This window comes from Trachemys scripta, chromosome 8 (assembly GCF_013100865.1).
Source record: "Trachemys scripta elegans isolate TJP31775 chromosome 8, CAS_Tse_1.0, whole genome shotgun sequence".
NCBI lineage: Eukaryota > Metazoa > Chordata > Testudines > Emydidae > Trachemys > Trachemys scripta.
The window spans coordinates 94,155,505-94,227,593 of NC_048305.1; the positions used below are offsets into that span (position 1 = coordinate 94,155,505).

General features: G+C 43.1%; 1 protein-coding gene across 2 annotated transcripts; it reads left to right on the top strand.

Moving 5' to 3' along the window:
- The first annotated feature begins 4,000 nt into the window (after positions 1-4,000).
- On the top strand, positions 4,001-31,663 carry OMA1 (OMA1 zinc metallopeptidase). Of its 2 annotated transcripts, none has more exons than XM_034779145.1 (9): positions 4,001-4,111; positions 5,837-6,377; positions 7,312-7,540; positions 8,872-9,045; positions 9,150-9,257; positions 11,562-11,690; positions 17,102-17,176; positions 22,644-22,793; positions 31,030-31,663. In XM_034779145.1, exons 2-9 carry the CDS (start codon positions 5,857-5,859, stop codon positions 31,252-31,254), a joined length of 1,611 nt encoding a protein of 536 aa, XP_034635036.1. In that variant the 5' UTR covers positions 4,001-4,111; positions 5,837-5,856; the 3' UTR covers positions 31,255-31,663. The 2 variants fall into 2 exon arrangements, with proteins under 2 accessions (XP_034635036.1, XP_034635037.1); XM_034779146.1 differs by lacking the exon at positions 4,001-4,111 and adding an exon at positions 4,146-4,476.
- The last annotated feature ends 40,426 nt before the right edge of the window (positions 31,664-72,089 follow it).

The following is a 72,089-nucleotide window of genomic DNA, read 5'->3' on the forward strand; positions in this document are numbered from 1 at the left end:
TAATATTTATATCAAAAGGTGCTAATGGCTTGCCAAGCACCTGAATCCATATTAAGATGATTGTGTGGGTTAATTAAAGCATTCTCTTTTGTCTGGCTTTTAATGCTGTGAGATTCCTCTGTGTAGAACCCCGGGCTCACCTTTGAAAGCCTGTGGCCACAGAGGAGAAGCTTTGAGTTATGTTTCCCAGGTGTAAAACTCAGGGTTTGGGTCAGGAAGTGAGAACATTTGTTTTGTGAGAGCCCAGAAAGACAGAAGTCCAAAACATTTTTAGGGACAGGGAAGTGGTGCCTTGTGTGAGGTTTCTGCAAAAGGGATTTTTGTGCAGTCTGTTACCACTTCTGTTCAAGAAAATAGAATGTGTGTACATTTTGTAAATAAATCATACTAGAAAAATACCTGACTCCATATTGCCAATTTCTGCTTCAAACAGGAAACTGATCTGTAATGACCCTATTCAGCTACTGCCTGGCAACAGGGTAACACAGTAAATCGCACAAGGGAGGCAGGTTTCTAGTGGTTTGAGCTAATGAATTGGAATCAGGTCTAGTCCCAATTTTGCCTGAGGATCACCTTGGACAAGTCACTTGCCCTATCCTGCTTAGAATGGAGCCTGTGATTCTAGTGCATAGGGGCAGGATTTGGAGAGCATAAGCAGTGGGAAGTGGATATCCTGTGTAAATCATGAAGTTTTTGCTCCAAGACCTCCCTCCACCCCCTCCTCCGCACTGACCTGCAAAAAAGGATTTGGGGACAAGAAAAGGGTATGGGAACTGCTTTTTATGAGGATCTGTTGGGAATTTCCACTCCACCATGTACAGGGATAATAGGTGCTTCAGAAAAGATTCCATCCCAGAAAAAATAGCAGATGGGGAGCAGCTCCATGAGCTGGGGCACTCCTGACATACAACCCAGCTTCCTAGGCTAGGTGAATTTCACTCCTGTGCAGAGAGCCAGCATAAAGCCTATATGCCAGTTATTACAAAAAACTAGGGCTTAATTGGGAGTCATCTGGTGCATAGCCTTCATGCTGTTCTTCTTCATAGGGGTGAATTGTACGTGCTGGGGCCAGAATTTGGGTCTTAACCTCAGTTCCTCCACCTGTAAAATGGGGATAATATTTACCCAACCTTTTAAAACTCTTTGAGGTCCTCAGATAAAAGTTGCATGTATGTTCATTAAAATTCAAGAGCAACTACTGTATAAATGACTATAATGGCTTTTGATCTGGCTGTCTATTTAGAGAAAACCAGCACTTAATACATATCCAATTGTGCAACTATATATGCCAGATTTTCACATTTAGTATTGGTATATGATAGAGATATCCTGTAATTATCTGTGCTATATTCGCTGCTTGTCTGCTTTGGAATTTTAATGAGTAGGAATGCCATTCATGGACATTTTTAGAAACGCAGAGAGCATAATAGGACTTTAAGGCCCAATCTAGTATTTCTTGTACACTCCAAACACCTACTTTAACAGCTTTAGATGAGCCAGACATGCAGGATCAGGCCCTTATTTGTGCCATTCCTACACCCCATATGCCAGACACAGTTCAATGATACAGTCAGAAAGACAAATGGCAGAGGAGAGGGTAAGAAATATGGAAAGGAGAAAATATGTGATTTCAGTTGAGATTTGAAATAAGGTGGAAAGTCAGTGACATGGAAAGATGGAGAAAAGTTGTTTGAGAGGCTAGGTGATGTAAAGTAAAAAACTCTTTTATGTGTACTTGTGGCACCTTAGAGACTAACAAATTTATTAGAGCATAAGCTTTTGTGGGCTACAGCCCACTTCTTCGGATGCATACCATACTAACACGGCTGCTACTCTGAAATCTTTTATGTGTGTTGAGGGACAGAGAGGAGGCCTGAGCTAGATGAAGAGAGCAAGACAGGCAGGGAAATAGAATGAGTCTAGGAAATATAAAGCAGATAAATAGTTCCAGAAGATATTGCACACAGATATGCAAGTTTGAGGCTCAGGTTTTTTTGCTCCTTGACTAATTGGGGCATGCTCAGCTTTTGGGTGCAGGGAGACTTGTGTCAATCGGCAACAATTCCCCAGGTTGGTTTCAGGAATGGAGCTGACGATCAAAAAACAAAAAAACAAAACAAAACAGCCCAACAACCAAGCCCTGCCTGATGAGTGGCAATTTCATACCCTTGTGTCCCCTGTGGTAGAGTAGACAGAATTTGATAGTATTGATTATAAAGGAAATTCTTTATTGAATCTGTTGGACACAGAGAAGACCATTTCATTCTTCCTGGCTTTCTAGCAACCAGGCTGACTAGTGTCACTACAGGAGGTCCTGGCCTGGACAGACATGAGGGGACTGCTGACTACAGCAACCCCCCAGAAGCTACATGCTTCTGGTCTTGCTGGGAGGGAGAATTGTCACAGCAACATGGCCTTGCTGTTGCGGTTGGTAGTGAAGAGGGGAGGATCAGGGATGAGGGGGCAGTTCAGGGAATCAAAAAAGTCTCAGTAGATGCTTGAAGAAAAAACAACATCCTAAAATGAAATTTATGGCATGTAGTGCGCAGGGTGATTGCAAAGTACTTGCAGCTCTGTCAGGGAGGTAGTGGGACCAAGAGCAGGGCTTTCGCACCTTTCCCAGGGACAAGCCCTTTGTTTCCACACAAAGGCCTCATGCCTGTCCACATGAGCTGCCATGCAGTAGGCACTGACCCTGTCATTATGACATACCTTCCACTTGCACCCATTTAGATGGCAAGGCACCTGCAGGACCTGCCTTTCAGGTCACATCCCCAGTTCCTTAGGCAGAGGAGGTTTGGGTGTTGTTGGTATCTACATGTTAAAACGTGCTTCCTAGGTGGCAGGAAACTGCACTTTGGGCATGGGCGGCGTGTATAATAGTCCAGGAGAGGCTAAGCCTCCCCCGTGCAGCCTCTGCCGACCTGCCACGAGATGCTTGGCTGTGGTGGCCCCGCCTGCGCTCCACCTCTTCCTGTCCCTGCTCTGCCCCTTCCCCAAGGTCCCCACTGTCCGCGACTGTCTGGGGAGTCCCTCCCCTCCTCCACTCCCCCTCTTGCCACAATCCCCCTCCCCCATGAGGCCCCCCTGCCCCGCATCCCTCCTCTCCTCCACACCCCTCCCCTGCGAGACCCCCATCTGCCGCATCCCTCCTAAGCACCATCCCCTGCGAGACACCCCCACCACATCCTTCTTCCACCCTCTCCCGCCACATCCCTCCTCTCCTTCATCCCCCTGCTCCCATGAGACCCCTCCCACGCACCATGTCCCTCCTCTCCTCCATCCCCTTGCCCCACAAATAGGGTTGCCAACCCTCTATGATTGGCCTGGAGTCTCCAGGAATTAAAGATTAATCTTTAATTAAAGATTATGTCATATGAAGCAACCTCTAGGAATATGTCCAACCAAAACTGGCAACCCTCCCCATAAACCCTCCCCGGCTCACCACATCCCTCTGCTTGGGAGTAGAGTGAGCGTTGGGGGTGTGTGTGTGTGTGCAGTCAGGGAGAGTGACGATGAAGGAGGCGCCAGGGGAGAGCCTGGGGGTGCAATAGCCAGGTGTGGGGATGAGGGGCTAGGCCCGGGGGCAGAGTGCATAGGCCCTGGAGTTGCAATGAGGGAGATGAGGAGGCCCAGTGGATGGCGGCCCGGGGGATGAGCAGGTGCACGGCCCAGGCAGACACAGAGCGTGGCTGCAGGGAAGGAGGTGTGGGGTTGGAGGGTATCACAGCTCTCTGCTCTGGACTCCCCTGGTGTGCCCTCCCCTTGCCCAGCCCCTCCCTCCAATACAGTGGGGCAGGGCAGCAGGTGCTCCCCCTGACTGTAGGGGAGGGGGTCCCTCTGAATCGCCTGACCTAGATAGAAAATGGGGGGGGGGAGGCAGACACAGGAATGGAACCTCCCCCAGGAGGAACAAGGGGTGGGGCGGAGCTTTCAGGCCAGGGGCGGGGCTACAGCGGAGAGGGCGGGGCTAACAGCAAAACGACAGCCGATAAGGCGGGGCTACGCGAACAGCCGGCTTCGTTGTAGTGGCGCCTTCCCAGCCGGAGGCGGAGCCAGGGGGATGTGGGGCGGGGCCTCCACGAAGGCCCCAGCTCCACTTCCCGAGGCGGTGAGTACGGGGCGCTCAGTCGGGCCCGAGCGAGCCGCCCCCTCAGCGGGGAGCGGGTCCGGATCTCCATCCTCCGGCCTGTGCCCGCCGCTCCGGCCCGTCCAGACCGTGACGTGTCAGCGGGGCTGGGCCTTGGCGGCTCCCGCGGAGCGGGGGAGGCCCCGAGCCTGTGTCTGCGCCGGGCTGGCCCAGGCCGGGCTCCAGGCTGCGTCACGGGCGGATAACGTGTCTCTGTCAGCGTTTTATTTGGGCGGTTACATTTTCCTGGCGCGCGGGGGTGTGAGGCGAGAATTATGGCAGTTGGGATTCAAAAAAGGGAGCGCTCTGAAACACAAACTGTCCCCGGAGCTTGTCACACGTACAAAGTAAAGAGCCTTCAATCAAACGCTACTAAGTTCTCAAGCAGCAGTTTCCTTACGTTGCTTCTCTGTAAATGTGGTTTTGTGTGTGTGTGTGTGGTTTTTTTTTTTTTAATCGATGGAAATATGTTTTTGGTTGGTTCATGTGTATCAGGTGAAATCAACATTTACTGATGAAAAATCAAATCCTCCCAAGCCTAGCACTATGTTACTCAGGTGCAGGGTGACCAGATAGCAAGTGTGAAAAATCGGGATGGGATGGGGGCTAATAGGTGCCTATGTAAGAAAAAGCTCCAAAAATTGGGACTGTTCCTATAAAATTGGGACATCTGGTCACCCTAGAGTCAGGTGGCCTTGTCAAAGTATCTATTTATAAGGGAATCTCCTAAGGATTCCTAAAATGCCTATTGCCCTAGTGTCTAGGTGCTACACTGCTTTAATATGAACAAGGAAGCTTGATGGGACAGGCTCCTCTCTTGTGCGAAATAAACTTCCTTTATAATGTTGCAGATTGAGGTTTTCAGTAGTTTTGAAGTCTTTGCTCATTCTTGCACTTTGACTGCACAACCGCAGAAAACTTCCTTTTTAAGGTCCACATCAAATGGAGCCGTAGTTATGAACCGTGTTAATTAGGATAGCTTGCAGAAGGGTAACGTACAGAGGAAGTGATAGTTGCCTCCTTGACTGAAGTGTAAAAAGTTAGTAGTCTATGAAGTATATTGGATCTTTTGCTGTCTTTTTGAATGAACAGTGAAGAGCCCTGGCTTCTCTACCAGATCTGATAAACACCCAGATTATTGATATACAAATAGCTTAATTGTTCAGTAAGGTTTTTCCTTGTGGAGAGGTGGTTTAGTGTCAATTAACGTCTTTGAGGGAGGTTCTGTATCTGGCAGTTGATATTGCATCAACTTTGTTTTGTGCACGAAAGTACATGCACCTAAAAAGCATGATAGGTGCGTTTTATAAATTCAAAATTAGATGATAAAAGTATTCCTCCTCCTGACAGTAATGGATACAGATATTTAAAATAAAGAGCAAAATCCACATAACCATATTGTTACCAGCTTTTTACACCTTCTGAATAAAGGACACCAACAAGCAGGTATCCTTTGAAACAATCATTTTAATGTCTTGTCTTTAAGAAAAAGAGACCATGAGGAATCTCTTTCCTACACTTTCAGTTGCAAAGTTTAATATCTTTTTGTGCAGTTTAAAACAGTGTTATAATAAGTACATAATAGAAGACGGTTGTAATTCTGAGACTGTTGGCAAACCAGAAGTAGGATATTTCTGTTCAGCTAAACTGAATTGCTTTACTTGTTATATTGTTAAGATCTCTGCAATAATGCCTCTTTTGTTTCAGGGTGAATAAACAAAAGAGAAATGAATGCCATTTGCAGCTTAAAGATAGCTGGTAGGAACTGCATTTTATTTCGCTTAACTTCTCTGGCCAGCCAGCCAAAGTGCAATAAGCTTTATAAGTCTTCAGTTGAAGCTTTGAATGGACATCACCAGATTCAAATAAATCATATGGTGGATAAATCCCAGCGACTAAATACAAGCAGCAACACCAGCTATTATTTTATGATTGGAAGCTCTAACTTCTACAGAAAATTTATTAATAAAAGCCAAAGATGTTTTTTGAATGCCAAGAATATAAAAGTGTGCACAAACATACACAGTAGCCGTAGAAGTTCTTGTTTCCTGGCCTCTCAGCCGTTAGTGGAAGAGTTTGCATTATTCCGAAGTCTTGCTCCAGTGCAGTCCCCAGATCGCATTCCTGCTTGGGATGTTCAGATCATCAGGCTTTTTCACACATCATCATCATTTCAGGCTGCTCCAGTGCCTCTATTGTGGATTATTCTTAAACCAGCTCAGAAGTTGTTTGCTATCATTCTTGGAAGGTAAAATGCTGTTTTATTTTCTCTTACAGAGTAAGACCCTATCCTTCAAAGACTTACGTATGTGTGTAACGTTATGCACAGTGAGTAATCTCATTAATGTTAATGGGACTACTCAGTGTGTGTAAAATTGAACATTTGTTGTGTAAAGCTTTGCAGGATTTGGGGTTCGGGTTGGAATTTTTTTTTGTTTTTTATTATTTTATCACAAGTTTCAAACCGCAACAGGGTCCGTATACCAATCAGACTAAAATGGTTATAAACTGGGAGGACCTCTCTCCTGTGGTTTTGTTTTAGAAAATGCACCTGTTTCAGACCGTTACAATCAATCACTATTGATTGTGAAAGTAGCTACTGTTGCTGACACAAGTCCGACATGTTGACTTCAGGCTGGAGGTAAAGTGGGGGTGCTCAGATTCCCTGGCTGCAGCCTAAGCTGAATTTACAAGTGTACCACATGGTTTAAGTTGGGTTCTGATCGTGCAGCTCCTGCATAGAAATAGAAATTCATTCTGTCCTGTATGCGTAATAAGATTCAATATGTGCATCCTTTTGTATGTACTTATTTTTGATCAGCCCTTGCTGATTGTGTCTTGCAAATCCATTCAAGGAGTACCAGGGTGAAAAATCCTTCATTCAGATGTTCTCAAAAAAAAAAAAAAAAAAAAAAATCCCAACATGCTATTTTTAACCAGATCAAAAAGATAAAGGTTGGAATGGTTCCTATTAAAAAAGGAAGCATCTACCTTACGAGACATTCCTGTTCCTTGAAGAAAATATTGTGCTGAACTGGCAGAATACATACTACTTAATGATTCTCTTGACTCTTTCATCCAAGGATATCCTAGCACTTTACAAATGTTAATGTATACAGCCCCTCCTCACTTGTGTGAGGCACTATACCCACTTTACAATGTACAACATTTGTGTCTTGCAGGAGCATCAGAAAATGGTGGAGGGCACTGCCTCCTAAAAAGCGGGAACTCTTTAAAGAAAGTGCGAGAAAAAACAAATGGAAGATAGTTGTGGGTCTGTGTAGCTTGGCGATTTTATTTATTATATTTTATTTTACTCACTTGGAGGAAACACCAATCACTGGGCGTGCTCGACTGTTGGTATTCGGGAAGGAACATTTTAGGATATTGTCACAGATGGAGTATGATATGGTGAGTTGTCCGAAAGAAAACAAGCCCTCCTCATTTCACACACACAAAAATCATGTTTCTGCTCATTGATGTGTATCACAACCCTGGTCGGGCTCCCCCTTCTGGCCACTCACTAGCCTTCTGTTTGGGTACTGACATATTGGGCCCATCTGCTCTTAAACTTCCCTTTGTCTGGGTAGGATCCAGCACTGTCTCTTTCTTTAGCTACACTGGCACATTTCCTGGGCACAGACTTGGTCTGTTACCTCTTCATGGAAGTGGGACCTCATCGGTTGGCTGTCCTAAGCCCTGAGGTCAGTGCAGAGCTCCCAAGACACCCTCTAGTTTAAACATACCCTTTCCCAAAGCTTCAGCCTTGTGGGCGCTTCGATTTATAGTTTACTTTTCCATGATCACATGATAGTTAAAACATATCAAACAGTCTTTACAACGATTTCTAATATAGCACACGAGAGAGAAAAATCTAAGTAATAACAAAATAAAATGCCTATGTGCTGTTCCCTGCCTAAGTTTCCTCACCACTCTTGAGCCTTTTGGGGGATTTGGTCAGAGTACTCTAGGGCAGGGGTTCTCAACCTTCTTCTTTCTGAGCCCCCTCCCCCTCAACATGCTATAAAAACTCCATGTCACAACAACTCTTTTTCTGCATATAACAGCCAGGGCCGGCATTAGGGGGTAGCAAGCTGGGGAGTTGCCCATGGCCCCATGCCCCAGGGGCCTCCGAAGCTATATTGATCAGGCTTCGGCCCCAGATGGCAGGGCTCAGGGCCCTGGGCTTCAGCCCCATGCAGTGGGGCTTCGGCTTTCTGCCCTGGGCCCTAGCGAGTCTAATACTGGCCAGCTTGGTGGCGCCCTGAAACCTGTTTGCGGTCCCCCAGGGAGCCCCGGACCCCTGGTTGAGAACCGCTGCTCTAGGGCATCCTACTCTTGCATGCAGCTTCTCTGAATTGTCCATGAGGCAGTGTCCATGTCCTGCAGCCAACTTCCTTCTGCTCTCTCTCCACATTGGCCAATGATTTTTGTACTAATATAGCCTAATTAATATCCAATCATTTGGTGTAAATTACTTCGCAGCATATATAAATGTTCAATTTTATTACATCCAGTACAAAACAATTAGCATAGAGTTGTGAAAAACTGAGCTCTACTTCTTTCCTTGGATGATTGAGTTGGTGTATATAAGAGAAAAGAGCATATGAGAACTGGATTGTAAATATATTGTCTGGACAAAACTTTTACTGTGGTACACTGATATGGCATATAAGTGTAACAGCTAGCCTCCAGACTGCATTATTTATTCTGTATAGACATCAACAAATTGTCTCTTTCAGTGGATGGAACAGTTTAAAAATCAGATGTTATCCGAGACAGACCCTCGCTATCAGGTAGTGAAAAAAGTTATTGGTCATTTATCTGAAAGCAACCAGGACATCCTGCAGATCTCAGAGTTCAAGTGGGCTATCCATGTGGTGGAAGAACCAGGCATAAATGCTTTTGTACTTCCAGTAAGTAAAATCCAAAAGCAAAAGTAAGCAATATTGAAGAATGCAACTTGTTTACACAGTTCCTATGCTATCTTATGATATGTGTTTTTTCTTTTTGTTCACAGAATGGCCAAGTATTTGTTTTCACTGGTTTGCTAAATGTGGTGTCAGATATTCACCAGCTCTATTTCATTTTGGGACATGAAATAGCTCATGCTGTATTGGGACATGCAGTAAGTAACTTTTTTTTTTTTTTTTTTAAAGGGTAATATATAAACCAAAATCTCAGGCTGCTTCCTCAAACTGAATGAAGAATTTGGTTTAAAGGTTGACTGTCCTGATCCAGCACATATTGCTGTGCCGTTTTAATCAATGTTGGAGCTATACCTGCTAGAGACTGTTGGCAGGATCAGTCCCTAAGAGAGGCTTCCATTCCATTACAAAATAGCAGTTAGGATTTGACCCTGAGAGATGGAGGCTTTGGGAGTTGTAGGTGCTCAGCACTTGACAAAATTGGGCCCTTAGTCCTTCTAAACATGTTGAATCCATAGATGTATTTAAAATGTCTTCTCAATTACACGGTACTTGCAGTTCAGTAGCAAAGCCCTTAAAATTCCTTAGTTCTTAGGGTTGTTGGATACGTCTTCACAGGGCCTAAAGTCTTACTCTGTTTGCAGATAACTGAGTGTACTTGCAAATGTGAGCATGTACCATCTTGCACATATCCCAAGCCTTAATGTGTTCATGGATGAACGGTAGTTCATCACTAGTTTTCATGCACAAACCGGGTATAATAGTCTTTCAGTTTTGAGAAAACAGGTTGGGAATAAAATCTTGGCCCAAGTTGTTCTAGATAAAGATATGTTTTCTGTTTAGACAAGCAGCAGTGTGGATAAATCAGGTCATTATAAGATGTAGCTGCATCTGTGCCCCAAATTATTGCTTTCTTTAAATGCAACCTCTGCAGCTGTTATATCTGTACTTTCCCATCCAGTCTAAAAACCCATTAACTTTCAACATAAAACTCCCCATAATTTTTCAAGGTTATTCTAGAGCTAGGTAAATAGCTCTCAAAAGCATTTGCAAACAAACCAGCTGATTTGTTTCACTGGCACCTGCAAACATTTCGGTGAACAAGAAGATTCATGCCAGAAGTGCTTGTGGTTATTTGAACAGTTAAAAATATTCATGGCTAATTTTATGTAGGAAAAAAGGGAACTTCTCCTGTTGTTATAAAGCCTCAATCATCCAATCAGGACCTGAGATACCATGTGACTTAGGTAACCAGTTTCCTGGAGTGAATAACCAATAGTCAGTGGTTCACAGAGCGACCATGTGCTAAACCTCGCACAAACTGTTCACTAAGCAAAGAAAAATAATTGTGACACACACAACAGATTTGCATATGATCACATACAAAAAAAGGGCTTAATTCACCTGAAAAATAGTCATGCCTAGTAGTTTTACAAGTTATAAATCATTTAGTGGAAAGTTGCTACACAACTGTGATTGGTGCATTTGGGGAACAAATGTTGCAAGGGTTAGCAGTATTCTCTTGCGGCTATTACTTGGGAGGGAGAAGTTATGCTGAATTATCCCTTTTTGATAGTGTTGCACCTATGAAAAGGAGAACAGAGAAATGAGGGCCGCAGTTTTTGAGAGAGAGAAACAGCTCTAACTATTGGAATAGCTTTACATTGTAACAGAATTGAATTAAAGATTAAAATTGGCAAGATTGATGGAATTTGGGAGGAAGATGGTCTTAGCGGTTAGGGCACTAGTCTGCATCTTGGAAGATCTGAATTCAAGTCCCTTCTCCGCTACAGATTCTTTGTGTGAACTTAAGCAAGTCACTTAGTCGCTCTTTGTCTCAGTCCTCATTTGTAAAACAGAGATATTACTTCCCTACTTCACAGAGGTATTGTGTGGATAAATGTTAGATTGAGAAATGCTCATATTACAATGATCAGGGCCTGTAAGCTGGTGGACCACTCACTGGCCAGTATGTCAAGTAAAGCTCCCAACAGCAGAAGAATTTCAGTCCATTTTTTCAGGGATGTGTTTGTTGTCAAAGTAGTCCAACACAAATCAAAACAGAAAAGCCAAGTCTGCCTGCCTGGCTCCTTCTAAAGCCTTTTCCACATAAGGATCCTGTCTCTGCCCACACACTTTCTATCTTCAGCGAGGCTGGTCTGGAGAGCCTGTGTCTCAGTCTTTTTCCCTGTTACTGGGTCTCCTGCAGTGCTCCTATGTGCTCTGAGCAAGTCTCTCCCTCTGTGTTGCTTGTTGGTCTTTTATTTGAGGACCAGGTTGTCTGCAGGCTATCACCTGATACCTGACCTAAAACCCCTCACCTAGGAGACAGAGAATTATTCGCAGTTGGGGCTAAGTCCACTTTTCTTAAAGAGTTATCCCACTCTGTGATGGCATTTTCTATCTTAGGTACGTATATAATTATCTGTGTCAAATTCAGAAATAATGCATGCAAGCAAGATCCAAGGGTAAATGATTGAAAACTTCGCTGTTTTTGTTTTCAGGCAGAGAAAGCCAGTCTGGTACATTTCTTGGATTTCCTGTCGCTTATCTTGCTCACTATGATTTGGGCAGTCTGTCCTCGAGATAGTTTGGCAATTGTAGGCCAGTTGATCCAGAGTAAGTTGCAGGAGGTAAGGCAGAGGCTGTGGCATTGTTGTACTTGCTTCATTTATTTAACACTGGTTCAGTATGTAACACACTGACACTTTTGCTATAAATGCAGCTGAATATACTTTCTACTATTATTCAGGTAAGTTGTCATTTCTTAGTCATTTGGAAAACATTCCATTTGTAGTACTGTAGGATCACTGTGCCACCCAACTCTGTGTGTAAGAGGGGAGAGCAAAGAGTTATAATTGTATAATAAGTATTTGGGTTTTTTGAGAGAGCCGTATTTTTATAAATAATGTCTAGTATTTCTACTTCATCTGATGCTGTATTGCAGGGGTCGGCAACCTTTCAGAAGTGGTGTGCTGAGTCTTCATTTATTCACTCTAATTTAAGGTTTCGCATGCCAGTAATACATTTTAACGTTTTAGAAGGTCTCTTTCTAGAAGTCTATAATATATAACTAAACTATGTGTTGTATGTAGAGTAAATAGGATTTTTAAAATGTTTAAGAAGCTTCATTTAAAATTAAATTAAAATGCAGAGCCCCCCGGACTGATGTCCAGGATCTGGACATTGTGAGTGCCTCTGAAAATCAGCTCGTGTGCCGCCTTCGGCACGCGTGCCATAGGTTGCCTATCCCTGCTGTACTGTGACTTGACCCTTGTCATGTAATATTTCAAATATTTAGTAAAGAATTTACTATTTTTAGCTTCGGAAGAGCCCAATTCCAAATTGTGTAGCAGAGGGTCAGCCTACAGAACTAATCTACAGCATATTAGCACGTGTGAATTATAACCTCTGGGATGTTCAATATCCCATTTAATCTTTGTTTGCCTTTTCAAAACAATTGACGTTTGAGATACTATTTTTCTGCATTTGACAGAAAGTTTGTCAGAATTATGTGGAATGAATGTGTTTATGGATATTTATTATTGGTGGGAAACAGGCTTCTAATTTAACAAAATTCAGAATCTAAGTCCCGTTTTAAAGCCATTAGCACACTACAAGTAACCCAGTGAAATGTATGTAGTCCCTCCAAGATAAATATCAATAAAATAAAACTTGGAGTTTGTGTAGTGCCACATTCCTCCTGATAAATAATTTATTGTGTGCTTCTGCCCAGTTATTCAACTACTTCTTATGCAAAATTTCCCCCAAAACGCTTTATATGTCTTAACATTTTTATCAGCCTTGGAATAAAGACTCTTATATTGCCGGTGATTCTTTTCCTGTTACCTAATGGTTCTTCAAAACATAAAAACAAATATAACCAGTCTGTGCTATGGTATCTACCTATCAGTCTGGGAGCTATAGACTTTGAACATAAATTATTATAACAGAGACTGGATGTTTGTAGAAGCAGCTTAAAAGCCAGCACTGAATGCCAGCAAATGATCTAAAGACCAAAGTTTGAGAAATGTTGAGTTATTGTGACTGAGCTCTGACAAAAGCCCATTGTTTGGTCTCTGAGACCCAGCTCCCTGTCAACCTCTTAAACTCGCTTCTTATTCAAGACTTTTCTCACGTTTTGTGGTAACTGCAACTGGTATCGTGACATGACCTTGTGGGATTGAATTGTGCCTTTGACCAAGAATGTAAATTAGGTTTATTTAATTTTTTATGCTTGCACTGCAAAACTGTTCTTATCCCTTACCACTGAAGTACCTCTTACCCTAGCAATAACACCAAATAATTTCAAATTCTGACTCTTGGCTTAAGTAAAATAAAATTTATTCAGCATAGAATGTGGAGAGAGACAACTGAGATAAAAGCAAATTGCAAAACTTTATTCCACAGTCTAAAGCTACTTCAAAATTAGTTGAGTACGGAGAGAGGCTTTTGTTAAAGGGAAGTTTTTTATTAAAAGCACAATCTTTATCCTGGTTTCACCTATGTCCTTGCAAAATCCTCCTGCTCCCGCTCAGTGTCTAGCTGTCATGCTTACCAGAGCAGTTTTTTCCCCTCACCCACCCTCAAGTGTGCATCTCTCTGCTTTTCTCTGTCTACCGCCTTATGTTATTCTAGATAATAGCAACCTGGCCTGCCCTTGTTGTCCATAGCAATATTCCCTCCCCCTCCCCCCCCCCCGTGTGAGTTATTTTAGCCACCTTGCCTGACCAGTTTAAGCTGCATTATGAGTTCTTCCTCTTGCGTACCTCCCCAGGAACACCAGTTCCTCCTTACTATAAATATTGTATTCTCATAGCGCCTAGGAGCCCAGCTTATGGACCAGGAGCCCATTCTGCTAGTTGTACAAACCGAACAAAACATCTCTACCACAAAGCTTACAGTCTAAGTACCTATCACTGTAAACAAGTTCCACTCATTCTTCCAGGTTATTTTGTTCCCTCTGTCTTCTGTATATAGCAAATGAGCACAGATTTTTGTTTGCTTTTATACCAGAAGTTTTCCTAATTGACTTTAATTTAAGGAATTGCTCACAAAAGAGCAGAAAATTTTACAGTAATCTGGGCTGTACCCCACGTGACTACATTAGTATGCACAAATAGAACACTTCTTTTTCTCTCTTCCCTCCCCTCTCTGCTCTCTAACCCACTACACATCGTTTGTATTTCCTGAGCTAACTGAGGTGTTGAGATTTTTAAGGTGTATGGGACTTTTTCTTCTTTAACACACACAACCGTTGTCAGTGTCTGTAAATCCATATCAGTCACTCTGTCTAATTTCTTTCAGGTAGTTTTGAAGGAAGAGTTGGTAGATCTTCTTTCATTCCAACATGTCCATAAGTTTAAAAAAAAAAAAAAAATCCAAAATCATTTGTCAATGGCAGATGAATACCCACAGCCTATTAAATGCCTTGAGGCCCATCCACCTAGCTGCTTCATGTGGCTACTGCCGAGGCTTATTAGGCAGAAGCAGAAAAGAAAGTATCTCTTTCTTAACAAGCTTGCTTATTCTATTTTTCTATCCCTGTGCCCTCAATCCTTCCTCTTAAGTATAGATAGCAAGTATATAGAACTTCCACCAGTTTTGCAGGGCTGGTATTTAAGAAAGCATCTCCTGTAAATTAAGCAAACTTTGATATAATCATTGGAACACAATAAATATGGAATACCCTGTTGCCATTTTTAGGAATTCTTCAGAGTACAACCATAATTGGAAAGGCAGTACTGGGATGTATTTTAGGTCTAATGGCGACACGATATTGCTTGGTGACAACAGATCCAGAAACATTCTGGGGATAATAGAGTTTTAGTGCAGATCCTTGTAGTGTTATGTTGCCCCCTACCTTGCAGTTCCTTTGTTCTATACAGCAGCCATTAGAAAAACAAGCATCCAGAATTCATTAAAATTTCTGCACGTGATTAAGATAATTTTCAGTCCTCCCACGCCTGTTTGGGTAAAGAATAATCAGATTACCTATCTCTCAAACTTTTATATCTTTTTTTTTTTGAGCTGCGAGATAACCTCCTTGATACCTAGAAGTCCCGGACTAAAAATTGCAGTAGAATCACCAAAACAAAGAATAACAAGTGACCATGATGAATAGATGGAAAAACTGCCTATTTATAGAGCTTTACTCAAGTCAGTGCTGCAAGTGATCATCTTATCCATCCGTCAGACACAAAATAGAAACAGGGGGTGTCATGGTGCACACAGGTGATCCATCTAGCTTATTATCCTCCCTCTTTTTTATTAATGGTGATTCAGAAAGATATGAAAGACCACACCTAGAAGAATCTCCTGTTCTCTTAATGGTTATGTGCACTTCTTTGGACCTGGGGAAACTGTTCAATGAAATGGAAGTAAATGTTCCCTATACATATTTGTCTCAAGTTTTCTGTGTTATATGTCATTGCAATATCTAGACTTGGTAAGAAAGGCTTCAGCTTTGGGATTGAACTGTTCTCTCCTTCCTTATAAAACATGGAATTTGCTTTGATTTACTCTGAGCGGATCAGCTTGGGTTGCCTTGTATTATGTTTCCCAGAAGCCTTCACCCAAACAAGTCAATATATGTATCTAACCCTTATCCTATTATTGTAAAGTTTTTTGGGGGTAAGGTGGGGTAGGAGACATATAGACATCCTAAAAATAATCCAAAAATGCCTGTCAGTTTACATCTCTGGAAAGATGCAGGAAAATTTAGTTACTTTGCTCATTTTAGCTAGAGTTGCTGAATAAAACAGGATTATCCATGCTGCTTCAATGAAAGAACTGGTGACTAGGTTTCCTGCTGGTGTACAAGTTGCTAGGCCCACTTTCTTGATGCTATTCTATTGTAGCAGTTACTGTTCTAGAATACTTCTTTTCTGATCCCAAATGTTTTCCAGCTCTTACTCAACAAGTGAAGGAGCTGAAAGAACCCTGCAATAAACTTGTAATGCTCCCTCTCTAGTTGGAATTGCCCAATTGATACTCAGCCCAGAGAGTGATGTCATAATGCTTATAGAACAGGAGCAAAGTTCACTCAGAACAGCAACCTGCTTCAACAAGGCATGTAAATCTTTACTGTAACCTGTTTTACTAGCACATGACTACGTGAATCTTCAGAAGATGCATATTTTAGAAGATTGGCGGTTGTATAACTGGATCTTTGCCTGGCAAAACAGTGTCTTTGTGCAATGTCATTTACATCACTAGGGTTAATGGAGTGGGAGCAGGCCAGATTAATATCTTCATCTCTTGGATTTCTCAAGGAGCATTCACTCCTTGTGTTGGGAGTGTAATTATGAAGGGGCAGTGATCTCTTATGGTTTATGGTTGTGTCGGACACTGTGGACTGTCTTGTTTACCATACCATACGTACTTACCCTCAGGTATGTCATATGAGGCTTAAAGACACAGACAATTTAAAAATCCCATTTCTCCCTGAAATTTTTACCTACTACAGTTATAAGCAAAACTTAAAATGACATTAACTCAAATATATGATGAAAGTTTGTCTCCTGCTTATGCATAATCAGTTTGTTTCCTCTGTTTGTGTGGATCTTCCACACAGTCATAGGGGAGATAAAACACTTCTTTAAACAGACAGATGTAATCGTAAATCCACAAAATTGATGGGGTGGTTGGGGGCGCATAACATGCTTAGCTAGTACCTGAACTGCCTTTACTTCTCTTTCTAAAGTTGACTAGCTAAATTGATGGTGTCCCTTAAACTGCTTTTAAAATGCTCTGAGATCAGCTGGTGAAAGGTGCTTTAGAAGTGCATTTACTCCTTTTGCTTGAGAAACATATATATGTAAATTTCCCAGCTGAATACATGGATTGAGTTCTGATAGAAAGAAAATACTATTCTAGATAAGGATTAAAACTGCTTACGTGTCATATATAGGTAATTAATTTAATGATGACCACCATCCAGCTTTTATTATGAGCAGGTTAGAAAAAATACAAAATGTTAATGACTTCATAAATTGTTGAAAACAAGAATTATGATCAAGGCTTTGACATGTTTCTCTTCCAGTTTATATTTGATAGGCCATATAACAGGACATTGGAGGCTGAAGCTGACAAAGTTGGACTTCAGTTTGCTGCAAAGGTAACTAAAATTGGTTCTTACTAGCCAAATAGTTCTTCCGTTTAATTTATTATTGGAATAAGTTAATTACAAATGACAATTCATGGACAGGTAAACTTTAATTTTGCAATCCAGGAATCCCCCAAATTTTAGTCAAATAGGTGTTTAATGACATTAAGGAAAAACATAATAGTTTACTGGTCAACTGGGAAACAAAAGGACATTTTCGCTAAAAGTATTATAACAGTGGAGTTCATAAAGCTGTGTGTCACTGACTTATTCTTAAACAAGTGAAAGCCAAGAAGTTCCCTATCATAGGTAATATACATGGAAATATATCTGGCAATGTAGATTACAAACTCCATCCTTTGGCTTTTGATATATTTCACTTAACTTCTGTCTTACAAAAGTTATTGAAAATTGTTTTACTAATCTGTAGTGCACTTGAGTTTCAGTATATCATTATCAGAGTAGACACTATAAATAAGCAAGAGTGGTTTTAAATTTTTCTCTATGGTGATTGATTATATTCACTAGAGATATGATAGCTAGTAATTATGGTGTATATAATGCATTGTAACTTATAATTCAGATCAGTTTTTTATTTAGTTTCAAGATTTAAAATAAGCATAGGCATGTTGTTTCAATGGTACCAGTTTATTTATAAATCAGTTTTAATATATCAGCTGCTTCATATGTACAAGAGATGGGTTTCATACTTTTATGTGGAATTTAAATGATGTGGCTCCTTTTTAACATGAGGCTTTAATGCTCCTTGTAAAGTACTCATAGTTTATTTCATAATCTCTCTACCAATTCACCCATTTATCCTTAGAGGGATTTAGTTAATAAATTAAACAAATTAAGCAAGACCTTTCAGCTTTACCTATCCAATTACAGTGTTTTCGGAGCTAAGTTGGATAACTATGTGAACAGCACCATCTAGTGCTAATACATCATAGTAAGAGAATTCTGCTTTTTGTAGTTTGACCTTTTTGAATCTTCTATCGTTCTGAGTTTCTTATTTCCTGTAGTTGAAATTACATTTTTATTGTGGTTTTAATAGATTGTAGGTGAGGACATAGGTCTCGGTAATATATTTAGGAACAATGAAATTGATATCTAGCTCTTTGGGGCAAAGACCCCATTGCTTTGAAGCATGTAAAGGGCATACCAGAAATGAACACCAGATAATGACACACACCCTCTTTATCCTTCTGCTGCAGTAGGGACATCTCCTTTTAACACTAACTTTAGAAGACTTAGTACACGGATACATACACACACTTCTAATATCACACATGTGCTTATGGTTTCTAGAAAATAATTCCTTAATAAATAGCTTGTTACCTTGCACTTAGGCTCTTTCGTCTGCGTTCTGACCACTAATCCATCTCTAACAAAAATATTAACATTCCAAATCTTCGAGCCGTTTACTGCAAACTTTTATTTCTGACATCTTTGAAAGGAAGATGCTATGGTAAGTGCCTTACAAACACTGACACACAGAGGTTAAAGCAACTTTCCCAAAATAGTACAGCAAGTGGTTTGAGCATTAGCCTGCTAAACCCAGGGTTGTGAGTTCAATCCTTGAGGGGGCCCTTTAGGGATCTGGGGCAAAAATCTGTCTGGGGATTGGTTCTGCTTTGAGCAGAGGGTTGGACTAGATGATCTCCTGAGGTCCTTCCAACCCTGATATTCTATGATTCTCTATAAAGTATGTGGCTGTCATGACTAGAATCCAATCCTAATTCCTACTTTTGTTTTTGAAGCACTAAGATGTGCTTTTTTGTACACTAGCACCTAATAATGAAGACAGAGTCTTATGTACTTCACTCATGAGAATTTTCTATGGCTTGGGTGCCAGTTGCATTTAGTCCCCATTATAGTCCTCATCGTGATCCATTTTCCTCTGAACTTTACCTACAAGTAAGTTTTCTGAGGCTAGTGTTAAAATGAAATGTCCCTATCTCAGTAGCAGGATTAAGAGTGTGTGTCATTATTTGTGTTTGTATGCATAAACACATACATACACACACTTCTAATATCACACATGTGATTATGGTTTCCAGAGAATAATTCCTTAATTAAATAGCTAGTTACCTTGTACCTCGACTCTCACCTGTGTTCTGACCACTAATACATCTTGAACAAAAATATTAATATTCCAAATCTTTGAGCAGTTTATTGCAAACTTTTATTTAAAAAAACGTACAAAAAACAAAGATACATAGCTGTTCCTGTTTTCACATGAATGTATAGCAGGAAGATGCAAGTATATAGACTTTGGTCTTATATAAGTGGTCAATAATATATAATATTTGGTCAATATTTCAGACACTCCATATGCATATGGGGAGATGAGGTTCCTAATTTTCTAGCTGTATATATCATTAGTTTTACTCCTGGCAGGTTACAAGAGATCATATGTTCACAGAATTTCAGCATAGTGACTTACTGAAAAAACATAGATAATTTTTAGATAATATACAGAAATATACGAATACAGCGATCTTTACATTTAGACACTTGGAAATATTTATAGTATGGAGAGCCCCCCTGCAAGGTTCCAGTGACAGGTGACAGACTCCTGAGGGGGCCCTCCTCAGGGTTCCAGCGACGGGCAACAGTCTTGCGTGGGTGGAGAGGGGATGCTTCTAGGGCAAGCGGCTGGGGGTGTCCCATTTTCTCTTTGGGAAATATGGTCACCCTGCACCTCTCAGCCACCATGGGTGGAGCCCCAAATTTGCTACATGCCGTGCAAACAAATAGGAAGAAATGGTCCCTGTTCCAAAGACTTTACAGTCTAAAAGACAAAAAAGGATGGGAGGAAGGAAGTCGTGCAGGGTTACACTCACACTCACACTCTCTGGAAAAAACAAATACTCTTGTAAAATGAGTTTTGAGTGACTTTTACAACTAACTCATGGCTTCCACGCTCACGAGAAATTTGGTCATCCCAAATTCATGCTAACAATACCCCTGTACTGAATCCCACACAGTATCACATACTGTACTAGGAGGGTCTGCTGGCTGAACAGTCATGTTTGTTTACTTTCCTATCACTAATAATATAAACAGGCTTCATGACCTTAGCATTCTATCCTCACTTAATAAACCTTGTCTGTCTCACTCTCCCCCGGTACTCTGCCTTCATAGCTTATATTTTGACTAGAGCACTTTTTTTGGCATTATCTTTATGCTGCACAGTGGATGGTGGTGGTCCTCTAAAAGCTGTTCAGTGCTCAGTGTTTCCCTGAGAACAGCATAGGAATGGGGGTGGGGGGGAGGCAGGAATAGCTGAAACGAACCCCTTCCCATTTGCCAGCCAGCATCTCAACAACACCTTTGCAAGCACCACCCACCCAAAAAAACTCCCCTGCTATTGTCCTTCACAAGACATATTCTTGCCATGACCTCAATCCACTGTCCTTTGGCTGCTTTGAAGGTCCTGGGTGGAGAAAGTGAGAACCCCCTGAAGTAAATAAGATTGCCAAAGTACTTAGAGTATTACTATAGGAAACACCTTAAATACTGAATTTTACTACAAATATTTAGCTAGCTAAGACAGTTGTCACTTTTTTGTTTGACGACCATTGCTCCATACAGCATATTCAGATATGATTTTTCTAATACCTATCTATATTTACACTCCAGAACACTTTAACAAACTGATAGTATAGTATGGGTATGCCCCAAATTAGCTAGGTGTTAAGATCTATGACTGCACATAAACTTAAGATTTTTCATCAGGCTTTTTATGATGATTGGAGTTCCTAGGCATTGTGTTATCAAAATATAAATAATAGATTTCCTTGCTGCAACTTTTTGTGGAGGTTGTTTTTTTTTTGTTTTTTTTGTTTTTGTTTTTTTTGTAACTCTGTTTCCATCCCTTCTGTATTGCAACTGTTACCACAGTTCCTTCATGATCGTCATACTGCTGTGTAAAGTATTCCCAAGGTCAGGTGCTTAAACCAGATGGCATTCCTTTCACTAACATAATTGTTATCCACCTTCTACATGTGCACACATGCTGCCTGTTTCATTTACAGTGTTGTTTCACTTCTTTTACTTCTGTTTCTCATAAAGTAATTACAAAACCAAAAACATTATTCCCAAGTTTACAGGAAAAATAATCCCTTCATTTTCCAAAGTACATGGCATTCATCTTTCTCTAAAGCATGAAAATTTACTCTGCTGCCACTTGTGCTGTTTGCTGTATTTCAGAGTATATGACAAATTATGCCGCTGATGCAGCAATAGCTCTGCTTATTGAGGCATTTTAAATTTGCCCAATCATAATGCGAGGTAAACTTCAGCCCTTATCCTAGAATATCAGGGGTGGAAGGGACCTCAGGAGGTCATCTAGTCCAACCCCCGCTCAAAGCAGGACCAATCCCCAGACAAATTTTTGCCCCAGATCCCTAAGTGGCCCACTCAAGGATTGAACTCGCAACCCTGGGTTATATGTGGAAACTTAAGCATTATTACAAAGTCAATGAGTTACACAGGTATGAATGAAGTGCTGGGCCCAGTGTGTCCTTGAAGTGCACCAATCTTTAGTCCCAAGAGACTTATCTCATATTTTCTGTAACTGTGTGGTTATTTTTGTTTTGTTTTGTAGTTAACATCAGGGTTGAATCTGGCTCACTGAGCATGACCTGACATTCCCACCTGTCCATTTTCTGGCTCTAGTGAAGTAGTTTAAGGGAAAAAATTAAAGTTTCAGTATTTGTTCTAGTCCATGTACCATAGAATCTTGAATACTGTGTGCAGTTCTTGTCACCCCATCTCAAAAAAGCTATACTATAATAGAATTGGAAAAGGTGCAGAGAAGGACAACAAAAATGATTAGGTGTATGAAATAACTTCTGTAGGAGGAGAGATTAAAGACTGGGACTGTTCAGCCTGGAAAAGAGATGACAGAGAGGTCAATAAAATCTTGACTGGTGTGGGGGAAGTGTTATTTACTCATTCACGTAACGCAAGAATCAGGGGTCACCCAATGAAGTTAATAGGCAGCAGGTTTAAAACAAACAAAAGGAAGTACTTCTTCACACAATACACAGTCAACCTTTGGAACTCATTGCCAGGGAATGGTATGAAGGCCAAAACTATAACAGGATTCAAAAAAAGAACTAGATAATTTCATGGAGGATAGCTCCATCAATGAATATTAGCCAAGATGGGTAGGGATGCAGCCCTATGCTCTGAGTGTTCCTAGCCTCTGTTTGCTGAAAGCTGGGAGTGGACGAGAGGGGATGGATCACTTGATTGCCTGTTCTGTTCGTTCCCTCTGAAGCATCTGGTATTGGCCACTGTTGGAAGACAGGATACTGAGCTAGATGGACCACTTGTGTGACCCAAGTATAGCCATTCTTATGTTTATGCTCATGTGAGGGATGCAGTCAAAAGAGCTTTGGAGAATTCTAATTTAAAATGTGTTTCTGAGAATTATAGTACCGTGATATTTCCTTTTTACTTTTAGGCTTGTGTGGATGTAAGAGCAAGCAGTGTGTTTTGGCAGCAGATGGAATTAGTAGAGACCATTCAAGGGCAGCGTAAATTACCAGAATGGCTCTCCACACACCCTTCTCATGAAAACAGAGCTGAACACTTGGACCGGCTTATACCAGAGGTGAGTAGAGAGAACTGTGGGGTTTTTTTTGTTTTGTTTTTTCTCCCTCTGCAAAAAGTTGTTAGAACCATACTTTAGTCTTGATTTATGAGCTAATTTTATAGCATCACATTTATCTTGCCCTTTTTCCTTGCAAAAACATTCCATTATAAAATACTAACCTACTCAGGACTTCCATTAGGTGAAGAAAAATTAAAACAGCATAGGTAAAGTGTAATTACTCTGTAGGCTTCTCAGCTGTCTTTAGATGAAATGTACTTTGTGATTAAGATTTAAGATTTTTGTTTTGTTAATGGCTTTCCCTTTAATAAGTACAGGCTTGTTAAAGTAACTTAGGTCTTCTGTGACATCTTGTACCTGTGCTGGAAACCAGAGGTCAGGTTGGGACATTAAGGCTTTGTCTGCACTACAGACCTTACAGTTGGCAGAGTGTCTCTTGCCAACATAGTGCTGTTCACACTGGCACTTTTGTTGGTGAAACTTTGTCACCCCGACTGATAAAAGTTTTACTGACAAAAGTGCTAACGTCTGAGTTCTCTTGTTTCCTCTTCCTTTAGCTACAAGTCCTAGGACCTAGGTTATCACACACGGTAAGCCATGCTTTCCCATTTTCTCTCACTGAAGTGGGCATGAACAGCTTTGCCTAAGAGTGATGTCAGATCCCCAGTAAAAGGTTTCTTAATATTCATAGTAATCATGAGCTTCTGTAGATTTTTGCAGCTTGCTTTTGTTTTCAGTTCTCTTTAGCTGTTCCATCACATTAGAGAGCCAGTTCTACCCCACTCTAAGGAAATGGAGCTAATTCTCACAATTGCCCATCCATCTGGAGTCTGCTTTTTGTTCTTTCTTTCAAATGTCCTCTAATAGGAATGCCAAGTAGGTAACTGCTTGCGGATCCTCTTAATTTGCGCAATTACCCAGCCACTGGTGGCTGAACCAGAAAGCCCCCATTACCCAGGTGTTAGCATTGTATTTGAAAACTGTTCTGTTCTGAGTAATCTAGGCTTGCGTTCCATTATCAGACAGGGTCCCCTTTCTCCAGAAATGTAATATAGATAATTACATAGGCCATTTTTTAAAGATAAGTAAAGACTTTCTGTCTGCTGTTACCCTTCGCAGCAGCAAATCTATTCTAGTCACAACTCCTCTTTATCCAACAAAATGAGCTGCTTTTTGAAACTTACTACTTCATCCCAAAACAAGTGGTTGCTGCATATTTTGTACAACTAGCCAACTATCACTTGCAATCTTTTCCTGCTGCCAAGCTCTGACTGTTGGAGATTTGTTAGCATGGGGATCATAAAAATACTCCATTTCCATAGAACTTTCAGAAAGAGAAGACTTTCATTCAATTGGAGAAAGTGCAATTAGTGTGCTAAATGATGGCATAAGCCAAAATAGTGGTTGCGGGTGGGAGATTGAAGAATAGCTAGACAGCTTCTTTTCAAAATAATCTACCCAAGAAATGCCCTGCTTCACCAAAATAACTCTGTGGTCTTTATTTAAATTGTGAGCAGATTTTAATAGGAATGTTTTATAAAATCAGCCATGGTGAGAGGAAGTGGAAAATGAAGTTGTGTACAGTGTTCTTGGAGCCCTCGTTATAGATAGATCAGTACCAAAGGAATAGAGACCATGATTTTTTTTTTTTATCCAAGTACCAGCTGGCTTGCAGGGCAGTATCGAATTATTGTTTGGTCTGGTGCAGGACATAAAATCTAAGAGCAAAAAAAGTTTTCTTATGCCCTTGGAGAGTGTTGGCATTTATTTTGTTATCACTGCTTGATCTCTTGTTGTTTACCAGGTGGAGTAACCCTTCCTTCTTTCCCCAGCCCCTGAAAAATGCAGCCATCAGTCAGGTTGGGTGGGGGGAGGTCTTGAATTCATCTCCTCCAATGATATTTGAGGAAGAGGAGTAGAATTTGCATTCCACCTCAAACACACTTGGAGTGGGTGGGGAAGCAGGAGTAAGGGCTTTGTGCCCTCAAGAAGAGTTCAGTGGATAAGTGGAGCTGATGCGCAACAGCTAGAAAGAATTATAGGCAGCGGTAATAATTGGTTCTGTTTGACGTGGTGCCCTTCTCTCCCCAATCTAGAGAACTGTGTGAGGAGCTAGAACTAAAATGGGAATGTTGCTTTCAGTGCTAGTCTATTAAAGCCAGGTTTTATTTACCAGTAACAACTTCTTCTTGCAGCATTGCCGCACTACAGGTATCCATATGATATGCTCAGTATTGTTCATACACCAAGCAATGGGGGAAAGCAAGTGTGTGAGTAAATCTCTTGGAAGGTTTATTTGTTATGGTAACATGAGGCTAAAGAGAAAATATACCATCAGTTATACTGGCAGTAGACAAAATTCAAAATGGGGATGGTGAACTCTATATCTGTATCCATTTTTGATAGTCATTCAACTGAAGTGACCCTGCCAATCGTTCCCTACTACTCAACCATTCAGATCAGATTTTTTTTTCCAGACAACCAAATGGCAGTGAAAGAAAACAGTTAATTTTAAAGGACACTTCAATAATGTTACTGTGTTTCTTAGCGTACTTTCTGAGCAAGACCACAATAAATTGGTCTGCATTCTCATCGCACCATAGGAAAGGTTTTTCTTCAGATGATGACATTGCACTTTACAATGATGTGACCCAAAGCTATCTCAGGGAATGAAATGTCTATAGTACTAGAAATCTGGAATTGATCATTCTTAGTCTAGAATTGCTTGCTGTATCTTTTAAGGCCAAAAAAACCTACATTGTTTGCTATTAACTTGAATGATTTTGTTACTTTCTAAGATAGTAAGACAACTATTAGTGCAAACCAGCTGCATACAGACTGACAAAAGGAGCCATTAAATATGGTTTTTTTTAATCTGTAAATAATTCTAAGTATATAAAACCAACTTTACCATGAAATTATCTGTTTATGCTCAGAATACTTACAGTACATAGCCTAATGATTACCATAAATTATTATAGTAACTAGAATGTTTATATGGAAAATTGGAGAACATCATCCTTCTGAAATTTAATAGTCTAACCATTTGAAAATACTTTCACATGATGACACAGTACAGCATTTTGAATATGTACATTATAACTTGCCCTTGAGCGAGATGGATCTGGGTATTATAGCTGCTTATATTATTATGAGGATAGTTGAGAGAAATAGAGAACTAGTACCATAACCCAACATGAAAATTGCATCTGAAATGTAGACCTCCAAATACAAATATTCCAAACTATAACAGGTATTTTATTTATGATTAACTTTACATTTCCAACTAATACAATTGGAATCTTGATTCGGCAACACAAACTTCAGTGTTCTATGTTTTGGTGACCAATTTGTCTAATATCCATTATATTTGTCCTCCTTTTGAGCTGCCATACTGCCCACAGTCCTTGGATATAGAACAGTCGCTTTGAGGGATATATAATTCTGTGCAAGTGTGCTCTCTCTCTCTCTCCCCTCCCCCCGCCCAATCTTCTTTCTCAATCTTGTGAGGTTAGTAAAATCAGAATTGGAATGCATAAGTGACTCATACTTATGAAATTTTAATTATTTGGGGTTCTCAACTATAGCAAACAGATTATTTGAACATAAAGGTAAACCTGAGGTACAAGAAAATATGTTCAAGCCCTGTGTATATACTATACAAGCACTATTCATTTTCCAGAATTTCATTTTGTCTGTGACATAAGTAAAGGCAGATATTTTACTGGCTAGTATAATTGAATTGGCCTCTAAATTTTATGAGGTTAACAAGCTTGTCGGTAACATTTTCTAAACTAGAGAGAGAGGGAGAGAGAGAGAATACTTCGGCCTGACACATGCGGGTATCTACTTCACGCCCAGAACAAATAGGCTGTTACAAGAGTGCTATTTTAGGAGAAATATTAGAAAAAAGGTTCTTTTCTTTCACCCGCCTCTCCTGGAATGTCATCGTATCCGATTGCTGGTGAAAACCTTTCAATCTATGATGAAAATGCTAAAGAAACTTGGACACATCTTTTCCTGCAGTTTTCCTTATAAAGGTGGTTGTGACAGTCATGGAGCTGCTATGTAATAACCCAAGTATACAGATATGTAGCATAGTTATTGAGAGAGGCTGTATTACACTGGGGTATATGCTTAGAATGCTTTTATTCCAGGAGGACTGCTGCCAAGAAGAGAGTGACCCCAGAAAAGGACACTCCCCGCTCTACACGCACATTTGAAAAACAATCCAGTTTTGTGGCTCTTACATTCTGCCCCCAATAAGTTATATGCCGTTTTGCCACAGCTGTGAAATAAGGGGTATGTCTTCACAGTCCACAGAAGTGAGTGTCCCAGCTCGGTCAACAGACTCTGCCTAGCGGGGCTAATGCTAGTGCTCTAAAAATAATAGCTGGCAGCACTTGGAAGTTGCATCTTGGGCTGAAGCCACGTTCCCCCTTCAGAGGCCAAGCTTCAGCCCAAGCTGCAACTTCCAAGTGCTCTCTGCACAGCTATTTGAGCACTAGGGACAGCCTGGCTAGCCTGAAACTGTTGAGCCAGGCTGGGAGGCTCGCTTACAGAGGTTATATAAACATAACCTAACAGATCAAAGGGCTGTAATCAGTTAAAATGTGATCTGGTCTTGAGGAAAAGGAACAGGTAGGGGGTGATCAAAAGGATTAAACAGCTCTTAAAGAACTCTCTCCCTGAGGCGGAGGGAGAGAATGGTTTGAGCTGAGGGAATGAACTGACCCCAGAGGTCTTGGTGATCTGTAAGAGAATTATGCCTACCAGGATTCCCATGTGGAAGATGGTTACATACCTAGTCAGCTAGATAGGTGTACAGTCTGTTTGATTGTTTTAAGAACTGGTTTTCTCTTAAATGCATTTGTTCTAATAAATAATACTTTGCATTAAAAGGACTGTCAGATGACTGTGTACCACAATCATTGTCAGTACGTTAGTCAGGCCTTCTGAGGCAATCACAGTTGATTGGGGGGGGGGGGGGACGACTCAAAGGGCAGATCCTAAAGTGGGAGAATGGTGTGATTCCATCCCAAGCGAGGTGATGGCCAGAGACCTGAGGGGGGGGGTGCATTCAGAGAGGCCAGGCATGGGGGTGTTGGCTGCAGTAAGCCCAGGAATGTGACAGTGGTGAAGTATGTATATATATTACTGAGGGATAAAATCCATCCTCTTTCCCAGGACCTGCATACAGCCGTCTGTGCCACAATAAGTTTTGGTGTATGTGAGTGAGAGGAGTGGGTGAGGTACTAAGCAACGGCAGAGGTAGGCCTCCACCCCATTGCTGTTTGTAGGTGGCTACGGCTATATTGTAGTAGACATCTGCTCCGCCTTTGCCATTTACAAGCCAGAGTCTGAAATCTTGTGATAGAAATAATATTACTTGGTGACCGCTCTCTGTGTCAATACACACACAGGGTAATCTTCACCTTTAACAGCTTCTCTTCTGCAGTGCAGTGCAGAGCATTTGTCTTAATGGGAGTCTGAAAAAGACAGTAGTAATGTGCCTGCAAACCCGAACCTAATCCAAGTACTCCACTAAAGATTTAACTTGCCTTGGTTCTGGCTGGATTCGTTAGTATAACAGGTCTGGTTATTCAAGGCAAGTAGAAATATAAAGATTAAGTTGTATCTTGAAAAGGGCAACATAATCCTCTTTTAAATTAATTTAGCAATTTTAAATCTCTGGTTTTCTTGACTATGTAATGCTTATCTTCCTTCCTTGGGTTCACTTATCTAAACTAACTTGGTAAGTTGTATGCATTTAATTAGGAATGTCTATGCACTAGCCTTACAACTAAATTAGCTGGATTGGATGGTGGAAGTGGAATTTCATGAGCAACCTCAAATTACTGGAATTGAAGTTATGATAGTGATATTGAAGGTAGGCACTGGGATGCTGTATCTTCCAGAAAGAGTACGTTGTGGGCTTCTTGAACAAGTCAGGAAATGGCATCTTAATGGTTCTGCTGCATTGAGTACATTATTTGCACTTAAAAAAAAAAAAAATAGCAGGAGCCACCCTGAGCTTAGGAAAGAGCACCCACTAAATAGAACTGAATCCTGTGGGCCAAGGACAAATATTCACCTGCAAAATCATTGCAAAAATCACTCACTGATTAGAATGTGGATGCAGCTCTGTCTTTAACAGGAAGACCTATGCTAAACATAGCCTTTCAGCTGTCATAACAGTAGACTTCAGTGTTTTATGGACTATGAATTGGTGTGTTTTAATCAGGCACCTCCAGCTTCTTTGTGTAATAAGAAAGCAGAGGCCTCTGCAGGGTAAGACTATTACCCCAGAGCTATTGCATGTAACTATTGATGTTGTGAACTCCAATAGTTTAGATAAGTGAACCCAAGGAAGGAAGATAAGCATTACATAGTCAAGAAAACCAGAGATTTCAAACTGCTAAATTAATTTAAAGGAGGATTATGTTGCCCTTTTAAGGATACAACTTAAATCTTTATATTTCTACTTGCCTTGAATAATGCTGCTTGACATTAATGCAGTCTTGCAGCAGCTTATGTTCTGCAAGCGAACAAGAGAAAACTCTTAGTCTGTCATTATAAATATCCGTTTTGAAATTGATTGGTCACTGAAGCAGAGTTGGGTTGATATGTATGATAAAATTTGGGGACTATTTGGATGATTAGCTTGCAAGACAACAAATGTTAAACTTATATTTGTATTTAATAAAAAGAAGTTATAACTGAGAGGAATCTATGCAGTCCCAAGCCCAAAGTTGCGTTTGTGATGATTCAAATGCTACATTTCAACCAGAAACTATCACATAGCACAGATGAGAAACATTTGTCGTGTCTCTGGAACTTGCCTTTTTCTAAAGGCCAGTTGGAGCTATTAAATTCCATTTGTTTCCAAGTCAGTTCCAGAGATATCCGTTTATTACACTAAAAAGATTTTCGTTAGAAAACCGTGGTTTCAGAACCTCGTTGTAAAAGAAGCTATTAGGCTGGACTTTTCTTTCCTTTTAAAAAATGAAGAAGTGATCTGTACTACTGGAAGGATCTGAATGAACTTCAAATTGAGGCAAATCCTTCCCTCCCTGTAGGTATATAAGGAATCTAAGTCAGCCCTTGCTCACTGTTAGCAGCAGGACAGCATACCTACTGAACTAGGTAGGTGAGGGAGGAGGGCAAGCTGCTGTGTCCACATACATACACTTCTCATTGCAAAAGTGAATGTGACTATTCTAGTCTGTAGCATACCTAAGCCAAGGGTGAATTATTCCGTTTTTTTAATTTACTTTTTTTAAAGGATCTGCAGTGTGAACTCTACTATGTGGTCACCCTCTTCTCTCACTCTGGGTCTAAGCCACTGTTTTCTGTAGTTTCCCCATAACACCACTCCCAATGGCTAAGGCAGCATTTAGCTGTAATTTATCAGGGGGTAGCCGTGTTAGTCTGTATCCACAAAAACAACAAGGAGTCCGGTGGCACCTTAAAGACTAACAGATATATTTGGGCATAAGTTTTTGTGGGTCCATGCATCTGAAGAAGTGAGATTTTTTACTCACGAAAGCTTATACCCAAATAAATCTTAGTCTTTAAGGTGCCACCAGACTCCTTGTTGTTTTTATTTAGCTGTAAGTAACTCAAGGAAACTCTGACAAGAACTCCTCTGAAACATGAGGTTAGGAAGAGAATCAGGACGAATGGAATAAAACATACAGGGAATGAACTTTCTGACGCAAGGATTAAAAATGCATCTGGATGGTCATTTGCCCATAAAGTGTGTGTTCTTCTTTCTTTCAGTAAGGCTAAGAAGCATTTAACAGCAGATATGAAAGTGGCCATGATAATGATCAGTACTAAATATTAGAATATATTAAGACTTTACATTGTTTCGTTAAATTACAAGAGTTTTGTGGATTTCCAATGCTGTATACTATTAACACCACGGTACCATACCTCTTAAAGTAGCCACTCTTCATGGAGCTGGCTGAGAAAACATTCTCCTTAAAAACAGTATCTTTTACCATATTAATGGCTCTTCTGACCCCAGGAGGTCTTGGTTTCCCTCAATAAATTGTCAGATAATATGTATATAGACCTAATATTGAAGTCACCAACATATAACTAACAAATACAATTCATACTAGAAAGCTAAGAGACTGACTGTCATGCACTAAACTGCATGCTCCTAAATTGTTTTTACCTACAACGTTGTTTTAGTAAGTTGATTTGATTTTTCTGCTTGTTTTCATAGGCAATTAAAATAAGAGAGAGCTGCAATTGCCCCTCTCTTCCTGGACCAGACCCTCGCCTCATTTTCAAACTTAGCATGCAGCATCTTCTGGAAACATCGAAGGATAAAGAAGGCCAGAATGCTACTGAGCATGATCTTGCGAAGCCAAAAGTGGATTTTCCTTCTGTTCAAAAGGAGGAAAAGATTCCGATAACTCTTGCAGTTAAAAAGGAACCAACGAGCTGAAGGGAAAAACATTCCCCTGAAAAACTTTACAAACAGTTCACTGAACAGATTTTTTTTTTCCCTGCAAGCCTTTTGATCCTTTTGGAACGATAAAATGGACAGACAGCTACAAATCATGTTTGTACCTCCATGGTGCCAAAAATCTATTGAGGGGAAACTTGTTTCTCTGTATTACAACGTAGATCAAGCCACCAGTATTCTGTGTTCTCGAACTTCTGGTGATCTCCCACTCAGTGCAATGAGGAACTCTCCCCACATACAGCGAGCGGTTTATTGGAGTTGAGACTTTTATTCAAGAAGGGATGCCAAATGTAAATCACTTCAGTTCGAGGGCAAAAATCTCTGTACAATCCATTCACACCAATAGAAAAGAAGCAATAAAATGGCCAGTGGGCTGTACATACATCCACCCAATTGGATGGTTTTCTGCTGGGATTTTTCTTATTAAATCTCTTTTAAAGGCACTTTAGAGTATGGGCTGTTTCAGCATTTCACTTCAAAGTAATCCAAAAGGGTTGTGCAGAATTATATTTAAAAGTGAAGTCAGAAAACATACAAGGGAACCTTTTTCCTTTTAAAAATCGGTAAGAACTGTCACTTGTAGCACTGGGATATTTTGCAAGTGATTGCTTTAAATGGTGTCTCTTTAATAGAGCAAGATGCTTCTTCAACAGGCAGATTTGCTTCAGAGGCAGTTGGTCTGGACAGATCAGCGCTTGAATATTAGTGATTGGTGCTCTATAAATACATTAGGTGGTCAGACCTTATGAAGCTTCTACGCTATACAGACGATGCATCCTACTTCACAAGTTTTTGTCCTTAGGAAACTGCCATCTAATGCTAGTTTACAAGTCTGCCTCTCAAGTCTGTCCCTCTTACAGGGGAGATGATTACTTGGAGTTGCCGGGGGAGGAATGGATGATGCGTGTAGTTCCCAGTGCAAGGCCTTGGTTGGAGTTGATCAGGTAAAGAAGGAAACTTGAAGGAGATGCCTCCAAAAGGAAGCTTGGGAAGATATGCGAGACTATGCCTCTGCCCCATTGTACAGTGAGCTTCTCAGATTGAATAGAGGGATATGACCTCTTCCCCCTCATTGGCACACCTACTTGGGCATCCCTAATGCCAAATGTGATTTGAGGAGCCCCTCCTCAGGGTTTATATAGGTGGAAGGCAGAAGATTTCTCTGTTCCTTCAACTCATGTACATTTGGGGAGCCAATCTTCCTTCGTTTCCTTGCCAGCCGGGGGTTAAACTAGCAGGCTCGCAGCCTCGTTTGATGAGGTTGGGAAAAGGTCCAGAACCAGATAGAGCTTTGTAATATGAAGCTAAGAATCCCCTCCCCAGGAAGCTCCCTGCAACAAATTTATTTTATTTTTTGTCCTCTCATGATGGACTGACCTTTCCTCCCTTTAGCTAGGCCTTCCATGAAGCACAGCCAGCACATCATGTTTATTTTCAGCTGGTTGATAGGCTCTTAGTTTCCAATTCATGAAAATATAGTGTGCTAGTCTTACTGGACTAAAAGAATGATACAGTGAACAGAAGAGGAAGAAATCCCTTTCTTGTATTGATTTGAAATGCACGCTCTAACTACAGTATGTATTATTTTGGGATCTGTTTTTTATTAAAGTTCAAGAAGAAAATTACTGGTGCTTTCCTAGGTGGTAAGAGGGAAAAGTGCAGGATTTTATTAAGATGTTTGACAGAGTGCATCACATCATGGTACAGATGCCATTTGAATGATCCTGTTCATTATAAAGTGGAGAACTGTGAAATTTTAGAATGTATCACACACAGCACAATTTCTTTTCCTTTTAATTTCGTTTGAATGCAAACTTTTTTGAAAAGACCATATTCAGCATTGGTTTGTAGGCACAGAGTCTGAAAAAGAGTTTGAGCAATAGTTTATTTGCTGACTTAACCCAAAGAACTTGGGTCCTTCGAGCCATCTAACATCTCTGTTTGGGGGTGAAGGGGCTGTACATGCAAGGTTGACTGTGTTGATGTTTTCCAGGCCAGATTATATATTTTTAGATTGACTGCGTATTACTTGCAAGCTATTTTTAAATTTGTATGCAAGACGCCACTGGTGCCAGGCAGAAGGTCCAGCCTGACCATTATCCATCCATCCATCCATCCATTATTTTTATTCTTAGTGACAGGAGTTTATGTAACAGACGTTCAGCAATGTGTTAAGGCATTTGGACATTGTCACCTGAAGGTAAACGGAAAAGCACACCATTTAGATTTCCCTGTGGATTTTATAATTTAAACCATATAGTCAAGACCCCCATGTTGCTTCCCTCCCAGCCCAGTGTCAAAGCTTATTTTGTTATCCAGTCCTTCTGGTTGACATACAACATGATTTTATGTCAGAGAAGATGAGGGAGAACCTAGAGAACTTTTTTATAGAGTTCATGCATTTTTAAATATAAATTTATAGTAAATAAACTACAGAAATATACTTATACTTTATTAGTCCATTTTAGGTGGCTTAAGTGTTATGTTGGTGAATGTCTGAGATACAAATACTGGTATTCAATAAGTAAGAGTTCTTTAAATTCCAGTGTATAATGCCTTGCTTATCATATAAAGATGAGCCTGAACCAGCCTCTGAATTTGAGGTGTTCAAAATCTAGATCTGTATTTTGCACATTGATCTTATTCTAATACTTTGTCGAGTGCTTTTAAAAGACTTCTTTCATTTTTGCATAAAGAATTAGGATACCCAAAGCCTGCGTCTCTTGAGTCTGCCTCTTGTTAACCTTGTGTGTCTAAGTGCTTTTTAAAACCTATACACTGCATTTGCCTAAGCCCCTATAGAATTTTTGTTTAAATATTTAAAAATACTTTCTTGCCCATACAGAAAATAGATGAAATTAAAAGATGTTATTTTCCAAAGGTCTGAGAGCCTTGAGCAAAATCTACACTGGCCCTTTTCTTTTATTTGTTAAAGAAACTGTAATTCTAAATCCTTGTGGAGTTAATTTTAAAATATACTTCCACTAGGAAAAATATTGCAAGTACCAACTTCTAACTAGCTGTAAAACTCTTGTGCTGCAATTGGCTAGTTTAGTGGACTCCAGTGAAAGAAAGAAGTTGGAATTAAAGTGAAAGGAGCTCAGTACTGAAAGATGAATGTTGTCACAGGAGGGAGAGTGTACCATGTAAAATTAAGACAAATTGGTAAAAATGTTTCTGCCGGTGCTGCATGCTGTGCTTCACAGCTTCTTATGGAAAGATTAAGTCCACAGTACACACAATACTAAATTTATTATGCATTTACCTTACCAGGAGCGTTGAGAAATTTGACAAGCAGGAGACATGCACAAAAGTCAGTCAGTCTTACAATAAAAATGGCTTCTTGTAACTTTTTATTTTGTCACGTTTGGCATCTTGTTTTAAAATAATACCTATTTTGATGTGAAATATTTATAAATGCTGAGAAACCAAAGTAAAGTACTTGTTAAAAATGCATTTTGTTTTGAAACTGTTTGAAGTCGTTTAAAAAGAGAAACAAATGTGCAAGCTTAGATTATTGTACTATCTGTCCTCCTGAAGCTCTTCTGTAGTGTTGCACTTCTATTGCAATACTTAAGGTTGAAAAGGCACTTCTAGTATAATCCCCAATCTTCAGACACTTAACTGTCTTAAATGCTCCATGTGCTGAAATTTCTTATGCACGCTCTCAGTTCATAGGATTTTCTTAGTGGGTGGAGAGAGGAAGAGTTGGTAAAAATCTATTCAGATGGTTTTCTAATGAATGTTAAAAAAATCACCACTTTTTGCTTTTTAATCCACATTTAATTTTTCTTAAACTTCAGATGTGGCATGGATTTATCAAGGGCTAGTAATTGGCATTTCTAGATCACTTAAACTAGGTCACAGATATTAATAAGCCTCCCGAAACACCTGTATAAGTGAACTATTTACCTGTTTTCTAGTGGGAGAAACTGGGGCACAGTGAGATAAAGGCTACACAGCAGGTCAAGGGGAAAGCTGGGAATAGAGCCCAGGAGGTCTGATTCAATCCCCAGCACTATTGTTTCTAAAATCACATTTTCTTTTAAACAAATTGAGGTGATTGCTGTTTGAAAACTACATATTAACATGCACAGCACATGGTCCACTGCTAGGTGCTCCTGCAGAGGTTTGGAGGTGTGCATGTTTGGTTAATATGCTCCGCTATCTGCACAAACCTTGAATAATCCTTAACAGTTCCAAGTCTGGATCTGTAAAAAGCAACAGACAGGAGACTCTGTTGCCTTAACGGTTCATTACCTTCAGTGTACCCTGACTAGTCTCTGAAGGCCTCATTGTTTTTTCCCCTCTGCCTAACCCCACTGAAGAAACCGATCCTAAAGTCTGTTAGTGCTGTGGCTGAGACTCCAAACAAAGAAGTCAGGAAATTCAATATCATGATTCCCACAGCAAGCCTAGCTTGGCTATGTATTACATATATGAAGACATAAAATGAACTTAATACAAGTAATGCAGGATGTTGCATTACTGTAGCACACTGTTCTTCTTAAAGTGATTGCTCATGTGCATTCCAATAGGTGTGTGTACGCGTGGGGCGTGCATGATCGCCAGAAAGCTTTTCCCCTAGCGGTACCCGTTGGGTCGGCTGTGGAGACCCCTAGAGTGGCGCCTGTATGGTGGTGTATATATATGACCCTGCTGACCCGCCGCCTGCTCGGTTCCTTCTTACCGCCTATGACGGTCGTTGGAACGGCTCAGTCTCTTGCATCTGCAAGTGCCTACCTAGTGGTTCCCTTGTTTTGTGAAAATAGTCAGTTTAGTTGTTAATAGTTGTAGATCAGTTTAGCTTACTTCGGGGGAGCTTCCCCCCATTCTACTCTCCCCGACGCCGGGGCTTGCCTCGGTCGCAGGGGTTTAAGGTGTGCAAGAGGTGCGTGAAACCTATGCCCACAAGTGATCCGCACGCCGCCTATCTCAAGTGCTTTGGGGAGGGCCATCAGACAGATAAGTGCCCTATTTGCAGGATCTTCAGACCCAGGACTAAGAGGGAGCGGGACTATCGTCTGAAGCACCTCCTGATGGAGTTGGCCCTTCAGCCACAGCCAGAGCCGACACCAGCATCCTCTGTGTGCAGCGCAGTGGCCTCTGTGTGGGATGTCCTGGCACCGAGGAAGGACTCCGCCAGGGAGCACCGGCACCGCACCCCGGCCCACAAGGCCAGTGCCACCAGACGGCACCATTCGCAGTCCCTGGGTGCCACATAAGAAAAAGAAACCAGACGGGACGTTCCCCTGTCAAGAAGCCGAGGAGGGATTCCAGTGGCGTGCGTCCTATGGTGGGACACCCTCGGTCTGGTCCTCAAGAACCGGCGCCGTTGACTCCAGTCCCAGACTCCCCTACCCGGGACGATTTGGAGGAAGAGCTTGACCTCCCTTCCACTCCGGACAGATATGAAGTGGCTCGAGACCTCATTACCATGACGGCACAGAACCTGGCCCCGCAGGTACAGGGCCCGGCTTTGCAAACTCAGGCACCGTCAGTAGCACCAGTGACAGCACCGCGGACAGTTCTGACATCTGTCGCGGCACCAATGGTGGCACCGCCATTGATTCATCATCAGGGGAAGCCCATGATGTTGCGGTGCCGATCTCCATCTTCCCGGTACAGCTCGCTGGAACCATCGGGCTCCGCTCCTCTGTGGTTGGGTACAGAATACTTGTCAGAGTCAGATGCCGAATCTTCTGTCTCCTGACGCAGCCACCACCACTCCCAGTCCTGGCACCGATCCCGGCACCGTAGGCCAGAGGAACAACTGGCACCAGCCATCACTTGGCTACCCCAGTGGCAGGGCCCAGTATAATGGCCCTTTTGGACCCCTTGAGCCTACCACCAGGCTCAGGGTCAGGGATCCAGGCCGGTATTGGTAGTGTCAGCCCCCGGTGCCCCTCCATCAGTGGAACTCCAAGAAGCTGGATCTCTTTGGCTGTAAAGTCTATTTGACGGGTGGGCAGTGCTTAGCTGATACGCCTTTAATTCCTGGAGCTCGTTGGCTAAGTTCCAGGAGTTAATCCCAGACGACTCTCACAAGGAGTTTGGTGCACTCCTTGAGGAGGGTAGAGTGGTGTCTAGGACCGCCCTCCAGGCAGCACTGGACGTGGCGGACTCTGCCTCTTGAACCATGGCCACCACCATTGCAATGAGGTGCAGTGCATGGCTCCAGGTTTCGGGTATCCCACTGGAAGTCCAGAACACCATACAGGACCTCTCTTTTTACTGCGAAGGCCTGTTCGCTCAAAACATGGACACGGGCTTGCATAGCCTAAAGGATTCTCGGGCAACAAGTCTCGGGGGCTACACACCCCAGTGCCTCAGAGAAAGCCCTTTAGACCTCAGCCTCTGTCCCGCTTCTATCCTGGGTCTCCTAGATGAGATCCATCAGGGAGAAGGGGCAGGAAATAATAAGAGGTGCCCACTGCAATCCTCCTCGGGCCAAGGCCAGGGTTCAGCCAAACAGCCCCCCGGCCCCAAGCCTAACTTTTGAAGATGCGCCCGAGGATGGTGCACCAGTTGCCATCTTGGATCTTCCCCCCTCCCCTTTGTGAATTGACTCTCCTGCTTCTACCGTGCTTGCTCTCAGATCACGTCAGACTGCTGGGTCCTCAGCACGGTAGGGGCTGGCTATTCTATCCAATTCTGTTCCCTCCCAGCCCCTTCCCCGTCCCTCTTCAGGGACCCCTTTCACGAGCAACTCCTTTTGTAGGAGGTGCAATCGCTCCTAGCTCTAGGGGCAATAGAGGAGGTTCCTCAGGAATTCAGGGGTTCTACTCTCACTCTTTCCTCATCCCCAGGGCCAAGGGCGGGCTTTAGCTATTCTGGACTTACAAGACCGCCACACATACATAAAGAAGGTGAAGTTTCGCATGGTCTCTCTGGCCGCTATCATTCCCTCCCTGCATCCAGGAGACTGGTATGCCACCCTCAATTTGAAGGACGTGTACTTTCACATTGCTATTATCCCAGCCCACAGACGCTTTCTCAGATTTGTGGCCAGCACTACCAGTTCAGGGTGCTCCCATTTGGCCTCTCAATGGCCCCCCGGGTGTTCACGAAGTGTATGGCGGTCGTGGCGGCCTTCCTCCGCAGGTGCCAGGTGCAGGTATTCCCGTATTTGGACGACTGGCTCATTAAGGCCGAGTCCCAAGCACGAGTGGCAGAACATGTCCCTGGCCCAGGCTATGTTTCACAGGCTGGGACTTATATTGAACAAGCCCAAGTCCACATTGACCCCCACACAAAGAATAGTTTATCGGCGCTCTCTTAGACTCCATGCATGCGAGGGCGTTCCTTCCGGAACTGCGTTTCAAAGCGCTCACAAACATTATTGAGACCCTACTCCACTTTCCCACAACCATGGCCAGAAATTGTATGAAACTATCGGGGCACGTGGGAGCCTGTACATATGTGGTACAGCACGCCAGACTGCGCCTTTGGCTCCTCCAGGCATGGTTAGCGCAAGTGCACAGACCAGGCAGGGACCCATTGGACTCAATAGTGACCCTCCCACCACGGATTCTCGACTCTTTCCGCTGGTGGCTGCAACCACAGCTGGTTTGTGCGGGAGTACCCTTTGCCAAACCCCAACCTACGCTCTCCCTGGTCACGGATGCCTCAGCGCTTGGTTGGGGAGCACATCTGGGCAATATCAGAACCCAGGGCCTCTGGTCCCATGCAGAGCTATCGCTGCACATCAACGTAAGGATGGTTCGCCTGGCATGCCAAGCATTACACAGTTGCCCTGAAGGCGGGCCTGGATCAGTGCTCACGGACAATACTGCAGCGATGTTCTATATAAACAAACAGGGTGGTGCTTGCTCCTCTCCCCTGTGTCGGGAAGCCCTCGCGCTGTGGGACTTTTGCGTCGCCCACTCTATACACCTACAGGTGTCGTGCCTTCCGGGGGTGCAGAACGAGCTGGCCGACTGCCTCAGTCGCTCGTTCCATGGACACGAGTGGTCCCTCAGACCGGACATCGCTCACTCGATTTTTCCAGAGGTGGGGCTCTCCCCACATGGACCTGGTCATGACGCAGAGCAACAGGAAACGCCAGAGGTTCTGCTTCTTCCTGAACTACAGCCCAGGCTCCACTGCGGACGCCTTTCACTTGTCAGGGTGGATCACCTGCTGTACACATTCCTGCCATTCCCCCTCATACACACAGTGCTCCTCAAGACTCGTCAGGACAGGGCTTCTTTGATCCTCCTAGCACCAGCATGGCCTCGCCAGCACTGGTTCACCATGTTACTGAACCTCTCAGTGAACAGACCAGTAGCGCTCCCTGTCTGTCCGACCCTAATCACACAGGACCACGGCCGTCTGCAACACTCCAACCTGGAGTCCCTCCACCTCATGGCGTGGAAGCTCCATGGCTGAACCCTCTTGAGCTTCAGTGCTCGCACTCAGCGAGGAAGGTCCTGTTAGAAAATAGGAAACCCTCCACTCGAGCCACGTACCTGGCTAAGTGGAAGCGTTTCTCCATTTGATCTCAACAAAAGGGAACTGAGCCACAATCAGCCACATTTCCCCTTATTCCCAGTGGGACCTCAACCTGGTCTTGTCCTCACTCATGGGCCCCCCCTTTGAGCCCATGGCTACCTGCCCTCCGTCCTACTTCTCCTGGAAGGTGGCCTTTCTGGTATCCTATAACCCCCGCTAGAAGGGTATCTGAACTCAGAACGCTGACCTCTGAACCTCCTTATACGGTATTTTATAATGCCCTCACCCTGCGTTCCTGCCTAAGGTTGTATCCCAGTTTCATGTGAATCATGATATATGTTTACCTGTGTTCTTTCCTAAACCCTATGCCACTAACAGGGAGCGCATGTTCCATTCCTTGTATGTTAGATGTGCCTTGGCATTTTACATCGAATGCATGAAGCCGTTTTGTAAATCACCACAGCTCTTTATTGCTGTCGCAGAAAGAATGAGGGGGCTCCCGATCTCATCACAGCGCATCTCATCAAGGATCACGTCCTGTATCAGGACTTATTATGATCAGGCTAACATTCCAGCCCCTCCGCTTACAGCGCACTCTACCAGAGCGCAGGCGGCATCTGCAGCATTCCGGGCGCAGGTCCCTTTCCAGGATATCTGCAAGGCAGCAACCTGGTCTTCAGTCCACACCTTCTCTTCACACTACGCTATCACCCAGCAGGCGAGGAATGATGTTGTTTTTGGTAGGACAGTCCTGCACTCCCCCTGGGTAACGGCTGGGAAGTCACCTATTGGAATGCACATGAACAATCACTCAAAGAAGAAAAAATGGTTACTTACCTCTCGTAACTGTTCTTCGAGATGTGTTGCTTATGTCCAGTCCAAATCCCACCTGCCTCCCCACTGTCGGAGTATTCTGGCAAGAAGGAACTGAGCAGGCGGCGGGTCAGAGCATGTAGAGATGGAGTGAGAAAGGCCAAAAGCCGTGTAGAGTTGGACCTTGCGAGGGGAATTAAAAGCAATAGTAAGAGGTTTTACAGCCATATAAATAGGAAGAAAGCAAAGAAAGAAGTGGGACCGCTGAAGACTATAGCTGGAGTGGAGATTAAGGATAATCTAGGCATGGCACAATATCTAAACGAATATTTTGCATCGGTGTTCAATGAGGCCAATGAAGGCATTAGGAATATTAGCAGAGTGACAGAGGGGGATACAGGATGGGGGATTACCGTATCTGAGGTAGAAACCAAACTTGAACACCTTAACGGGACTAAGTCGGGCGGACCAGATGATCTGCATCCAAGAATATTGAAGGAATTGGTGCGAGAAATAGCAGGCCCCTTAGCGATAATTTTTAATGAATCTTTAAACTCGGGGGTGGTACCGTTGGACTGGAGAATAGCTAATGTGGTCCCTATTTTCAAGAAAGGGAAAAAAAGTGACCCGGGTAACTACAGGCCTGTCAGTTTAACATCTGTAGTGTGCAAGGTCCTGGAGAAAATTCTGAAGGAGAAAGTAGTTAAGGACCTTGAGGTCAATGGCAATTGCGACAAATTACAACATGGTTTTACCAAAGGCAGATCGTGCCAAACCAATCTGATCTCCTTCTTTGAGAAAGTAACAGACCTATTAGATGAGGGAAATGCGGTGGACCTAATATACCTTGATTTCAGTAAAGCGTTTGATACTGTACCGCACGAGCAATTATTGGTTAAATTGGAAAAGATGGGGATCGATATGAAAATCCAGAGGTGGATAAGGAACTGGTTAATGGGGAGACTGCAGTGGGTCGTATTTAAGGGTGAACTATCAGGTTGGAGGGAGGTCACCAGTGGAGTTCCTCAAGGTTTGGTTTTGGGACCCATTTTATTTAATCTATTTATTACTGACCTCGGAACCAATTGTAGGAGTGGGCTGATAAAGTTTGCGGATGACACAAAGTTGGGAGGTATTGCCAATTCGGAGGAGGATCGGGATATTCTGCAGGGAGACTTGAATGACCTTGTGAATTGGAGTAACAGAAATAGGATGAAATTTAATAGTGAAAAGTGTAAGGTGATACATTTAGGGATGACTAACAACAATTTTAGTTACAAGCTGGGGACGCATCGGTTAGAAGTAACGGAGGAGGAGAAAGACCTCGGGGTCCTGGTAGACCACAGGATGACTGAGTCGACAATGTGACGTGGCAGTGAAAAAAGCCAATGCGGTCTTGGGATGCATTAGGCGAGGTATATCTAATAGGGATAAGGAGGTGCTGCTTCTGTTGTACAAGGAACTGGTGAGACCTCATTTGGAGTACTGTGTGCAGTTCTGGTCTCCGATGTTTAAAAAAGATGAACTCAAACTGGAACGGGTACAGAGAAGGGCCACTAGGATGATCAGAGGAATGGAAAACCTGTCGTATGAAAGGAGACTCAAGGAGCTCAGGTCGTTTAGCCTGACCAAACGAAGGCTGAGGGGGGATATGATTGCTCTCTTTAAATATATCAGAGGGATAAATACCAGGGAGGGAGAGGAATTATTCCAGCTCAGTACTAATGCGGACACGAGAACGAATGGATATAAACTGGCCGTGGGGAAGTTTAGGCTTGAAATTAGACGAAGGTTTCTGACCGTCAGAGGGGTGAAATATTGGAACAGCCTTCCGAGGGAAACGGTGGGGGCGAAGGACCTGTCTGGTTTTAAGATTAAGCTAGATAAATTTATGGAGGGAATGGTTTAATGGGATAACATGATTTTAGTCAAAGGAACAGCGTGCCATCGCTGGTAAATAGTATAATGGCCAATGAGGGTCTGGCTGGAGAATCTTGCCTACATGCTCGGGGTTCTACTGATCGCCATATTTGGGGTTGGGAAGGAATTTTCCTCCAGGGTAGATTGGCTGAGGCCCTGGAGGTTTTTCGCCTTCCTCCGCAGCATGGGGCAGGGATCGCTAGCTGGAGGATTCTCTGCTAATTGGAGTCTCTAAACCACAGGATTTGGGGACTTCAACAGCAGAGTCAAGGGGAAGGGTTGGGACTGCTTTGTGGCCCCCATCATGCAGGAGGTCAGACTAGATGATCATAATGGTCCCTTCTGACCTTAAAGTCTATGAGTCTATGAGTCAGCAGGGACATGTATACACCACCATAAAGGCGCCACTCTAGGGGTCTCCACAGCCGTCCGACGGGTACCGCTAGGGGAAAAGCTTTCCGGCGATCGTGCATGCAGTGCACGCACACACCTATTGGAATGGGCATGAGCAACACATCTCGAAGAACAACAGTTACGAGAGGTAAGCAACTGTTTTTTCCTTCATATGCATACAGGGTGGCCAAACTACAGCTCTGGTGGGAATCATGACTTCCAATTTTTGTGTTTTTAAAATCTAAATTATAGTGTAAAATTAGCTACATTAATACATTTTTAATATGCAGCATAGATACTGCGGCATGCTTCACAAGAAGGTGTTGCGTGGAATCTTAGCAACAGCAAATCGGGGCACAAAAGAGTTGTCAAAAATAACCTTGCTTTTTCTTGTACTATTTCTAAATCTGCCCTTTTAAAATCATTTTATTTAGTGTAATAGTTTTTCCCTAAAAATATCTGAGATGAGTTATAGACTCATAGACTTTAAGGTCAGAAGGGACCATTTTGATCATCTAGTCTGACCTGTCCAACGCAGGCCACAGAATCTCACCCACCCACTCCTGTAACAAACCCTTAACTATGCCTGAGTTATTGAAGTCCTCAAATCGTGGTTTAAAAACCTCAAGGTGCAGAGAATCCTCCAGCAAGTGACCCATGCCCCACGCTGCAGAGGAAGGCGAAAAACCTCTAGGGTCTCTCCCAATCTGCCCTGGAGGAAAATTCCTTGTTTGGCTCAGTCTAGTTTCCAGTGCAAGAAAGGCCACATCACGTAAACCCCGATTGCAGCTGACACCCTGTTGAGATTCTTGGCAGGCAGACCATGACTGGGATAACTCAGTCTCTCTCCCCATCACCTTCCTTTCTGGCTTCTCCAGAAAAGGGTGGAAGTGAATTGGTGCTGCTGCCCGACAAAGCTGGATTCTATTCCTGTCACTGCCACAGACTTCTGTGACCTAGAGCGAGTAACTTAAGCCCAAATGTTTTTTAAAAGTGGCTTCTGATTTTGTCTGCCTCAGTTCCTGAGGGACACATGGCTGACTTGTCAAGGCTCCTTGGCACTTAGCGCTCCTGCGGGAGTTGCATATGCTCAACACTTCTAGAAAATCAGGCCTTAGGGAATATCAAATTGGGCGCCCAAAATCCGAGGCCACTTCAAAATTTTTAGCTTTAACTCTCTCTGCCTCTGTTTCCCCATCTGCAAAATGGCAATACTTCCCTGTCTGCAGTGGTGGCACTCTGCTGCTTGTAAAGCCTCTTGAGATCCCCGGGTTTAAGTGTGCAGTGCATTGGCTTTTGTTAGTTTGGTTTTGCTTTTTAAATAAAGACTTTAAATGTCTAGAAATTAGTATAATGTAACAGTGTCCTTCTGTGCTTCAGAAAGGCATGCAGCAGTGAAGAGCATATTGGACTTGCTGCTGTAGGGAAGGATTCTATTGTACAATGTGATAGACTGTTTCCTGCACACTTGTTCTGTTTTTAAACAGGGATTATTACAGCAAATTATAATGCATGTTGAATGGAGGATTCTTTCCATGTGTACCCACATGTGTGGTTTGGCTACTGAGGAGAAACAGAGCTGACAAACCACAAAAGTGTATCTTGTGTTTATCAAGAGCATTTTTTCTTCCTCTGTACTCAGAATTAAACATTTACCGTATGTCGTAAGTAATATTTAATGGCTAGAGTGCTACAAGTTTTCATTTCAAAACCTAGTATGGTTGAATAGTCGAATCATTGTCAATAAAAAGCACGTTAGTGGTCTTTGAGGTTATCTGACCCTAATCACTGTTGGGAAGGAACCCAGTAATTCCATTTAGAAAATAAATATTGCAGTATAAATACTAGTATGTATTTAAAGCTTCATTTAGAATTCCGAGCTGCATCAGAATCTTTTCCACCCTGGCTGTGCCCACTCCACAAGTCCTGTATTTTCTGCTAGGTCAGTGTGGGTCACAGCACAAGCCGATGTCTGTTTGTGTACAGTAGTTGGTGGAAGAGAAAAGAGAGTTTGCTGTATTGAAATAATTTAGTATTTTGACTTAGTATACATTTTAAAAACAAAAGCCTTCCCATATTGTAGAGATGTGGCTGGAATTGACAAGAATTTCTGCTGATTATTGTGCCATTGATACAGGGGGGGGGGAAATAGTTTAATGAAATAGTCAGTAGTGATAAAGAATTACAAATGCCTATTTGTTAAAAGCTTGCATGGAAGTTTTCTACATCCTGACCCTGTGATCTCTCTGCTCTATATCTCCATGGTCTACGTGTTATAGTTGGAAATGTCTTTTCTCTTCTGAATTCAACAATCCTAATTTTATTGTGGTGACCATGCCTTTAAAACCTTTTAACTTGGGCTGTCAAGTGAATAAAAAAATTAATCTCGCTGTTCAAATAAATAGTATTCTATTATTGTTTTAATATTTTTGGATGTTTTCAAATATATTGATTTCAATGACAACACAGAATACAAAGTGTACAGTGCTCACTTCATATTTATTTTTGATTACAAATATTTGTGCTGTAAAAAACAAAATAGTATTTTTCAATTCACCGAATACAGGTACTGTAATGCAATCTCTTTATCATGAAAGATGAGCTGACATATGTAGAATTATGTACAAAGAAAAACTGTTTTATTTTTGAATGCAATGTAAAACTTTAGAACCTACGAGGCCACTCAGTCCTATTTCAGCCAATCATAGAATATCAGGGTTGGAAGGGACATCAGGAGGTCATCTAGTCCAACCCCCTGCTCAAAGCAGGACCAATCCCCAGACAGATTTTTGCCCCAGTTCCCTAAATGGCCCCCTCAAGGATTGAACTCTCAACTCTGGGTTTAGCAGGCCAATGCTCAAACCACTGATCTATCCTTCCCCACCCCTCCATCACTCAGACAAACAAGTTGGGTTACAATTTGCAGGAGATAATGCTGCCCGCTTCTTGTTTACAGTGTCACCTGAAAGTGAGAACAGGCGTTCGCATGGCATTGTTGTAGCCGACGTCGTGAGATATTTACATGCCAGATGTGCTAAAGATTCATATGTCCCTTCATGCTTCAACCACCATTCCAGAATATATGCGTCCATGCTGATGACAGATTCTGCTTGATAACAAGCTAAGGCAGTGCAGACCGATTAATGTTCATTTTCATCATCTGAGTCAGATGCCACCAGCAGAAGCTTGATTTTCTTTTTTGGTGGTTCAGGTTCTGTAGTTTCTGCATCAGTGTTGCTCTTTTAAGACATCTGAAAGCATGCTCCACACCTTGTCCCTCTGAGATTTTGGAAGGCACTTCAGATTCTTAAACCTTGGGTCGAATGCTGTATCTATCCTTAGACATCTCACATTGGTACCTTCTTTGCATTTTGTCAAATCTGGTGTGAAAGCGTTCTTCAAATGAACATGTGCTGGGTCATCATCCAAGACTGCTGTAACATGAAATATATGTCAGAGAAGGAGACGTACTATTCTCCCCCAAAGACTTCAGTCACAAATTGAATTAACATTTTTTTTTTTTTTTTTTAAATGAGCATCACTGGCATGGAAGCACGTCCTCTGGAATGGTGGCCAAAGCATGAAGGGGCATTTGAATGTTTAGTATATCTAGCATGTAGATACCTTGCAACGCTGGCTACAAAAGTGCCATGCGAACGTCTGTTCTCACTTTTAGGTGACGTAAATAAGAAGTAGGCAGCATTATTGCCTGTAAATGTAAACAAACTTGTTTGTCTTAGTGATTGGCTGAACGAGAAGTAGGCCTGAGTGGACTTGTAGGCTCTAAAGTTTTACATTGTTTTGTTGTTGAGTGCAGTTGTGTAACCAAAAAAATCGACATTTGCAAGTTACACTTTCGTGATAGAGAGATTGCACTACAGTACTTAGTATTTTTCAATTCACTTCATACAATTTCTTTTATCATTTTTATAGTGAAAATATTTGTAATAAAAAATAAATATAAAGTGAGCACTGTACATGTTGTAATAGAAATCAATGTATTTGAAAATGTAGAAAAACATCCAAAGTATTTAATACATTTCAATTGGTATTCTATTGTTTAACTGTGTGATTAATCGTGATTCATTTTTTTTTGAGCTAATCGTGAGAGTTAACTGTGATTGATCGACAGCCCTACGTATAACCTCAAGATGTAAACAAAAGTTCTTTAAAGGGACTTGTGTACTCCTTTCTCTGTTCTTAAATTTTTTCCTCTATCCGCTCCTCAAAACTGTCTTAGATCCTTTAATACAAAATATGTCAGTACTAATCATGTTCTTTTTTCCGTATGGCAACTTTGATTGCCCTCCCCCCCACACACTTCACGACTTACAAAGGAGCTGAAATTAACCTGGTTTTACGGTGATTCATGCATCAGCAGCATTGAAGGTATGTTGTCAATTATGTAAATTTGTGGGAATAAGGATTCATGTGTGAGCTGTTTTTAGTTTTAAAAAAAGTTCAATTCTGGGGGTTTTGTCAAAAAATCAGAAAATGAAAACTTCCTTTCTTTCTTTAGAAAAATGTACTTACCATTGTCCATTCAGCTCTATAAACCACCAGAGTTGTTCTGCTGAAAATATTTAACATTTATGGCTTGAAAGCCAGTGTAACTCTTGCTTTTTTTTTCCTTTTTCTTTTTTCAAAAGACCGATTCCACCTCACTTCACATTAATTGGAAAAGAAAAATATACATAATTGAAAACCTGACTGCAAATGCAGAACTCTGATAAAGTCTCCATTGATGATAATGCATTGTATATGCATAGTATTTTTCAGGCTGTGTAGAGCACAGCTCAGGAAGGGTAAGAGCAGTGGAAAGCTTACCTTCTGTGCTCTCCTATTCCTCTACCCTCAGCATAATTTGCAGATGGTGCTCTAAATTACACTGGTTGCTACTGGTTCCGAGGAGCTCCTAAATCATCTGGAGATAAATGGGTTATAGTGAAGACCTTAGTCCTACCACCTTTTGCTCCTGCCACATGCCCTAAACTAACAACCGAATCAGCCAGTGGTGTGGTGCAAAGGGGCTGCCTCCTAGCTGAGAATATGGCCCTACATGCATCTCAAAACCCTTTGTAAAGGCAATCAAGTGTTCTTCTTTGAGTATTGTCCCTGTGGGTGCTCTGCTTTAGGTGTCGGTGCCCTGCTCAGAGATCAGAGATTTTAGGTAACTGTGCTTGGTCGGGGCATGCAGGTCCAGCAGCTGTCTCGTGGTGTCGTTGGCGCCTCTTGTAGCGCAAGCACAATCCGACCCCCTCCATTCCTTCTCTACCATCCTCGGCTGCAGGCTGAGCTCAGTGGCAGTGCTGCCTCTTGGAAAATCTCTAGAAAAGAAAATAGTTTACATGGTAGTTTTAGCTTAGATAGTTTGATTAGACTTAGCCAGTTATTTTTTTTAAAAAGTTAAGTATTCTTTTTCTTTTTCTTTCTTTCTTTCTCTTCAGTTTTAGTTTCTTAGATTAGCAGTAGAAATAGATTTTTCTTTTAACCAATTTCTACATTTTTCTTCACATTCCCTTCCCAGTTGCAGGAAAAATCATCAGATACAATGCCGGGCTCACCTGGTTTTAAGAGATGTGACTCTTGCTGCAAGACACTGCCCATCTCTGATGGCCACGCATCTTGTGTCCGCTGCCTGGGGGGAACTCGTAACCCCCAGAAATGTAATCACTGTAAAAACCTAAAAGCGAGGGCATGGCGAGACAGAGATCTCCACATTAAAATGATTATGATCCAGCCATCTCAGGAGAAACCAACAACTCAGTCACAGACAGGGCCGGCTCCAGGCACCAGCTTAACAACCAGGTGCTTGGGGCGGCCAAGGGAGAGGGGCGGCACCTGCGGCAATTCAGGGCCGGCAGGTCCCTCACTCCCTCTAGGAGCGAAGGACCTGCCGCTGAACTGCCGCCGCCAATCGCGGCTTTTTTTTTTTTTTCCAATTGCCGCCGCCGATCGCAGCAGAAATGCTGGAGCCGGCCTGGTCACAGACAAGCAAAATGTCTGACAAGGGCAATGCTCAGCCTTCCAAAACCTCAAGGAAGCGAGCTTCGACCTCCCCGAAACGGGACACTCACAGAAAGAGGAGTTCCTCAGCGAGGTCCTTGCCCTCAGTGCCGAGCTCATCCAGAGAGAGCTCCTACGAGACTCCAGGCACCTCAGGCACCATCCCCTCATGGACCTCTGCTGAGTCCCGATGCACCAACTCGGAGTTGAGATGCCAAGTCTTCTCCATGGCACCGATGACCCCGGTGTGGAATCCAGTGCCGAAAGTGCTTCTGACAGCCGTGCTTCCTCCACCAGCACCAACTCATTTGTCGGCACCAACAGACCAACCTACAACAGCACCAACTGCCTCCGCGAAAGCCGACCACTGTACAAATGCGGCACCAGCCACAGTGGAACTAGTGCTCTTTTTACACCAGAGGGACATAGTGATCTCCTCGGCACCGCAATCACTCTACTTGACATAGCGCAATCTCTGGGCCAAAGAACAGGGCATCTCCTGCCCCTCTGTCCATATATAGTGACAAGGAAGGGGATATACTCTAGCTGTTTCTCCTCTCAATACTCCTCACCCACAGGCAGGAGACCAGAACCAAGCTTCCCAACTATGGACAGCTGCAACAATGGTATGGGCAACCCTGGCCCTGCCCACCACAACCCTTCCCAATGCAGTGGCCTCCATGGGACCCACTACACCAGAACTTCCACCCCAGCCAGATGGGAAATTAGATCATCTTCATTTTCACCAGGCAGGGAAACCTCTGAGGTCCCCGAGCCGGGAATAGAGGAGGAAGAGGTGATTTCAGAGATTGAGCCGGCACACACTTTACCTGCCCATAACTCATCCCCCTCACCAGATGATGCTCTGATACCCCCAAACCCAGCAACATCTGATGACCTGAAGCAGTTTCAAGAGGTTTTTAAGAGAATGGTGGGTCAGCCAGAAGATCACGCTAGAAGGGGTACAAGAGAAGCAGCACAAACTGCTGCAAATCCTCCAACCATCCACCTCAGCCAAGATTGCTCTCCCCATTAACAAAGCCATAATGAAGCCAGCAGAGGCCATATGGCAGACACCTGCATCAGCCCCACCTACCAGTAAAAGGGCTGACAGAAAATACTTTGTCCCTGTTAAAGGGATGGACTTCCTTTTCTCCCACCCACAGCCCAACTCCCTAGTGGTGGAAGCTGTCAATCACCACAGCAAAGAACCCCAGTTCCATTCCACACAGGACAAGGAACATAAAAGACTAGACCTCTTCAATCATAAAATATACTCCTCAGCCACACTCCAATTCAGGGTGGCTAACTATTCCACCCTCTTGGCAAATTACGACTTCTGTAATTATGGCAAACTGCAGGAACTCTTAGAGGATCTTCCTGAAGACAAATGTCCCCAGATCAAGGCCATCATAACTGAGGGACAGATTATAACCCTCACGGCTCTACAGGCCTCAATGGATGTGGCAGACAAAGCTGCACGAACAACTTCCATAGAATGGGGATGCGCAGAGCATCCTGGTTGCAAGTGTCGGGAATCCCAGCTGAAGGTGGAGGACCTTCCTTTTGACAGCAAAAAGCTCTTTTCCTCTAAAACAGATGAGATCTTGCATACAGTGAACTCTTGGGCCACATTACATACCTTAAGCTTATACTCCCCGCCTAACAAACAACGCCGATGTACACCATATCAAAGAACAAGAGACATATCTTTCACCGCCAACAACAGTGGCATTTTGACCATAACTGGAATAAACAACACCCTCAAAGATGTGGAGCCCTGCAACATCAGGCCTCGTCTTCTCAACCATCTACAACGAAGCCTCAATTTTGAAGTCTTGGTGGAGGGTCTGAACGACCTCCCCCAGACTATAGTGCTATCAGAAACTCCTACCTGAACTTTTGGCCACCGCTTACGCCCTTTTTAACCATGCCTGGGCAGCTATTACAATGGACCAATGGGTACTAGAGATCATGGTTATGCCATCCCCTTCCTCTCCATATCACCCACCCTCCCCCCTTCCTTGTACCTCCTCATGGACCCTTCTCACGAGCACCTCCTACAACAGGAAGTGGACCACCTCCTACACCTGGGTGCCGTGGAACGAGTGCCAAATCAGTATGAGGGGAAGGGTTTTTACTCAAATTATTTCCTCACCAAAAAGAAAAGCGGTGGATGGAGACCTATCTTAGATTTCCGGAAGCTAAACAAATTCATCCGCAACCACAGGTTCAAAATGGTCACACTGGCCACAATCCATACCAGCACTAGACAGGGGGAACTGGTTTTCAGCCCTCAACCTTCAAGACGCATATTTTCATATTACCATACATATGGCCCACAGACTATTCTTGAGATTCATGATTGGTTCCAACCACTCCAATACCGAGTCCTACCCTTCAGCCTCTCCACTGCCCTTGAATTTTTTCAAAAACACTCGCAGTAGTAGCCGCACACTTAAGACGCAGAGGGGTGCTGATCTTCCCGTACTTAGATGACTGCCTACTGAAAGATATGACCCAGGAAGAGGTGACACACATGGTACAAATAACCATAGAGCAATTTAGCTAGGGTTGCAGATAAATTCAAAGAAATCAACTCTAACCCCGACACAAGCCTGGAGTTCCTAGGAGCCTACCTCGACTCTGTACAAGCCAAGGCAATACTACCAAATCACAGGTTCGTGACAATGACCACACTCATTTCCACGATCACCACCAGTCCACAAATGTCAGTGAGCACTTGCCTTCAGCTCCTGGGATGTATGGCAGCCACGACCTTCGTCATAAGGCATGCAAGACTCCACATGCATTGTCTTCAGGGCTGGTTGAGCATTGTGTGTACACCCAGCAAACACAGCCTAAGCAAAAGAGTCACATTGCCTCCAAAGGCCATCGTGTCTTTACACTGGTGGACGAAACCAGAAAATGTTTTCACAGGGATCCCCTTTCAACAGGACCCACTATCACAACAGATGCGCCACTGATAGGTTGAGGCGCTCATTTGGACCACCACACCATACAGGGCAAGTGGTTGGTGACGGAAACTCAACTTCACATCAACCTCCTAGAGCTTGGAGCAGTACACAACGCAGGCGTCACTTCCTGCCAATAATACAGAACAAATCAATTTGCATACTAACCGACAACATCGCATGTTTGTTCTCTATCAATTGACAAGGAGGAGCTCACTCCCACTCTCTATGCACAGAAGCCCTGAACTTATGGAATTGGTGTATCCACAACAACATAAACATCATGGCATCTTACCTCCTGGGGTGCCAGAACACAACAGCGGACACACTAAGCAGACACTTGTCAGAGGAACATGAATGGGAAATACAAAACAGTGTCCTCAGAATGATATTCTAGAAATGGGGCTACCCAACAATAGATCTATTTGCATCAACAACAAACCACAAGTGCCCACTCTTCTGCTCCTGATGGGTCTAATACCCAAATTACTAGGGGATGCCTTCTTCATATCGTGGAACACATCACTCTTGGATGCATTCCCGCCGATACCTTTAATCTCACGAGTCATTCACAAGATATGGACTGACAGAGCACACATCATTCTGATTGTCACAACCTAGCCTAAATAGACTTGGTTCCCTTACCTGTCACGCCTGACAGTGTGTGCTCCACAAATGCTTCCCTTACAAGTGAATCTTCTGTCACAGAACAAGGGCCAAACATTCCATCCCAATCCAGAGAAGTTCCACCTCAAAGCATGGCTCCCTACGTGGTTCCAACATGGAGAACTAGACTGTTCAGAAAGAGGGAAACAGGTATTACTAAACAGCAGATGATCTACCACTAGAAATACTTACCTCCAGAAGTGAGAGATTCTCATTGTGGTGCCAACAAAAACAGATGCGGTCACGGCGCCTCTACCTACTATATTAGACTATATACTAGAACTCAAAGAATCTGGCTTGACCATAAGCTCAGTTAAAGTACATCTAGCGGCCATTACGGCCTTTCATGATAAGATAGAGGGGACGTCAGATGCTTCCTAGTGGGTATACAGAACATGTATTCGGAAGTTCGACAACCTACACCACCATGGGACCTGAATCATGTATTCAAATGTCTGACCAGACCACCCTTTGAGCCACTAGCAACCTGCTCTCTCCTATATATGTCCATGAAGGTCGCATTTCTGGTGGCCATGATGTCAGCCAGATGGGTCAGCGAAATAGGAGCACTGATGGCTGAACCTCCCTACGCTGTATTCATCAAAGACAAAATCATGCTACAACCACACCCAAATTTTTTTGCCGACAGTAGCTACATCCTTCCACATAAACCAAATGATACTTACCCACCTTCTACCCTAAACCACACAGAGATTCTCAAGAGGCCGCCCTCTGCATACTGGATGTCAGACAAACCGTAGCGTTCTATTTAGACAGAACCAAACCCTTCCGGAAATTACCTAGACTGTTAATCTCTGGCTCGATATTGCACAACCCTTGGATCATTCTGTTGTGGAGATAATCTAAATGGATCTCCATCTGTATCTGAACCTGCTACCAACTACACAATAAAGGGCCTCCCTCAGGCATCAGATCTCATTCTACACATGCTATGGCTACATCAATAGCCTTCCTAAACAATGTGCCCTTAATAGATATATGTAGAGCTGCCACTTGGGCATCAGAGCACACCTTTGCTAAACACTATGCCATCACCCAAGGGGCTATGTCAGACACCATAGTTGGCCTTACTGTGTTACATATGTAACTCCGAAGCCCCTACCATCCACAGGTGGGCACTGCTCTACAGACACCTAAAGTGGAGTATCCACAGGGACGCTACTCGAAGAAGAAGTTACTCACCTTGTGCAGCAACAATGGTTCTTTGAGATATGTGTCCCTGTGGGTGCTCCACTACCCACTCTCCTCCCCTCTGCTTCGGAGTTTCCGCTATTGGACTCTGCGGTAGAGAAGGAACGGAGGGGGTCAGGTTGTGTATGCGCTACAAGAAACGCCAATGACACTGCGAGACAGCTGCTGCGCACACAAACCCCGACCGAGCACTACTACCTAAAATCTCCAATCTCCAGCGCAGGGATGTACTGACACATAAAGTGGAGCAGCCGCAGGGACGCACATCTCGAAGAACCATCATTATTGCACAAGGTGAGTAACTTCTTCTTATCTTTGAACTTTGACATGGAGACCACAATTTTTAAAAATGGTCATTGATTTTGGGTGCCTCAGTTACTGAATCTTGAGACAACTTTGGGCCTTATTGTAGCGTGTGCTGAGTGTCCACAACTCCAGCTCAGTCAACGGGAGCTATATATGTGTAGTCTGAATACTGGGCCCAAGGTGTCACAAGTTGCAGGGAGGGGTTTAGTGATTTTTTCTGAACTTGATTACCCATCCTGGGTAATGAAATGCTTGTGAACAGCCCGGCTTTTGATTTTATCATTTCCTCTTCTCTTCATCTGTGGAGAATGCATGTAACAGGAATGCAAGTTACTAAAGGAAATAGACCTCATTGGTGGCATCATTCTGTGACAGGTTGGATCACAGAACATGCCTTGGGAACTGCCAACTGATGTGCTGGGACTACCTCTAAGCCCATTTTCCCTGGCAGCTTGGGACTTCAGAACCCTGCCTGGTTTGAGCCAGACACGCTAGCCTGCTATAAACCCAGACCCAAGTCTGAACCACATCCCCCAACAGCTGCAGGCTTAACTGAAAACAGCTTAAGAAGTGTTCCTGTTTCTAACACTCAGACGCCCAGCTCCCAATGGGGTCAAAACTCCAAATAAATCCGTTTTACCCTGTATAAAGGTTCTACAGGATAAACTCATAAATTGTTCGCCCTCTATAACACTGATAGAGAGAGATGCACAGCTGTTTTTCCCCCCCCCCCAGGTATTAATACATACTCTGGGTTAATTAATAAGTAAAAACTGATTTTATTAAATACAAAAAGTAGGATTTAAGGGATTCCAAGTAATAACAGACAGAACAAAGTGAATTACCAAGCAAAATAAAATAAAACTCACAAATCTAAACCTACTACAGTAAGAAAGTGATTACAGATGAAATCTTACCCTTAGAGAGGTTCCAGTAAGCTTCTTTTACAGACTAGCCGCCTCCTAGTCTGGGTTCAGTAATCACTCACACCCCTGTGGTTACTGTCCTTTGTTCCAGTTTCTTTCGGGTATCCTTTGGGGGTGGAGAGGCTATCTCTTGAGCCAGCTGAAGACAAAATGGAGGGGTCTCCCAGAGGCTTAAATAGACTTTCTCTTGTGGGTGGAGACCCCCTCCAGTCTCCTATCCAGAATTCAGCTCCAAGATGGAGTTTTGGAGTCATGTGGGCGAGTCACATGTACATGCATGACTGAGTTCCTTACCAGCCAGGCCACATTTCCTGGAAAGCTCAGATGTGGATTGGCATATCCAAGTTCATTGTTAGCTCAAGTGTTTCTTGATTGGGCACTTACTGAGAATAGTCTTTTCTCAAGAAGCTGAACAACTGCTTCACTGAGACTACTTAAAATTAAACAAGCACATAGCCAATATTCATAACTTCGAATACAAAAATGATACATGCATACAAATAGGATGAATATATTCAGTAGATCGTAACCTTTACTGAGATATGTTACATGGCATATCTAGCATAAAACATATTCCAGTTATGTCATATTTACTGTCATAAGCATATTTCCATAAAGCATTATGGGGTGCAACCTAACACATTCAGGCAGCTTTTTTTCTTCCTGGGCTCTGATAATTATTCATACACCTTTTAAAAAGTGTTCATATAGAAAACATGCAGTCAAAAACGAGTAACAGAATGCCTTTTAAATTGTATTAAGACATTTTTTTAAAAAAATCTTCTATTTTACTGCTCACCCTATGCTCAGCTGTTGTTCTAGCAAATAAGTGTTTGTGGGTTAAGCATGTACAGTTGCCACTCTCATGTCAAAGATAATTTTACCCAGTTTTTCCTTGAGATAAATCTCAATTCATTGTGATGATTTCTCAAACATGGTACGAAAACATTTTTAATCCTTGAGTAAGGTCGTAGCATAAAGGTCTTTTACCCTCCATTTTTTGTCTAACCTGGCCACACTCAATCAGCTGTAAAAGGTTTTTGTGACTGTTAGTCTTAAATGTGCTGGGGTAAAATGCTGGCGTGAATCATAGAATATCAGGGTTGGAAGGGACCTCAGGAGGTCATCTAGTCCAATTCCCTGCTCAAAGCAGGACCAATTCTCAACTAAATCATCCCAGCCAGGGCTTTGTCAAGCCGGGCCTTAAAAACCTCCAAGGAAGGAGATTCCACCACCTCCCTAGGTAACACATTCCAGTGCTTCACCACCCTTCTAGTGAAATGGTGTTTCCTAATATCCAACCTAGACCTCCCCCACTGCAACTTGAGGCCATTGCTCCTTGTTCTGTCATCTGCCATCATTGAGAACAGCCGAGCTCCATCCTCTTTGGAACCCCCCTTCAGGTAGTTGAAAGCAGCTATCAAATCCCCCCTCCTTCTTCTCTTCTGCAGACTAAACAATCCCAGTTCCCTCAGCCTCTCCTCATAAGTCATGTGCTCCAGCCCCCTAATCATTTTTGTTGCCCTTCGCTGGACTCTTTCCAATTTTTCCACATCCTTCTTGTAGTGTGGGGCCCAAAACTGGACACAGTACTCCAGATGAGGCCTCACCAATGTCGAATAAAGGGGAACGATCACGTTCCTCGATCTGCTGGCAATGCCCCTACTTATACAGCCCAAAATGCTGTTAGCCTTCTTGGCAACAAGAGCACACTGTTGACTCATATCCAGCTTCTCGTCCACTGTGACCCCTAGGTCCTTTTCTGCAGAACTACTACCTAGCCATTCGGTCCCTAGTCTGTAGCAGTGCATAGGATTCTTCCGTCCTAAATGCAGGACTCTGCACTTGTCCTTGTTGAACCATATCAGGTTTTTTTTGGCCCAATCCTCTAATTTGTCTAGGTCCCTCTGTATCCGATCCCTACCCTCCAGTGTATCTACCACGCCTCCCAGTTTAGTGTAATCTGCAAACTTGCTGAGAGTGCAGTCCCACACCATCCTCCAGATCATTGAAACCGGCTGCCAACTAGACATGGAGCCATTGTCACTACCCGTTGAGCCCGACGATCTAGCCAGCTTTCTATCCACCTTAGTCTATTCATCCAGCCCATACTTCTTTAACTTGGCGGCAAGAATACTGTGAGAGACCATATCAAAAGCTTTGCTAAAGTCAAGGAATAACACATCCACTACTTTCCCCTCATCTACAGAGCCAGTTATCTCATCATAGAAGGCAATTGGGTTAGTCAGGCATGACTTCCCCTTGGTGAATCCATGCTGACAATTCCTGATCACTTTCCTCTCCTCTAAGTGTTTCATAATTGATTCCTTGAGGACCTGCTCCATGATTTTTCCAGGGACTGAGGTGAGGCTGACTGGCCTGTAGTTCCCCGGATCCTCCTCCTTCCCTTTTTTAAAGATGGGCACTACATTAGCCTTTTTTCCAGTCATCTGGGACCTCCCCCGATCACCATGAGTTTTCAAAGATAATGGCCAATGGCTCTGCAATCACATCCGCCAACTCCTTTAGCACCCTCGGATGCAGCGCATCTGGCCCCATGGACTTGTGCTCATCCAGTTTTTCTAAATAGTTCCGAACCACTTCTTTCTCCACAGAGGGCTGGTCACCTTCCCCCCATACTGTGCTGTCCAGTGCAGCAGTCTGGGACCTGACCTTGTTTGTGAAGACAGAGGCAAAAAAAAATCATTGAGTACATTTGCTTTTTCCACATCCTCAGTCACTAGGTTGCCTCCCTCATTCAGTAAGGGGCCCACACTTTCCTTGATTTTCTTCTTGTTGCTAACATACCTGAAGAAACCCTTCTTGTTACTCTTAACATCTCTTGCTAGCTGCAACTCCAACTGTGATTTGGCCTTCCTGATTTCACTCCTGCATGCCTGAGCAATATTTTTGTACTCCTCCCTGGTCATTTGTCCAGTCTTCCACTTCTTGTAAGCTTCTTTTTTGCGTTTAAGATCAGCAAGGATTTCACTGTTTAGCCAAGCTGGTTGCCTGCCATATTTACTATTCTTTCTACACATCGGGATGGTTTGTTCTTGCAACTGTAATAAGGATTCTTTAAAATACAGCCAGCTCTCCTGGACCCCTTTGCCCTTCATGTTATTCTCCCCGGGGATTCTGCCCATCTGTTCCCTGAAGGAGTCAGTCTGCTTTTCTGAAGTCCAGGGTCCATATTCTCCTGCTCTCCTTTCTTCCTTGTGTCAGGATCCTGAACTCCACCATCTCATGGTCACTGCCTCTCAGGTTCCCATCCACTTTTGCTTCCCCTACTAATTCTTCCCTGTTTGTGAGCAGCAGGTCAAGAAAAGCTCTGCCCCTAGTTGGTTCCTCCAGCACTTGCACCAGGAAATTGTCCCCTACACGTTCCAATCTTCTGGCCACTAAGTAGCTATTGCATGGCCAAGGTTCTCCATGCTACCCACTGTTGTGCCTCCGCACTTGACTGGCGGGACCATTCCTGAGGGCAAATGGTTAGTTTGGCTTCCATCCTCATTCAGCCAGCGCCCTTGCTAAAACTGACAAAAAGGAGGGTGGTGTTGGGTTTATTTTTTGTGATGTGACTCCTTGAACAATGAGAAGTGGGTGAGGCCACTAACTTCGGTCACCTGGGTCACTGAAGAACCATCAGAAGTTAATGACTTTCAGTCAGTCTCTAACATACTGGCTGTGTAAACATGTGAGGGAAAGTTGGTGCCAACCCTTGCAAATTTTATCATAAGTCTCAAATATTTGGTGTTTTACTTAAAGCCCCAGCTGATAGAATCCAGTGATTCATGAAAATCTCAAGTTTCTTAAAGTAAATATTAAAAAAAGTAAGTTTTTAGCTTTAGTTCATGCCTGCAGAGAAAAGCAGGAAGAGATGAAGGAAATGAACCCTAAAGGCTCAGAAACTAGTAAGCTAATAAAAAGTACACCAAATTCATTATTTAAAAGAAATATGCATGATTTTTGGGATCTGAGTCATGATTTTTTGACTTTTTAGCATTGGCCTTTAGTTACTGGCTCATGGAGCTGTGATCTGAAGGAATTCTCCTTCTCAAGTAGCAGACACAGAATAAGGGGCTCAGGACAAAATGTAAAATTTGGGTTTTTTTTTCTTTTAACAGTTTCAGCTTTTCAAGGATTCTTTCCTTTGCGCCACTCTCTTCCAAATCTCCAGCTCTATCTCCCACTCTTTTCTCTTCCAGCTTACTGCGTTGTTTTATCTTTGCTCCTTCACACTGGCTCCCTCCCTCTGACCCATCCTTTCACATTCCTTCATCCCCTTCTCCCCAGCCTTCCTTTCTCTCTCCTTTCTCACTCAGCTCCTCACTCATCTCCTCTCCCTCCCCAGGAACAGGGGTGTGCATGGGGGGGGGGGAGGGCAGCAAGCAGGGACACAGCCCTCCCAATAATTGGTGGGGGCACATACCTCCTCTGGCCATGGGGCTGGGCCAGGAGTCACAGAACATGCCCCTCCAAAAGCTATCAAATTTAAATTCCTGTGCATGTCCCTGCCCAGGGGGAAGGAGAAGAGCCAGAGAACAAGCTGATAGCCAAGTTAGCCTCCTCTGAGGGCCAAGGGATGGGAGAGTGGGTCTGCAGGTTCTGCCTGGTTTTGGCCCCTCATGCTCAGCTGCTGAGGGTAGGGAGCTGATCTGGCAAGAAAAAACCTCAAGACAACTCTTCTGGTGCTACAGGCATGAGTGTCTCTGGTGTCTAAGCAACAGCAAGGGACTTATTGCAGGCAGCTGCTCAATCTATTTGAGTTTCATGCTATTCCTCACTGTGTCTGATAGCTATGCTGGGTAGAGACCAATGTCCTTGCTGCTCGAAGGACTGGGTTCCCAGGCCCACTCCCTAAGGAAGTACCTATGAGAAGATATATATGAATTGTCGGTTGTCTGCAGTGTGCGAATTGATTATAGCTACCAACCCAGGCTGAAATTGAGCCTGTGACCTAGAGGTGAAAGGCTTCAAAACCTGTTATTAATCCTCTGAGATGTTCAGTCCCCACTAATTTGATGTTTCAGATATAATTTTCTCCACAGGTATTATGGCTTCATTAGCACACGGTACATGATGTCTCTTCACACTACAGTACCTAGGTACAGCATTTACCCATTAGAGAGAATTCAGGCACAGTCATTGTACAATAACTGGAGCATACACCTCCAAAATAAAGTGTGCAATATTTGTTTGCTAAACACAGGGTGAAATCTCGCAGTCTCTACTCATCCCTTCCTGAATCTTTTCTTTCAGGTTGTTCAAATTTCTCAAATTAAAATGTCCTGTTGACTGTAGCCAGGCTGTTAACTAAACAAACCCGAAGAACAATGTATTTTGGTCGATAATTATGAATACTACTTTCTTGAGCACACTATAATTGCCAGTATCATTCTCTTCCCTCAATGATTTTGTTTTTGTTTGGGATCAGAGAGCCATAAACAAATGTAAAATTATGTATTGTTTTCTCTTACCAATTGTACCTGTTGGAGAGTTAAGTTCCTATTTGACGGATTACCACAATAATAATACTTGTGCCTGACAGCATTTTCACTGATAGATCCCAAAACATGCACCAAACTCCAAACTGTGCTTTTATTTCTTGACTAGCCTCTTTCTTCTCAACTTTTACTGAAGCTTAAGTTTTCACTGGAAAGAGGAGTTTTAAGGGTATGTATATATTGGACAAAGTTTGACCGTTATTTCTCTTGTTTTTAACAGAGGGATTAAGAAGTCTATTCCCATAAGATATGTGGTACTTTCCACTATAGAAATGAAAGGTTTTCTAGTCTCCTGCTCGTGAGATGGCACTAGCATTCAGTTAACGGTGTAGTCAGTGCAGCTGCACTGACTATCATGTTCTCATCACATTGACCTTCTCTATAATCACATGTAGAATATTCATTGAAAACCAAAGAACCAGGGCAGGAAAGGCAACCTTCCACCATCCTCAAATCAGCGTGAGAGGAGGGCGCAAGCAGCATATGGCAGCAGCAAAAGCTACTGGCGCCTGTTATACGTGCTAAGCATCTGACCAGCTTGGAAATCCTTCAACAGGCTCCAAAATTCTTGCATGTGTTTCATGCGTGATACTTCATAGTTGCCAATACTCAGCAGCCCCTCCTCTCAACCTTTCTATCATGGCTATAGAGGTGAACCCCAAGGACCATGGAGGCAAATACTTGCCACAGAAATGGAATCTTTCAATGCCTTTGCTCTCTGATTTCTAGGCCGTGCATGTAGGACTCAATTCAACCCAGGGCTCTACAGCATTATCCTTTCCAAACTTTAAGAATATTCTTTCATGTTCATGTTGGATCCTCTTTATCAGATAGTCTCATACAAATAACACTGGCATTTAGTTAACCTCTGCCCCTGTCCAAACACTTCCTCCTCCCCCCCTCACACCCTTCTCTGCATTCAAGCTAAGGCTTGAGGTAATTAAATTTCTCTCTTTTTCCCTCTAGCAACATTGATCTATATTGGATATTTAGACTCCAGAGAACCAAAGCTCTTTATTCCTGTCTGGAATATATTGTCCTCGGATTTATTCCATACGTGTGCAGAATAAATGAGGAAGGAATACTCTAGCAGAGTTGCAGCAGCATGATTTGTGAACCACACGATGGCAGTTTGGCTGCCGTGGCCTGTCTTGTCATAGATGCATTGTAACACCTTCATTTTTAGTCTGGCTTTGTTAAATTACCAAGATTTCCCCTTTCACTGTTGCATGGGTTTAAAGGAGAGATTTGTGCGTTACAGTAAACTTGAAAAACGCTGGCTGGGAGCTGGTGCGTTCCCCTTGGCTCTGTTGCAGGGAAGGCAACTGTTAGCCCCTCTTTCCTCTGACAGGAGGAATCTTTGCAGCCGGCTGCTGGCCATCTAGTCTCACCCTCTCTTGTCAGAAATGTTCGTGGCGGGGTCTCTGACCGTATAGAAAATTGCACAGGCAAAAAGTTAAGCGTGCACCATTGCTCAGCCTCTGTTGCAGATCTACTCCTTTATTATCCCACAAAAGAAGGAAAATACATGAGGAACGGAGACTTTTGTTTTTATTGAGTGCTGACCTTGTGCTTTGTCCTGTATACGACGTGTAAGGCAGGGTCTCTGCTCCAAGGAGATTATGGCCAGCTTTTCAAATAGGTCGTAGTATCCAATGGCTCCCAATATTCTTAATGGGAACTGCTGGGTCCTGACCCCCTTTCAAAATATGACCATTTTATTTAGGTGCGTAAATGGGAGCTGAGTTCTTTGGAAAATCTGGCCCTTTCAGGCTAGCACAGGACAGTTCTCTGTTTCTGACCTCATAGACTCATTTTCTAATAAATGGCATAAATCTGCCATTTATCCTATTTGCTTGCTGAGGGAAAGGATGGCCCCATGGCTAAGGTACTTGCCTCGGACTCAGGAAACCTAGAGTCAATTCCCTGCTCTGCCACAGCTTTCATATGTGACCTTGGGCAGGTCACTTAGCCTTGCTGTGCCTCAGTTCCCCTTCTATAAAATAAAGATCATAGTAGTTCCCTATGTCAGAGGGTGGTTGTGAGGATAAATCCATTAAAAACTAGGAGGCACTCAGTACTGTGGTAATGGGGGCCAAAGAAAACAGGTATACCTATCATACATTCAACTGATGCCTCACTGAGCTGGGGAGAGAATTAACATACCAAAGACAGCTATATTTCAAAGACCCTTTTACTTCCCTGTCTACTGTGTGCTTCTTACACAGTACAAGAGAAAGCAGACACTCGGGGGGAAGGAAGTCCCTTAAGTCTGCCACCCCAGTTGGTACAGTACTAGATGAAATTAGGTTGCGTTTCACATTTCGTGTTTGTGTGTAGTCCTCACCGCTTTTTTATTTGATTTGATATATTCATTAAGTAAAAGGCAAGGGTCAATGGGAGGGAGCGCTGCCTGATATTTGGAGTGACTGGGCAGATGGCAGTTAGGTTTCAGAAAGCGCCGTGTGAAAGGAGAAATTCCTCCACACGGTAAGGCTGGAGAGAGCCTCTCTATTTTCTGAAGATCCTTAAACAGGTTAGCACATAATCCTTAAAGCAGTTCAAAACTCAAGTAAACAGCTGGAGCCCCTTCTGCTTACTCTCACCTTTATGTCGCATGCTCAGCTGCTATGCCATCCCATTCAGACATCAGCTGTACAGCTGAGGTAACATTGGTCTGTACTTCCCCTCTATTAGGGAAATGCAACTCAACAAAATCCCCCAGGCAGCAAGGTCCAATTCTGTTCTCAACGCTGAAATCACTGGCAAAACTTCCGCTAGTTACAGCTCTTTTTCTTCCTCCCATAAACTATATTTTTCTTTCTCTCTTCCATGCTTCTCTTCCCCTTGTCAGTATCAGCTGATTGTGATCTCCTGCATAGTTGATATTTTAGGGTGAGTAAGCAGGAAGGAGGCATGGAGTAGGGTTTAGAACAATCTTCAATAATTAGCCACCGAGGAAGGAAAACATCCCCAAAAAAGTACACAGACGGCATTGATTTATTTTATTTGACTGAGCTGGAACATTCATCTGTAATGGGGGTGATTAAATTAACTATGAGGACACTGTGATAAGGAAGCTACCGTGCCCCTAAACGCCATTCATTATTTTCTATACAAGATGAAGTATCTTTGCACATTCCTGCATCGCTGCTGTTCCACCTCACAATCGTACAGGTTTGAGACTTGAACATTACACGTTCAGCTTCATGATGACCCAGTGTAACAACATACTAATCCGCAGGCTGGGGTTTAGATTGGTTTGCAGAAAGCTTTAGTGCTTGCTCTGCTTTTAGTATTTTGTGCTACTGTGACTGCCACCATCTGGCTACTGAACTGGGTACCTACAGACCTAACCATATGAGCTGCTTCAGTTTGAGCTACTGTTCTTTAGTTGGTGCTGAAACGAACTTATATTCTCTGTGGATGAGGCACAGAGGGGGAAGTGACATACACGTTCACCAGTGGGTTACGCTACAATATTTAGTGTCTCATCATACCTTTCTAGGCATGGGTACCATGCTGATCACCATAGTACCCGATCACTGTACAGAACATCACCATATCCTACTACCTTGTGGTTCTGTTTGTTCCCTCTTTCCACAAAGGCAGAAGGCTTGTTTTGTTTATTTAACTTACTTATTTTTGGCACACCCACCTCTTCCTCCTCTTTCCGCTAGCTTCCTTCTTTTCTTGGGCCTGGTCCCCACTAACCCCCCACTTCGGACTAAGGTACGCAAATTCAGCTGCGTTAATAACGTAGCTGAAGTCGAAGTACCTTAGTCCGAACTTACCGCGGGTCCAGACGTGGCAGGCAGGCTCCCCCGTCGATGCCGCGTACTCCTCTCGCCGAGCTGGAGTACCGGCGTTGACGGCGAGCACTTCCGGGATCGAACCCAGAACATCGATTGCCTGCCGCCAGACCCGGAGGTAAGTGTAGACGTACCCTTGGTCATTGTTGTGAAAGAGCTAAGCTAACGAAATAGGTTTTGCAATGGCCTATGAAAATAGTTGAGAGCTATGGTCATGCTGATCTACACTGGAAGCAGGTATCATATTTCTGGATTACTGTCTCCTTGGCTCAAAACTTTGAGAGTAGAAATATAGTGCTTCATAGTTCTTGAGGAACATAGATATTGAAGGAGATAATTGAGACACACACACGCAGAATTGTTCTCATTATCTTGGACCAGTGCTGTGGAAGAGCTTAATAATGAGAAAAAGGACCTTGAATCTGATCAGTATTCTATGAGTATCAAGTGTAACAAACAAAATATGGGGGTGATCCACTCTCAACAGCCGGAGCTGTTGAAGAGGTAGAGTGCTGGACCAAATGAAGCTTTTTAAGAGTGAGTGTATTCATTCCTTGATATTATTGCCCCTTTGCCAAGCAGTAGCAGATATCAGGGCCTTTTAAGTCCTTTTCCATTTGGAGCAAAAATTGGTGATGTGGAATCAGGCATTTTCTTAGTATAATTTATTTGCAAAATGTTCACAGGTTGTTTCTTGGAACAGAGGTTGCAACAGACTGAATGCAGTCAGCCCTGTAAAGCAGAAGTATCAGATGACCCACCTCTGCCCTGTTTCCAAAAGCATCTGTCTTGTACCTCTATCTCCAGGACTTCACACACATCTCACAACCTGTTCCTCTTTTCTTCCCTCCGCCTGGGCATGTTTTATGTGGGAAACGCATAGACAAGGCTAGTGCTTGGAGATGACAGGGCTTGGGGGAATGAGTCTGGGCATCTAGCCTCCTTTGGCTGACTTTGGAACCCGAAAGAAATCCCAGCCAAAGAAAAGTAACCCTGAATGGTTCTCTGGATGCAGTTACTGCGACGTGGGGCTCTCCCTGTGAAGCATTTCACTCTGAGTACTTATACATCAGTGATGCCTAATGTGCAAGCCATTAGCACTATTCACTATAACAGTCTAATGCAGTGGTTTTCAAACATTTTTTTGTGTGTGAACCACTTGAAAATTGCTGAGGGTCTCGACAGACCACTTAATGATCTTACCATATGTTGTTTGTACCATTAGCTAACTATTGTAAAGCGCTTTGGCTAAAAGCCCTATATAAAAAAATAAACAACATTTTTTGTTCTACAAATAAAAGCACACAACTCATGTTTTAATATAAGTAGTCTTAACTTTCTAATTAATGGATGTGCCCTCTCACCCATACCGCGGCAGCCCCCGAGCTGGAGCTGGGAAGGAGGGGGGTCTCTCCCCTGCCACAGAGCTGAGGCTGGGAAGTAGAGCTATCTCTCCCCAGCAGCCACAGCCCTGGAGCTGGGGAAAGTTGCCTCTTTCTCTGGTCGCCACAGCCCTGCATGTCCCAAATTCCCCCCATCCCCTCTTCTCACCCCACTGCCCCCTCCCACCTATCCCCTATTCCCCACAAGGCCACCACCTCACCTTACATGCGCAGCTCCACTAATTAGGTGGGTGGCCCTTCATTCTCTCATGTGCGGCTGCCCAGGTGCGCACCTTAGAGGGAACTATCTGCGGACCACTTGAATGAAGCTCGCGGACCACTGGTGGTCCGTGGTCCACAGTTTGAGAACCTCTAGTCTAACGAGTAACAGCAAGGTCACAAAGACACGGCTCACTGTTGCAGCTGCTTATTTCAGGGCTGAATCCAATCTACTATCTTCCTGGTGGATCAGGAAACCCATCTACACAGAGGAAAGAGAGAGTCCTTTGCTAGACCATGTATCCAAAACTGGTGCTCCATACGACTCGGTTCTTCTGATTCAGCCCATGCTGGATGAAGATGGAGGAGATAGTGGATTTCCAATAGGGCAGCCTGCTTCTGTATTTATATTAGGTTTAAATTATGAAGGGGGTGAAAAATAGAAGGGAAATAAATGTTTTTAATAAAAATGGATTTGAAAATGCTTCAGATTAACTTGCTGATGCACATTGTAATCCCAGCCTCCTGGACTAGTTATGTGAGTTCATAGCTGTGCAATTATAATGCAGTGTCTGTCTGCCACTCCAGCTTGTCACTCCAACTTTGCTACCTGTTTTACTAGATCAAAGAAGCTATAGACACAGAGACAAGTTCATTAGACCTTTTGGCTCATTTACTTTTCTATTTTTGAAGCAATAAGAGAAAAATCACCTGAATTAAACACCAAAGAAAGCTACAAACCTAGGACTATTCAAGTCATTTGAAACTTTGTGGGCTCAGATGGTCAGATACCATGTTGATGGGCATAGGCTCATAGGAATGGAAGGGACCTCGAGAGGTCTTCTAGTCAAGTCCCCTGCACTCAATGCAGGACTAAGTATCTAGACCATCCCTGACTGGTGTTTGTCCAACCTGATCTTAAAAGCCTCCAATGATGGAGATTCCGCAACCTCCCTAGGCAATTTATTCCAGTGCTTAACCACCCTGATAGTTAATTTGGACATTAGGAAAAACTTCCTAAATCGCCTTTGCTGCAGTTTAAGCCCATTGCTTCTTGGCCTATCATCAGAGGTTAAAGAGAACAATTTTTCTCCCTCCTCCTTTTAACAACATTTTATGTACTTGAAAACTATCATCATGTCCCCCTTCAGTCTTCTCTTCTCCTGACTAAACAAACACAGTTTTTTCAATCTTCCCGCATAGGTAATGTTTTCTAGACCTTTAATCATTTTTGTTGCTCTTCTCTGAACTTTCTACATTTGGCCACATCTTTCCTGAAATATGGTGCCCAGAACTGGACACAATATTCCAGTTGAGGCCTAATCAGCATGGAGTAGAGCAGAAGAATTACTTCTTGTGTCTTGTATCAGAGGGATAGCTGTGTTAGTCTGGATCTGTAAAAGCAGCAAAGAGTCCCGTGGCACCTTATGGACTAACAGACATATTGGAGCATGAGCTTTCGTGGGTGAATACCCACTTCGTCGGATGCATGTATTCACCCACGAAAGCTCATGCTCTAATACGTTTGTTAGTCTATAAGGTGCCACAGGACTCTTTGCTGCTTCTTGTGTCTTGCTTACAACACTCCTGCTAATACATCCCAGAATGATGTTTGCTTTTTTTGTAACAGTGTTACACTGTTGACTCTTATTTAGCGTGTGATCCACTATGGCCCCAAGATCCCTTTCTGCAGTGCTCCTTCCTAGGCAGTCATTTCCCATTTTGTCTGTGTGCAACTGACTGTTCCTTCCTAAGTGGAGTACTTTGCATTTGTCCTCATTGAATTTCATCCTATTTACTTCAGACCATTTCTCCAGTTTGTCCAGATCATTTTGAATTTTAATCCTATCCTCCAAAGCACTTGCAACCTCTCCCAGTTTGGTATTATCTGCAAACTTTATAAGTGTATTCTCTATGCCATTATCTAAAGATATGATGAAGATATAGAACAGAACTGGACTCAGAACTGATCCCTGCAGGCCCCCATGCAATATGCCCTTCCAGCTTGACCGTGAACCACTGACTACTTTTTGGGAATGGTTTTCCAACCAGTTATGCATCCACCTTATAGTAGCTCCATCTAGGTTATATTTCCCTAGTTTGTTTATGATGTACGGTGTAAAACTGTATAGATTTAGGGTTGTAAATAGATGTCAGTTCAGATAAAAGATCAGCTGGATTTGAACAACCTTTGGTCATAATTCTCAACCCGTCAAGGCCAATATATAGAGGGTACAAAGGAACAATATGAGAGAGAAAAAAAAATCCTTCTCTAAGGCCTTGTCTATACTGATGGCAGTGTATAGGGCACATATAGCTACAGGTCACAAGGAAAAGCAGGATGTATCCAAATGCCGTGATGTGTAGCTACATGTGGCAGTCATAGGTGCTAACTTTAACTTTTCCCTGGGGTGCTCCACCCCCACTCTGCCGAGAATCCCCACCCCCCCTCTGCCTCTTCCCCCAAGGTCCCACCTTCGCTCCGCCTCTTCCTGCCCCACTCTGCCTGCCACTTGCTGGTCTCCGCCCTCCCTCAAGCCCCTCCCCAAACCGCCAAACAGCTGTTTGACGGCACTGCCTATCAGCTGTTTGGCTGCATCCCCAATCAGCTGTGGCTGGTGGGTGCTGAGTACCCAGTTTTTTTCGTGGGTGCTCTAGGCAGGCTCTGGCAGGGGGGAGGCAGAGGGACACTACATTGCTAAGAATAGCAATGTAGTTACAGGAGGCACTGCTTGAGCATGCAGAGAGCCCTGTAGGGTATCTACCCTCAGATTCTGGCATGTCTTTATTCACCTAAGCAGTGCACCCCCGTCTACATTGCTGGGTATGTGTGCAGTGTATGATCACTCCACGCCGCCGTAAGTGTGGACGTAGTTTTAGGAAACTTAAAATGCTGTGGGATTCATTCCGTCCGTGTCAATAACTTTCTGTATCCTCAGAGTCATGATTTTTTATTTCTTCTGTAAATAAATTTCAACCACAAAAGTGAGGGGACACCATATTTGTGTGGAACATGGGGCTAAAATGAGTGATGTCTCTCCAGATGAGGTGCACTAGAAAGGTACAGCCCTGGTTTGACAAAAGCCAAATGTCTCTGGGATGAGATTTTCGAGAAAAAAAAACCCACCTCCCACTTTTGCTCATTTCATAAATGCCAGGTACCTGGGTTTGTTCCCTATTCTGCCTTTGATTTACACTGCTGTCCAGCTGAATCAAAGCCTTTCCTTTATTTACTGCAGCAGGCAAGAGTGCGCTATGGACTTAATTCAGGATATGGACTAAAATCCTCCCCGGGAGCAGAGTATAGTACTTTGTCATTTTCAGGCACTTGGAAGCTCACTGCTTCAGAGTTCCTGTAAACAAGAATAAATTCAGAGAAAATCCTTGAATTACATATGTATTCTGAATGAATACAGTTGAATCAGAGGAGAGCACGGGAAGATGAATCTATCCGTCATATGCATTTAGTGTAAAACCTGTATTTGCTTTTCTTACTATCCACACAGATTCGATCGCCATAGCTGTTTTGTCATTTGCTAAATACATGGGCTCTGCTCTCCAGGACACCAGCTCATCAGTTACCAAGCGAGCAGCCTGTCATAGGGGCGGCACACATCATTTATAACTGTCAGGCACCCAGAGATCAGAATCTTTCCTGAGAGTCGGATCTTTCGATGGGCTGGAAATAGGCTAGCTAAGGCTGATAGCAGGCCATGCCGGTTAGAAGGGAAAATGCTGGGCCTGAAATGAAGACACTGAATAGGTTCTAATGAAGATCCTTGGGGGGTTTGTAAAGGGAGATAATATAGTCCATTGGATATGGCAGTGGCCTGGGGCTCAGAAGACCTGAGCTGTATTCCTCACTCTGCCACTGATCTCCTGTGTGACCATGGGCAAATCACTTTGCCTCTGTTGTCCCTCCGACTCTGTCTGTCTTTTCTAGTTAGATTGTAAGTTCTTTGGGAAAGGACCGCCTCTACATATGAGTTAAGGATCTGTCAATGATTCCTTCAAAAAAGGATAAGAGCATGGAATTATTTTGAACATCTCTAGAATGGTATATTGCAGGCTTGTGTTGACGTGGTGGTAAATCTTAAGCACAACAAACAAATACTATCCAAGAAGGAGCAGGATTTTGATGATATAAGCAAGCATGCAATCACAGCAAAACAAAACAGATGAGGCTCCATCTCTGAAAATCTTAGGATTTCTTCCTCCTTGTACCCAACCCTTTGGAAAGTGCAGTAAGAGCTACCTTCTTACTCACTACGTGGTTACCCCTTTCTCCACTTTCTCAATCATCACCTTCTCATGTCTGTCCCTTTAAATATAGTCAAAAACCAGGTGTAACCATCAGGTGATTGTTTTGCATCTGTACATTGCAGATTGCCCAGCTGGTAAGTATTTCTTTCTCCTCCTATGTTTTCTCAATTCTTTCATCCACGAGAAGGCTGCATACGTTCACAAGGCTGACCACGCACACTAAACACCCAGTTGTAGGTGCTGTTTTATTCCCCGGTAACTTAAAAACTGCTTTAAACTATAATTGACACTACAAATATCCCGACCTTTGGTCCCTAATCTGGACTAATTGCTTTCAGTATTTTTTAAAAGACAATGTCCAACATATGTAATTTTAAAAAGACCTGCTGTGTGGGGGCAGTAAGTACTTACTAGCCAAACTTTCCTGGGGATTTTGCAGTAGGGCTGGTTACCACTGATTAAATGCTCTGTAAAGATGTATTGATAAACATTCCGTTGAATCAACGGGTTTTGGATTAAAGGCTCCCTCAGTGACCATTAATGCAATAGCCCATAAAGGTTCCTTTGGAGTCTTTGTATCTACACTGAATATCTGCCCTGCAAAAAACCTCAACCCAACTCTGTGGCAGCGGGTCTCAGCCCTTGGACTTGGGCTCTTGCTGGGAGCTAAAAATAGCAGCACAGACATTCCTACTCTGCAACCCAGCAAAGGGGGAGGGTCTCAGAGCCTGTAGATGTCAGCACTTGGGCTGGAGCAAACTGCAATTCTTAGCTCCCTAACGTGAGCCCGAATCAATTGACCTGCAGTTGCTGCCACAGGTTTTGGTTGGGTTTTTTTGCAGTGTAGAGGTGCCGCTGCAGTGATGCAGCACAGTGTCGCTGAAAGAACCACAGCAATTCTTTGGCCCCCGCATGAGTTCAATGATGGCATCTCTTCATCCTTTCCATATGGCATGAACTTGCGTTTAACACACAGGTGTGGATATCTGGGCTCTATTCCTGTTTCCAACAGAGACTTCCTATGGGATTTTAGTTTAGTCACTGAGTCTTCCTGAACCTCAATTTCCCCATTGGTGATAAAAAATATTTCCCTGTCTTGTTGGGATGATTTGAGGCTTAATTCATTAGAGGTTTGTAAAATGCTTTGAGGCCCTTGGCTGGAGGTGCTATTTAAGTGTATTTATATTACTGCTGTGTACGTGGAACTGTTTAGCTTTAAATGACATCTCCTCTGCTTCCTTTGGGAGATCCCAACAGACATCACTTAGGAACATTTTTGTATAACTTCTCTTTTTCGCAATGTTGTGCCCTCGCTGCCACTTAGAGTCCTAGGGCCGCGCTAAACAAACCCACATCCTCTTTGCACCTTTCAAATCCTTGAAATACTAATCCTGCTCACAAACAGGGAAGAACTAGTAGGGGAAGCAAAAGTGGATGGGAACCTGGGAGGCAGTGACCATGAGATGGTCGAGTTCAGGATCCTGACACAAGGAAGAAAGGAGAGCAGCAGAATACGGACCCTGGACTTCAGAAAAGCAGACTTTGACTCCCTCAGGGAACAGATGGGCAGGATCCCCTGGGAAAACAACATCAAGGGCAAAGGGGTCCAGGAGAGCTGGCTGTATTTTAAAGAATCCTTATTGAGGTTGCAGGAACAAACCATCCCGATGTGTAGAAAGAATAGTAAATATGGCAGGCGACCAGCTTGGCTAAACAGTGAAATCCTTGCTGATCTTAAATGCAAAAAAGAGGCTTATAAGAAGTGGAAGATTGGACAAATGACCAGGGAGGAGTATAAAAATATTGCTCAGGCGTGCAGGAGTGAAATCAGGAAGGCCAAATCACACTTGGAGTTGCAGTTAGCAAGAGATGTTAAGAGTAACAAGAAGGGTTTCTTCAGGTATGTTAGCAACAAGAAGAAAATCAAGGAAAGTGTGGGCCCCTTACTGAATGAGGGAGG

Coding starts and splice junctions, on each gene's coding strand:
- OMA1 (XM_034779145.1), top strand. CDS start 5,857: ATGAATGCCATTTGCAGCTTAAAGATAGCTGGTAGGAACTGCATTTTA. Junction 7,541..8,871: donor CACAGATGGAGTATGATATG/GTGAGTTGTCCG, acceptor TGTCTCTTTCAG/TGGATGGAACAGTTTAAAAA. Junction 9,046..9,149: donor TAAATGCTTTTGTACTTCCA/GTAAGTAAAATC, acceptor TTTTGTTCACAG/AATGGCCAAGTATTTGTTTT.